General features: G+C 44.8%; 1 protein-coding gene across 1 annotated transcript; it reads right to left on the bottom strand.

Moving 5' to 3' along the window:
- Positions 1 to 15858: 15858 nt before the first annotated feature.
- nat8l (N-acetyltransferase 8-like (GCN5-related, putative)) lies at positions 15859 to 48569 on the bottom strand. Its single transcript, NM_001102880.1, is given in 4 exon segments — positions 15859 to 17375; positions 39384 to 39548; positions 48118 to 48338; positions 48341 to 48569. Coding segments are annotated over 4 exon segments (813 nt in total). The 5' UTR covers positions 48400 to 48569; the 3' UTR covers positions 15859 to 17007.
- Positions 48570 to 69122: the final 20553 nt, after the last annotated feature.

The following is a 69122-nucleotide window of genomic DNA, read 5'->3' as shown; positions in this document are numbered from 1 at the left end:
AAACCTAAAGAACTGTAGTGCTGGAATGAATACTGGCAGCATTAGGACAACAAGGTTTAGTTGAATAACCACCTAGGCACAACTGTGTGTCTGTGTTACAGTTTATTGTACATATTTTACAGTTTATAAAGATATAATTGGCACGTTTGTCTGCAATTGTTCCTTGTGCTTAATTGAAAGTCAACAAGAACAATGGAAATGACTGTAACTGAACAAGTCCTTTTACTGAACAAGTCCATGGAAGTTAATTGCATTCATTACTATTAATATTTCATGTTTGTACTGTGTTACTAAACTCTGCTTGCCTAGAATAAAATCTCTTTCATGACCAGTGAGATATATATATATATATATGCAGGTCTGTATGAGGAGGAGTTTGATGTCATTTACATGGTGTGTTTCTTTTTTAAATGTTGAAGCAAACACATGATGTCTGTCAGTAAATAATGTTTTCTTAATGAAGTGTAGCCTGCTCTTACCCTGAGCTATGTGTACATACCCTGACAGTGGTGTGACTATTTGTGCTGAGCCCCCCCTGTAAAAAATCTTCGCTGGGGCCCCATGCAGAGTTGCAAACCCTACCCGGTCCCCTTTCCCCAGCCCACATGTGTCCCACCTCTTTCTCCTACCTGAGAAGCAAGGATTAATATGCAACAATGGAGGAAGCAGACCCCCCTGTCCCCCTTCTGCTTCCTCTATTCTTACCCCACTGCCTGGCAATGATGTGCTCCAAGGGGGTCGTAATCATCCTCAGCAGGGAGAGTGGGATGCCTTTGCCCACTTGTAGGCCCTACAGCTTATATAAGGAGAAAATTCAGCATATATATATATATACATAGGTATGGGTTTGGTCCTGTGTAAGCCAGTGAGTCAAAAGTGGTGTAATGGTGATAGCTAACTAGGATGATAGTCACAGCAAGCTTTTGGAACATTACTTAGTTCCTTCTAAGAATGAATTGAAAGGTTCTGAAAGAGTGTTTTTATTTATCATGTTAATTTGCCCCCAGTGCTCAGCCATCTTAGTCCTGGTAGCTCAGCAGCGTAATGCAGCACTATTTCAGCATACAGTCCAATGTTCAAATACAGACATATCCTGATACTCCTCAGGCAAATATGTGTTATACATTCAGGCAGGTAGTGTTCTCCTGACATCTGTTAAACTGTGACTTTTCCATCAAACTGCCAGATGTAGTTAATTCCATTCAACTCCTGAGAATGCATTTCCTTTGCTCCAGTGCCAATGTTAGCGACCCTTACTCCACTGCGGGCAATACACCCATAAACATGTGCCATTAGGATGGGATAAGTCACTGTATTTGTAATGCCCAGCGCATCAGCACTGACGAATTCCTAAACCTGATATTGCTGTACAATGTTGTAACAATCAATGGCAGCCACTAGAGGTCAGACTAATATATCTACAGGGCTAGCTATGTGGAAAATCGTTGAATCCATGTAGGATTGTAGGATATGCCATCCTGAGAATCTGAATAAACTACTGATCTAAATGGGAGATGAGATTCACTCTGCATTTCTCCTAGAAAACAGAAGATAAATCCCCCTTCACCTTTTCTGACATTTTTTTGATAAATCTCAAAAATTTGAGTTCTGAAAATATTTACATTCAGGTATAGCAGATAGAAAGTAGAATCTGATTTTTAATACATTTGTACTTTGGAGTCAACAAAAAGTTGAAAACTTTGCCTTTCTTAATAGATTCTGACACCTATTTTTGTGCGACTTGCTTCTGGAGATTGGTAGCTTGCTCTGTGATAGGGAGCAATGTCACATTTGAAATATGTCACATAGACGTAGGCAGGATGGAACCAGCTCTGATATAGCAAAGCCATTATCATAGAAAGTGATTACGAGGGAATGCTTGAAGTCAGCATTTCTGAAATGTGATTTCCTATTGTGCTGCTTTAGTATTAGTTTCAGCCTGTCACATTATATCCCTGCGCTGGTACATAGCACATAGTCATACCTTGGGGTTGTACAACATTCACAAATCTAACAGTTCACATTAATAGAACAATCTTTGCCATATTCATAGTTAATAAAAAATGTGCAGCTGAAGAGATATTCACCAGAGAATCATCCCTCTGCTGATCCTACACTTCTGCACAGACCCTGTGCTGGGGGGTCAGTGACCCCTATAAACACTACAGTCGCTTTTTCACTTTCTTATATGATATCACACTAAAGGTGGCCATACACAGGCCGATTGTAACTGCCGATATTGGTCCCTTAGACTTATTCGGCAGCTTATCGGCCCGTGTAGGGGCACAAACGGCTGGCCTGCCTGACAGATATCTGGCCTGAAATTGGGCAGATATCGATCTGGCAGGTTAAAAAAATCAGTCAGATCGGGGACTGCATCGGCTCGTTGATGCAGTCCCCGAACCGACTGCACCCATTACCATCATTATAATTCAATTGTTTAGCCCCAGGGCCTAAATTCGCCCAATATCGCCCACTCATAGGTGGGGATATCGGGAGAAGATCCACTTGCTTTGGGACCTTGCCAGGCGAGCGGATCTTTACGTGTATGGCCCCCTTTAGTACTGGCAGCAGACTTAACTCCTACTGGCTGTGTTTCCTGTCAGTCTGACATTGCTTACTGTGCCTGCGACAGAGTGCATAACTGTATATAGATTTGTAATATGCTGAGTCTGTTTGCCTATGTCATTGCAAGGAAGGAAATTAACCAATGGACCTTTCAATTTATGCAACTATATAGAGTGCACAAGCTTCCAATGAACTGGCCCAATAGGAAACAAGTAAGGGCAAAGCCTGGGAAGTTCTCAGTGTGTCAGGTTCAAAATAGGCCACGCCCATCCCTTTAGAAAACTGATGAGACAAAAGAGGGACTGGTTGAACAGGTATAAAAAGTAGCCATGACATTGTCCTTTTTACTGTTTTTTATGGAAAACAGATTTTCTGACACGCTGAAAGCATTGTTGGGGACTTAATAAGATTTGGACGTTAAAGGTGAACAACCCCTTTAATTTACCACAAAACTGTGTGACCAGAGGGAGTTTAGAAGAAATCAACATTGGATACCTGCGGTCAGACATAACCATTGGCCGAACCACAGCAAAAGTATCAGATAGAAATACAGGAAACTGTTGTTCAGCGCCATTGTCCAGATTCCAGTTTGTTGAACTCCACTTGATTGGAGAATAATTATATAATAACACCCATTGGGACCAGGGCTTATTGTATGTATTGTATTCATTCAATAATTTTTTCACCCCACTTGCCCAGTCATTCCACTGCCACTACCATGCAGGGTAAATTTAATTAGTCACTGATCTTTATAATTATTTACAGCTTTTGTCTTACCTAACATTTGTAACCTTGTCTTCTCTGAAATGTTCCTTATTACACAACACTAAAGGGCTCATTTACATCTGCAAGTGCAGTGGGTAATTTATGCTTTTTTTAAGAGTTGCTCTTAAAACCACTTTCACTGGAAAGGTACTTCCATCAAAATGCATTATTTGCACTTCCATGTAGTTGTGCTTAATGCCACAAAGTGCTTCCTGCCTTCTGTTCTGAATTGGGTGCTGCTCGGCCTATTGACGCAGGGGAACCCTGGAGCTAACGCCCCCTCCTGACCAGGCTGTAACTCCAGGGTTCCCTTTGTGCCGGGGCACAGATGTCACTTTCATGCCTATCAATGGAAATTACACCATGTGGACTTACATGTAATGGCATCCGATTTATGATGAAATTGGGTTTTTTTAAAATGTTTGCAGAATTGGACACAATTGCACAGATTCTGTGCAACTTTGTCAGGCTCAATGCCCGCTTGCAGCCGTAATGACTCTTTGCTCATTGCATCTGCAGACGTAATTAAGCACTTGACTTCTTTGCCTGACACTTTTATTGCCACTTCTAGTTTTTTTTTTGCTTCCACATTTCCCTAGTGTCTCCGTCACTTAGGAGATCACTTAATAACAGACTCAGTGAGATTAGCATTACCCTTCCTGTCCCAATCTAGCATAGACTATTACAGTGACCTGCCTGCATAGATCCAAGTGATGTTGGCACTATGGTACTTTTATGTCAAAGCCACGGATTCTACTGCAGGCACCACTAGAAGGTGTCAAATAGTTTGGAAAGAATGCTTTGAACTCAAAGACAACTTGCTTCTTTGATTTAGGATTCATTTATTTACATCATCCAAATACACATCAGTGTTATTTTTTTACAATTGATATAGAAAATAAATCATGAAAAGTTATGCGGTAAAATGAAGTAGTTGCAGCGAGTCAGATATTCACAGTAACATCGGCTATCAGGAACAAACATAACGGTCTCCAGTGCCAGAGAGGCCTACCCTGCAGTGATTTGGCACTGCTCCCCCAGCGCTCTGCAAAGCACAAACATTCTTATTACATACTGAGAAACCTTGCTGTAACAGTGCTACAGTAATAGGCCCATATCACAACGGCATTACATGTTATAATGGCATCAAAGGGGCATATGTTTGGAGTGCCCCTAACTTGTTTCTTGTAGGAGTATCCTGCACTACACAGGGTGAGCATCAGTGGATAGACATAGAAGTAATTAGGAGAAATGGCACGTGTACCCCCTAATAGTCATATATTCTGCCAAATTGAAAAGAAATCTTCATATTTTCTCCCTTGTACCAGAAAACGTTTTCCTGACAATAGCTGTCAGAAGCAACAAGGTAGTTCATCATTACAGTAAATTAACTTTACTATGATGTAGACATTGATATTCTGATTAGCAATTGGTCTTCATTTTTTTATTCTTTTATGGGTTTTCAGTTGTTTAGCCTTTTGTTCAGCAGCTCCCCAGTTTGGAATTTCAGCAGCTATCTGGTTGCTAGGGTCTTATTTACCCTAACAGCCAGGGAGGTTTGAATAAGAGATTGAAATATAAATAGTATAGGGCCTACATAGAAAGATGAGGAAGAAAAAGTAACAATAGCAATAAAATTGTAGCCCCACTGAGCAAACATTTTTGAAAACCAATTGCAAAGTTGCTAGGAATAGGCAACCCTCTTTAAGTCTAGTAAACTGCCTGAAAATCTACTTGCCAGTCCAACTTTATGTTATAAGAAGGTTAGAGACCTGTAATACCACTGTCTTCTCAGTCACCTTGCTATAGTCCCAGGAATATTAAACACATAAAATGGGTATTCACATACAAATTGTCACATTGTGATTCCATGACCTTCTAAGGCTGGCCTTTGGGCCAAAAACTGAGCCCTATAAAAAAACTGCTACATTTATTTCCTTCTAATACATTTTTTCTGACTTCTATTTTAAACCCATCAGAACAAACATAACTGTATCGTTTGCAAACAAGTATTGCAAACACTTGAATTTGCATGAAAATAAACCATAAACATTTTCCTCATTATTGTGAACTCCAAGGCAAATGCTTCCTGTGTTTAGCTTAGTCTCTGTATGTGATGATACCTGCCAACTGGTATTCCTGGAACAAACTAGATTCTAGACAGAAAGTGGACCTAAGTTCTTGGAAAAGGCAAAGGAAATAGGTAAGGAAGAATGTGTACATAGTCTTGTAGGACTCTTTGTTCTTTAGAGAAATTCCATTCAGAACATTTTCAAGACAAAATCCTATTAATGGCTAATTCCTCAGTACAGCCTTTCCTCCCTCTGTAACATCTGAGGATTCCTTTGCTGGATGCATTACCGAATAATCCCACATCAGCATGCATCCCAATCCATTATGTTTGACTTGGTAACACTCACAGATGGGCAAAATCCACCATTTTAATAAATCAGCTGATCAGTTGGATTACAAGGCAGTTGGGTTGGGTTTTGGTCTGACCAATAAGCCCATATATGTGCCAAATTGGGTTAGCAGTTTGTTTTTTCTACCAAATCAACTTTGGTGTTAGGGTTGCCACCTTTCCTCAATCTTTTTACCGTCCAGAGCAGGGGTCCACCAGGGTTGGGTCCATGATGTCAGGGGTGGAGCTGTGGCATAAATGTGGGTAGGCAAAATAGTAAGCAGGGCAGGCTAGAAAGGGAGCTGGACGAAGGGAGAGAATGTGGGTCGGGGATGGATTGGAGGCAGGCCAGGAGCAGAGGACAAGTTATTACCAATTGTAATACCAGCCCCATCCCTGGCTGGTACTTTACTGGCTAAGCCACAGAAATATAGCCAGGTGGCAACCCTATGTGCTGCACCAGAGATCAATCATTGCTGTGCCAAATTCAGTTATTAATCACTTGTTTTTTCTACCGAATCAACTTTTGTGCACCAGAGATCAATCAGATGAATTTTTGTTGGGACCCACACACGCTCACACAGACTGTCCAACAATAAAAGTGTGTGTGTGTCCAACTTAAGGACAGACCTATACTGATTCACTATGCTTATGACATCATACCCCTCACTTATGTCATCATCAGTTTATTTATTACGTTATACCAGAAGCACATAGAAGTTCGAGGCTATCAAAGTGCAAGTTGTGGCCATGAATTGTTAGTTGAACAAATGACGCTACATTTTATTGACTGCTTTATGCAAATAAATGATCTGCAGAGAAAAATAGACACATTTTTTTATACTGTACACTCGCAGTAACAACATGCATTGCACTGAAGGTAAAATCTCACAATATATCTACTATACATTGCAGCATCATTATCTCTAACGCAAGGCTCGGCAGCAAAAAAAGGAAGCATTCATAACAAACGTTTTGTCCAGAAATAGTTTTTTTTTTTCCTGATAATTCTGCTTTGTAAAAATATATATATTTGTACATACTATGAGAACAGCTGCTTGCGTCTTGTAACACAGTTATACAAAGGTATTGTAAAAACAGGATGAAATACTAATTATCAACATGGCTGCAATCTCTCACTCTGGGGACCATGTTTAGTAAAGTCATCGGGGTGGTTACAGATATCGGGACATTAGTCCATGTCTGATCTGGCCTAGGCACGGCTGCTTAGCCATGTTTGCCATACATGCAACCATATTTTTGTCTTTAAGAGGAGAGTATACCTTACAGGTGATACTGTGCCACATCCCTTTTATTTAGAAACAAGGTAGAACCAATTTTAAAAGGTACTCCTTTTAGAGGGGACGTTGACCCATCACAAAATCCTACCAAAGTGATTGCACTAGAGGCAATTTCCCAAATACTCTTGTTTAGCAAAAATCAGTTGTTTTCATTTTATAAACAGTCAGTCAGCCCTTACCCTTGGATCTCACTGACCCATTCCTTTCAAACATTGGCAGCGAGTAGGACTCTTCAGTAAAGAACAACCAATTTCTGCTTCAGGTACCTAGGAATGTGCTTCTTTCCACAGTTCTACCACCTTGGTGTGAAAAGTGAACCTCCACTTTAATAGTGTACTCCATCACGCTTATGCTTTTCCAGCCATAATGCTGGTTTGTGGGCAAAAATGTAATAGGCTGGAAACTGTTTCCATGGTACCCCAGCCACTTTTTCCTTTCCACCCCAAAGCCCAGCATGGTGGCATCTAGGTGTACTTCTGCCTTGCTAATTTGGTTGAATAAGACATTTTGATAGTGATCTGTTGTGGTTGGAGCCAATTGTAAAGACTATACTGAGAGGCACATTCTGTTGTAGGTACCCAGTTAAGCAATACATTTACCAAAATACCAACATTAAACATTTCAATCTCAATACATCTCAAACTCAACACAGGATCACATTTTATTTAGTCACTTTCCCTCTGATCGTTTATATTTCACAGAAAAATAGCACCCAGGCACCCATACAGGAAACAGAATAAACAGCTCCAACTGTTTGCCACGTAGAACAGTGTGTGAAGGAGATGATTTGTTTATACAAAATGCCAATAAATATTATTAGGCATATGGCACTACTTTTATTGGAGAAATTGCACAGTCCATATGCATAGTATTATTACTTTGAAATTAGGTATAGCCATAACGATATTTATTTTACATTCAGCAGATGACAATTCTGTAATAAATAGGGATCAGTGTACGCCATGCAAACAGGCAACGCGCAACAATAGGAAAAATTGCTCAGTACAATGTATATGCATGGGAGAATTCCACCCTCTTTCCAGCAAAGCTTGGCCGTATTGCCTTGGTCCCTGGTGCAATGATACATTGTGGGCAACCAATTAACACATTGATTTTGGTTTAGTGAGTTAGAAGAAAAGGCACAAAGATGAAAAATGAATCTTATATTCAGTGTGCAACTTGCAGCAAACAGCTAAAGTCAACTTATGAACACATTTTATCAACATTTATATCATAGGTGGGAGGCTTATGTGGCAAATAGCACTATATTGTATATTTGTTACGTATAAATATAAAGAGAGATGTGAAGAATAAAAATATTTAACCGGAAACAAATTTAACTGCATGAGGCCCCCTGGTGGCCATAATGTGAGTGCCGGCTTAGGGGGCGTGTCCTGGCATATTCATAACATGTAATAGGTTCAGAGCGCTGGCAGGAGTGGTCATTTTTACCCACTATATGCTCCAGAGACATGGGGTAAGTAAACTAGTACTTATTGCATAAATTGCCTGCACTCGGTATTGCATCACGGTGACATCACTGCGCCAGGCATGGTCACCGAACAACAGTCTGTATAACAGAAAAACGTCCTGTGCTGAATAAAGAATTGTACTGCTGTAAACACAAAGGTATGTTATATACAAGGCTGAACTTACTGTATCCCTTGACTAAGCTCATAATGTGAATAATTGCTAGCTACAAGAGCAAGTGTTAGTTTCAGTCTCCTACTCAAGGAGATTGTTGACCAATGGGAAGGTGGGGCTAGGCTGTGGGACTGCAAACTGGTCTGAGCAAAGATGGCTGCTTGTAATGCAACATACAAGCAGCCAATCAAATAAAATAGATGCACTCATTTACCCCTGCCCTCATCCCAGAATACAGCAAGCCCCACATTGGTGAGCCATGGGAATCCACAGGATCCAGGATTTAAATATACATATTAAGGTTAGGATTTTGGTAATCAACCAAGGCTTTTGGCAAAAATGATGGACTGGGTGCATCCTTAACATGTCAGTAACCTTAATACAGCAGGGCATTGCATGAGCGTGCTAGATAATTGAATTATACCAGGGGAAATGGTTCTCAAGATATTCTGATCGCTACAGTCGTCTCTGGGAAGACTGTTGCAATCCAAAAACTGGAAGCCATTTCACATTATATTGTATGTGTATCACTCGGCCTATTTCAGTGGAGGGTATACAATGGCATACAATAGCCCCCACATACTACATGCATTGGGATCCCTTGATGGCGTGACGGTATAAGAGACTGGTTGCCAGTGGTTCAAGGCCTTTTGATCATTATGGTTTCCCTGAGCAGATTATGGTGATCAAAACACCTTGTGTGCCATCAAAAGAAGGATGCAGTACCACGGCCAAACACTACTCAAGAGGAGTCTCTTGTGGATCTCCTCTACACCACACCTAGATAGGACTATTTATCCACATTAGGCCCAGAACAAATTCAATCAAAATGACCAAAGACCATTGTTTGTCCTGTAGGTTAAATGTTATATCTGCTCTGGGTATAAGGGGGATCTGCCCCTCGTGCAGTTTATGAGTTGCGTTTGTGTACCATGGCCCCTACTTTCTTCTTTATTTTCCTTTACCCACAATAAGTCAACTTAATTGTTGCGTTATGGCTGATGGTTTATTGTCATAACGAGTTCTGCTACATACGGCATTAATGAGCAACATGATGACAGTTTAATAAACCCCACATATGCCGAACGAACGGAAGGACGTATTTAAGTGCCAATGTTATGACACACCATAGGTTACCCCCTACTTGGCAACCATCGAGTGCTTTTAGCAAGCGGCCAACACCATGGAACAAAAAAAAACTGGTGAGAAAGGCACAATCTGTTTTCTCCTTCTTACATTACCCAGCTATCGCTCTTAGTGTAGCAAGAAAATACTCTGCCAATTTCTGTACACTGTACATCTTCCTTATATTACAGGACCATATGTACATAGTTATTATCTGTATAGGTGGATATTTTCCTATGCAATATACAGCAACAGACAGATATGTTTACATACATACAGTATATGCATATATATATATATATAACAAGGTAATAAATGTTATTACAGCCTGCAGAATATCCTTACCTCTCCAATAATATTCAACCACCCAACACCCTTCTAATATACTACGCCTTGTACTGCGCCGCTCATACCAAGGTAGAATGAGGGGGTGCGCTACTGTTTGCTACATGCATGCATCTACAAAAATATACACAAACAGAGAGCCCTATTTATCAGAATTCGAATGTGTGAAATTTTTCAACATTTTTTTCCAGTCCAGACTTGCAAGTTTTACATTCAGAATTTTTTGAGCTTGATAAATATCAGACATTCGAGTTTTGGAAACCATAATTTGTATTTGGGAGTTTTTGCACAAAAAACATTCACGGAAAAAAATGTTGAAAAGTCAGCCATACCGTGTTTGCTATTTAGCTTTTCTGTGGTAAAATGGTATTAAAGGACATGTAAACCCACCAGAAAAAAATCAGCAAACAGCCTCTTTCAAATCTTTAAATACCTGCCATTCCGGTTGTTTAAAGCTTTATAGTAAGGCTGCAGCTTCCCCTTAATCACTTAGGATTCCTTCTCATCCCACTTGCTCCTTGGGAATTTACTTTGGCTGTTGGCTACTGGGCATGCTCAGTTCTTCTCAGCTCAACTGAACACGCCCTCATGTCTAACAGCCAATGAAGAGATGGCATTGCAGCTATCCATAGAAAATCTTCTCTAGTTCTGCTGGAAAACTGTATTTTTCTCTTGACCTCCCCTCCTGAGCTCAGCTTAACCATTACAGCACTCAGTCCATTAGGACTTTTTGTCAAAGTAAGTTCTGCCTGTGTAAGCCTGCATTCTTCATTGCATGAACTTTACAGCGCACATGTGCTGTTTTCAGTACAAATGATGCAGTTTGGGTGGGGAGACCCATGGTAGAAGAATGTAGGGTTTATAAGTCTTTTAAAGAAGAACTAAACTGGAATTCCATTTGTCGTATTATTATAAAAGGAAAGATATTGTATCATAAAAAGCTTGGGGAAGAGACCCAGTGCTCATGAATGTATATGCATTTAGTTCTTCTTTAAGCAATTGCTTTTCTGATTGTAACTCTGCTATAATACATTTATTCACTCGGTACATTTATTGTATATTGAGACGTCAATCAAAATGTCATTGTCAAAGCGAGACCCTAATTTCCTAAGCAACATTACACTGAAGCAATGAATTCATTTAGACCCAGCAGGAGGGTGGATGGTCGGTACCGTCATATCTGGCACCCTGTGTCGCTTCAGTTCAGTAGAAATGGGTTGTACAGAACCCCCCACTGTACTGATATTTCCCTTATTTATTGTATTGTTATCTGCTGTCAAGGATCTGCACTCTGTGGCACCATATACATCACTTTGCACATCCATGTCCCTGGGGCACTGGCACATACCCCGGCAGCCTGGGCTCCATTGCAAGTGCATGCTTTTTAAATTGATCTATTGGTTGAATTAGCTTGATATTAAGTACAATTATAGCTTCTGCCATCATGTATTTAATAATGCAAGGGTAGGGGGCTGTACCATGCCCAAGCCAAACTGATTATGGATTGTATTTCTGTACCATGCCCAGGCCAAACTGATTATGGATTGTATTTCTGTACCAAGCCCAGGCCAAACTGATTATGGATTGTATTTCTGTACCATGCCCAGGCCAAACTGATTATGGATTGTATTTCTGTACCATGCCCAGGCCAAACTGATTATGGATTGTATTTCTGTACCATGCCCAGGCCAAACTGATTATGGATTGTATTTCTGTACCAAGCCCAGGCCAAACTGATTATGGATTGTATTTCTGTACCATGCCCAGGCCAAACTGATTATGGATTGTATTTCTGTACCATGCCCAGGCCAAACTGATTATGGATTGTATTTCTGTACCATGCCCAGGCCAAACTGATTATGGATTGTATTTCTGTACCAAGCCCAGGCCAAACTGATTATGGATTGTATTTCTGTACCATGCCCAGGCCAAACTGATTATGGATTGTATTTCTGTACCATGCCCAGGCCAAACTGATTATGGATTGTATTTCTGTACCAAGCCCAGGCCAAACTGATTATGGGGATATATGGCGAGTGCTTGTATGGTCCAAGGTGCAGACAGAAACAGATAACAATGCCAATAAATGAAGGTTCTATAGATCTTCTCCAGTGTGAACTCCACTGTTTTCAATGTATTTGTTCTTATTATGCCTTAACCATACAGCTAAACATATTTCACTGTTCTTAACAGAGATAGTTTATCATTCACATAAGTCCCTGTCCAAGTGGAGCTTACAATCTAAGTTCACTAGAGATGGTTTCATTGAGAAACATATTCATATGTTTATACAGTGTAGGAGAAAACTCACACAGACATGGGTGTAGGGTTGCTACCCAGACCCAGACAGCCTGGTTTTCAGGAGAGCTGTCTGGGTCAAAACTACCTGCCTGGTTTTCCAAATTAAGAAATCTGGGCAGGACTCTGTTAGATTAATGCTGCAATTGGTTGATATCGCCACGTCATAAACACGGCCATGCTGCCACGACTTTACCTGCCCCACCCCTGTGACATCACTGCTCAGCCCCCTGTCCAGAGTTGCTGAATCTGGAACCCTATATGGGGAGAACATACAAACTCCATGCAAATGGTACCAGGTCTGTAAAGCTGGAACACTAATCACTAATCACACGCTTATCGGCACGGGAAAATATAAAAACAAAAATATTGCATAATCCATTTTTCACAGTTCATAGGAAAACAGTTGATAATAACTGTCCAAATGAACCTGCAAATGAATGGATTTTCTATGAACTGTTCCTGTATCCTATATACCTGCACAAATGTGTGAAGCCAGATTATAATATTCTGCATGAAAAAATAGAGAAAAAAATTCTATCTACTATATTGTATTTATGTAAATCTCTCATTCTACAAAAACAAAATAACATTTCTCTACTAGCCTCTTTTTAATTTAATTTTTCATTTTTCCCCCCTTCTAAGCTACGCAAATCTATTAGTCAGCTTTTACAATAGCAGGAGGCACAAAGCAGGGACCACAAAGGTAACTACCCCCCATGAGATATTCCTGTCCCCTGCCCAGTGAAGTCACGCTCTGCCACCTTTGCATCATTGCTGAAACCCTGGAAGACATCCCTGTACCTTTAACAAGCAGAATGATGATGTCACTGCATGGTCACTGTGCAATGATGTCATAACGCAAAGATTTCTACAAATCAAGATAGGGGAGCAGGTTTTGACTTTTTTTCACTTGAATTTTTGTGATCTTTATAAATCTTGAAAATTTGAGTTCAGGTGTTTTATCACTCGAATCATGGAAATAATGTGGTCTCAGATTTTAATAAATAGACCAGTCAACCAAGTGCAACCATGGCAGTTACACCAAATATTCTGTTACATACTCAAGGTCTCAAGGAAATGGATCGTGAAAAGGACTTGAACCCAAATGTCCACAATCAGTCAGATTGTTTATAGGAGTGGGTACAGGGAAGTCTTCTGGGGCTGGAGCAATAGCAATGAGTACAGGGAAGTCTTCAGGGGCTGGAGCAATAGCAATGGGTACAGGGACATTTTCTGGGGCTGGAGCAATAGCAATGGGTACAGGGACGTTTTCTGGGGCTGGAACAATAGCAATGGGTACAGGGAAGTCTTCTGGGGCTGGAGCAATAGCAATCGGTACAGGGACATTTTCTGGGGCTGGAGCAATAGCAATGGGTACAGGGAAGTCTTCAGGGGCTGGAGCAATAGCAATGGGTACAGGAGAGACTTCTGGGGCTGGAGCAATAGCAATGGGTACAGGGAAGTCTTCAGGGGCTGGAGCAATAGCAATGGGTACAGGGACATTTTCTGGGGCTGGAGCAATAGCAATGGGTACAGGGAAGTCTTCAGGGGCTGGAGCAATAGCAATGGGTACAGGGACATTTTCTGGGGCTGGAGCAATAGCAATGGGTACAGGGACGTTTTCTGGGGCTGGAGCAATAGCAATGGGTACAGGGACGTTTTCTGGGGCTGGAGCAATAGCAATGGGTACAGGGAAGTCTTCTGGGGCTGGAGCAATAGCAATGGGTACAGGAGAGACTTCTGGGGCTGGAGCAATAGCATGGGTACAGGAGAGACTTCAGGGGCTGGAGCAATAGCAATGGGTACAGGAGAGACTTCAGGGGCTGGAGCAATAGCAATGGGTACAGGAGAGACTTCAGGGGCTAGAGCAATAGCAATGGGTACAGGAGAGACTTCAGGGGCTAGAGCAATAGCAATGTGTACAGGGGAGACTTCTGGGGCTGGAGCAATAGCAATGGGTACAGGGGAGACTTCTGGGGCTGGAGCAATAGCAATGGGTACAGGGACATTTTCTGGGGCTGGAGCAATAGCAATGGGTACAGGGACGTTTTCTGGGGCTGGAGCAATAGCAATGGGTACAGGGAAGTCTTCTGGGGCTGGAGCAATAGCAATGGGTACAGGAGAGACTTCTGGGGCTGGAGCAATAGCAATGGGTACAGGGAAGTCTTCAGGGGCTGGAGCAATAGCAATGGGTACAGTGACATTTTCTGGGGCTGGAGCAATAGCAATGGGTACAGGGAAGTCTTCAGGGGCTGGAGCAATAGCAATGGGTACAGGGACATTTTCTGGGGCTGGAGCAATAGCAATGGGTACAGGGACATTTTCTGGGGCTGGAGCAATAGCAATGGGTACAGGGAAGTCTTCTGGGGCTGGAGCAATAGCAATGGGTACAGGAGAGACTTCTGGGGCTGGAGCAATAGCAATGGGTACAGGAGAGACTTCAGGGGCTGGAGCAATAGCAATGGGTACAGGAGAGACTTCAGGGGCTGGAGCAATAGCAATGGGTACAGGAGAGACTTCAGGGGCTGGAGCAATAGCAATGGGTACAGGAGAGACTTCAGGGGCTAGAGCAATAGCAATGTGTACAGGGGAGACTTCTGGGGCTGGAGCAATAGCAATGGGTACAGGGAAGTCTTCAGGGGCTGGAGCAATAGCAATGGGTACAGGGACATTTTCTGGGGCTGGAGCAATAGCAATGGGTACAGGGACGTTTTCTGGGGCTGGAGCAATAGCAATGGGTACAGGGAAGTCTTCTGGGGCTGGAGCAATAGCAATGGGTACAGGAGAGACTTCTGGGGCTGGAGCAATAGCAATGGGTACAGGAGAGACTTCAGGGGCTGGAGCAATAGCAATGGGTACAGGAGAGACTTCAGGGGCTGGAGCAATAGCAATGGGTACAGGAGAGACTTCAGGGGCTGGAGCAATAGCAATGGGTACAGGAGAGACTTCAGGGGCTAGAGCAATAGCAATGTGTACAGGGGAGACTTCTGGGGCTGGAGCAATAGCAATGGGTACAGGGGAGACTTCTGGGGCTGGAGCAATAGCAATGGGTACAGGGGAGACTTCTGGGGCTGGAGCAATAGCAATGGGTACAGGAGAGACTTCAGGGGCTGGAGCAATAGCAATGGGTACAGGGAAGTCTTCTGGGGCTGGAGCAATAGCAATTGGTACAGGGAAGTCTTCTGGGGCTGGAGCAATAGCAATGGGTACAGGGAAGTCTTCTGGGGCTGGAGCAATAGCAATGGGTACAGGGAAGTCTTCTGGGGCCTGGGCAAAAATAAGCTAAGCAAATTCTTTGCACCTTAAGGCTAAATCGTTCCCAACTTGGAGCAGGGCAGCAAGGCCTGGCCATGCAATTTCACTTTTGCCTCACCTAAGCAGAAATACTTTTACATGATAGAGATCCAGTATCTAAATATATATTTATATCATGCAAAATTCTAATTCTACATATCTTACAAAGTGTACATATCGAAGACAAAATAAATTCATTAGCTATAGTATTTCAGCATGCACTGTACATACAGACTAAGTACAGACACATTCCTAACCTGCATTGCATTGCTATTTGCCATATACACATCGCAGTATTATTAAAGCAGGTAGATCTGCAGCAGGAACGGTGCTTGGCCATTATATACAGTAGATCAGTAGGGACTGTACATTCTTCATTGAAAAATAAATGTAGATATCAAACATATTTCACCCCCACCCTGAATTATATTTTGTTAAGAATTCAATGCAAAATTTGCGCTGCTGAGAGAATCCTAACATCTATTGTGCTTCAATGACACCATTACGACATCATTAGCGTACGGAAACGGAACCAAAAAGACATAAGAAACCCTTCTGACGTATATTTGGAAACCTGGCCCAAGCTGCATGTCCAGACGAACTGGCGTTATTGTTATGTACACTATATATACACAGGCTCAGAGTTTATAACAGCTTGCTGGCTTAACAAGGGCATGGCGTCCAGTGGGAAATAACCGCCAGTTGACGCACCAAGGTCCAGTTTTAGTGGAGTTGTTGGGCACATGCCATCCAAGAAAGTGCAAGATCGGTGCCTCGTTGGCAGTGCAACGTGTACGTGCAAACACTTCCTCGTCATGCATTGTTCCAAACACTGGTTTTCACATTGGCCTCAAAAGAGGCCGAATGAATTGATAAAGTTATAGCACAATCTTCTTAAAAAAAAAAACATCAGCGCATTCAACCCGGAATTGATCCCATCCGGAAGATCACTGTCTTATTTTACATTGGAAAAATACTTTTTTTTTTTACAACAGAGCAGTATCTAGGTTCATTTTTAGGCGATGTATCAGGTTAGTGGGCCTCCTCTAACCCGTCAGTTAATACTATCCGTGTATGGAAAGGAACAGGTCTTCCTCCAGCAGTAGCATCAAATGCAAAGGACTTGTGTTGCAAAAGCTGTTATCTACTAAAGAAAACCCTGGTTAAGTGTGGTATTTACCCGCAAACGAGCTGCAAGCATTATATAACTAAGTTAGAAGAAAATAAAACATGGAGTTGCAAAGGATAAGGCTGACTTGCTTTTTACTCTTCTCGTAGCTGTAGACAATAGCGGTGGTAGCGGAGCTGGAAGAATAGCCTCTCCAGCAAGGAGTGGGTCATCCCAGGAACAATGTGGTGCTCTACTACTCCGACATGCTTGAAGCCCAAGGACTCGTATAGCTTGTGGGCCGCGATCTTGACGGCTGTTGTGCCGAGCACAATGGAGGAGTAGTGGTTTAGCATGGCAAACTCAAGAACCTTGCGACCTAAGGCCTTGGCAATACCTTTACCCCGATAGTTGGAGTCCACAGACATCCGCCGTAACTCGACCACGTTGTCTTCTTCATTGCCTCGGGCAGCCACTATTCCGACCACTTTTCCCTCTAGGACCGCGACCCAGAAGCAAGAACCTACAAAACCAAAAAATCAGTACAATGAATTGGTTTCAGCTTTGTTTCTTGGGTCGAACAGATATATTTCTGCACATATTCAGATGGCCAGAAAAATGATCCTATGGGCCACTGACTGTTCATAAACAGATACACAGAGGTTATAGTATTAATTACAAATGGCCTTGTAATTAAGCTCAAATGCTTGTCCATCCCATGCTTACAGGATCACTCTGTATTACAAAGCTACCAGACATATTGAGCAACAACTTTAAGCATTAAAGGAACAGTTCAGTGTAAACATGAAACTAACATGTTAGTTAGGCAAAAATGTAATCTATAAAGGCTGGAGTGAGCAGATGTCTAACATAACAGCCAGAACACTACTTCCTGCTTTCAGCTCTCTAACCTCTTAGTTATGCAGTGACTTTAGGGGGGGGGGGCACATGGGACATAACTGTTCAGTTAGTTTGTGAGCACTCAGGTCAGATTCAAATAAAAACGAACTGACAGTTATGTCCCATATGCCCCACACCAAGTTAGAGAGGAAGTAAAGTTCTGTCTCTATTATGTTAGACATCTCCTCACTCCAGCCTTTATAGATTACATTTGTGCCTAACTAACTATATTGAAAACATTTCTTATTTTGCGCAGTCAATAGTCAAACTATACCGCTGAACAATGAAGGTCTCTATAAAAAATACAGATATAAAAAAATAAATAAAGATAAAACAGCTCATATGTAAAACCCTGCTTCACCTAAATAAAACAGCTTCAGAAAAATATACTTTTTAGCAGTATGTGCCATTGGGTAATCCTAAATAGGAAACTGCCATTTTAAGTACTAAGGGCCGCCCCCTGGGATCATAGGATTCACAGTGCACACAAACAAGCCAAGGCACACATACATGCTAAGCCCCATCAGCCAATGAATGGACAGAGTTCTGCCTTTTACTCCCACACTACTTCCTGTTACAGTTAGAGCACGGAAACAAGTATTTTACAGCAGATGTGGGAAGAATCACTTCAATAAAAAACAAGATGTTAAATTCCACCTCTTGGCACTTACTAACCATAACTCATATTGTCCCTTCTCAAAAGTCTATTAAATGGCCACAGGTTGGCTATGCCTGTAGTAAGGGACACCGTGCTTTCAAGTGCACTATGCAGATCATTGAAAAAGGGTTTTTGGTTATTATTTATATATAAATAGTTATTCTCATTCAAACTGGGTAAAGCTTAAGATCAGTGTGCGCACACAACACTTGGGAAAGGTCTTTACCCTCTGTACATTGATTCTAGTAGCAGCACATAATTAGCCAGGGGTAAGTACCCCAAAACAGCATCAGTGGAGAAGTGTGAGGCATCACTTAGTACCCACTTATCAGTAGGGTTGCCACTTTTTGCAGTGGCTAACTCAGGGCAGGGGGGCGTGGTGTGACATCATTGGGCAGGAGAGTGACATCACGTGGGCAGGGCTATGATGTGGCAATCGGCTATGGCCTTCCGTTACGCACTCTCTCCATGTGTCTATGAAGATTCTCAGGTCATGATATACAGATAAGAATAGCGGAGCACCACGAGGATAAAAATAAAAAATCAGTCTTTATTCCATCATCAGTAAAAGGCTGATAATTGACACCAAGGGGGGTATGAACAGGGAATGGGAATTGTCCTGTTTCTATTGAAATTCCCCCTATTTTCTGCTTTACCTCCTTCTCAGCTATTTCTAGTTCTGGGGTGACCATTAATATTTGTAAAAATAATTTCTTGTATTTTATTTTGCAGTTTTAGTTATGCGATATGACTTTTGCTATTAAAATTGGGAGGGTAAGGGTTAAAATGTTTTTGTGGTAATTGGGGATGTGTGGTATGGGTATATAAACTCCTCCCTAGTATGAACTGTTGATGCTTCTGAGGAAGGGGTGGGATGCCACTAAACGCGTCAAGTGTAGGTCCTTTGGGATGTATATGTGCCTTTTACTGATAAGGGAATAAAGACTGATTTTTTATTTTTATCCTCGTGGTGCTCCGCTATTCTTTTCTGCAAATTCACATTTAGGGTCCATTGAGGGAGGATCCGCGTGTAGCACACTTGGTCTGAGCGGTAAGTGCTCCTGTGTTTCGGTTCATACTTTTGCTTATAAATGATATACAGATATACAGTATCTGGCAGAATTAAGTCTAAAGCAACTGGACTTTTCTCGAAAACATTTCAAGACTTCTTCAGTTCAACTGGACTTAATCTTTAGTGATTATGGAATGAAATTGTCTCTGCAGGCAAATAATGGGTACAATAGTGAATGACTAAACACAAAAACCACAAAAAGAACAAACTGAGCTCAGTCATTTTCACCTTCTGTACAGGGCAACGCCAGTGTGTACTGATCCAGTGGGTTATTATTCATTTATAGCGACTTGCTGCTGCTGCTGCTGCTTACAGTGATCTTGTCCTTTGCCCGGTGTTGTACACGAGAAACATTAGGGAGAGGGGGGCCTGTAGTCTGACGGATTGTGATATCTCCGCGGGAAGAGACAGGGAAACTCAGTGAGACGCCAAGGGCACTGGGATGGAACAGCGTGGAGAACCGAGGAGATTCTCCTAAGAACTATTCCTGCCTTAGTTATTCAGCTTACAGTATATATAGATGGAAATAATGCCCTTCAGTTTTCTGCTAAAAATAAATACAGGGCCAGAATGGGTTTTTGCCATATTATTTTTCTAAAATGCAGGTTTTTTAGAAATTTTCCCTGAAAAATGTATATTTTTCGAAAATAACAAATAATTCGAGATTTATTAATGTTTACATTACTTTTTTCTAGCAAAAAAAATTGATCTGTCAAATACCTATGGAAGGCTTCAAATACTAGAACTGATCAAGTTTAACTCGAAAATGGTAAAATGGAAATGGAAAAATGGAAATATTCATTGTCAGCCATTTGCTGCTACACACTTTCAAGGGAAAGTTATTCCCATCATTATTTTCAATTCCACCCCGTTTCAAATGGAATTTAAACACATTATTGTTTTCTATTTCACACACTTTCAAGGGAAAGTTAATCCCATCATTGTTTTCTATTTTACACATTTTCAAGGGGAAGTTAATCGTTTCATTTTCTTTTTAACCCAGTTTCAAGTGAAGTGTTGTGGTCACAGCCTCATTGCACCCCCACCTAATGGTTTAAAATGTAGTAGTGAGCACATCTTTCCCTTTTTGCTACAGACTTCCTTAGGCCTAGTCTGTTTTTCAACTTAGTAATTTATTTGAGTTTCTGTATTATGAAGGTTCCCAAACAAAGGCTTCCCAAGGCCTAGTTGTTTGCTGTGGCTTTTTTTTGCCAATGTTTCAGTCAATCACTGCCCTGACCTAGACTCTAATTGATGTGTTTTTAAGAAGAGAACCACCTAATTCCCATAAATTAGATTTTCAATAAGGTGAAATCCTGCTCAAACAGCTCCTAGTTCCTAGTACTGTACTATTGCTAAAAGTTCATGTGAGAGCATAATGTAGCCTAGAAGTCATGTCTCTGTATAATCTCTGTCCTGGGGATGCTGTAGGCACCAGTCGTCTATGATGCAGAAACCCATCAGGGTTCTTTTCACATTCTGGAGGAGCCACAATGTCCCCAGAAAAGTCATTACTTGGCTCCAGTGGAAGAATTAACCCCCCCAACAAGTATAATAGAACCAGAGCAAATGCAGGTAACATGAGGAGATTGCCTAATAGAGATATGACTTGATTAGAGTTGAACAGATAGATAAAAAAGGCTCAGTCATCACCTGCAGACTTGATCTACTGTAAGGTCCCCAAACACGGGCCGATTCTGGCTGCCAATAACGGTCCCTTAGACCGACTCGGCAGCTAATTGGCCCATGTATGGGCACTACTGACAGGCCTGCCTGACCGATATCTGGCCTGAAATCGGGCAGGTTAAAAAAACTAGTCGGATCGCGGACCGTAGCGGCTCGTTAAAGCGGTCCCCGGACCGACTTTTCCTATACCCGCCATTATAATTTGTTCGTTCGGCCCCAAATTAGCCTGGATTCTCCTGATATCGCCAACCCGTAGGTGGGGGATATCGGGAGAAGATCCGCTCGCTTGGCGACATCGCCAAGTGAGCAGATTGGCCCGTGTATGGGCACCTTTATGGCTGTACCTTTATTGGCCATTAGTACTTATGGGGGAATGAGATTATACATATATCTATAGTGATACTATGACCACCTAAGGCATAGGTAAAGTAAAGAGAGGAAAGAAAAAGGGAAATGAAGGGGACAAGAGGGAGGAATAAAACATAAAAGCCAACTCTAGGGGGGGGGGGGGATCTGCTCAGCATTACAGTCAGCAATGCAGGAAGGAGAGTTTATCATAAAAGGAAAGAGAGAAAAGAAAAACAAATGCTCTTCTATTTGGATTGTAGTTTTTTTCTTAATATGAGGATACATTCTCTGTATGTACAGTATATAGTGCCGCTAGCAGGAAAAGGTTGCTGATGTTTATGTACATGTAGACAGCTAATATGCAGATCACCAGCCCTCCCTTGTTCATTACAGGTATGGGATCCCTTATCTGGAAACCCATTATCCAGAAAGCTCCGAATTACGGAAAGCCTGTCTCCCATGGACTCAATTTTAATCAAATAATTCTGAATTTTAAAATTGATTTCCTTTTTCTCTGTAATAATAAAACAGTACCATGTAATTGATCCCAACTAAGATATAATTACCCCTTATTGGGGGCAGAACAGCCCTATTGGGTTTATTTCATGGTTAAATGATTCCCTTTTCTCTGTAATAATAAAACAGTACCTGTACTTGATCCCAACTAAGATATAATTACCCCTTATTGGGGGCAGAACAGCCCTATTGGGTTTATTTAATGGTTAAATGATTCCCTTTTCTCTGTAATAATAAAACAGTACCTGTACTTGATCCCAACTAAGATATAATTACCCCTTATTGGGGGCAGAACAGCCCTATTGGGTTTATTTAATGGTTAAATGATTCCCTTTTCTCTGTAATAATAAAACAGTACCTGTACTTGATCCCAACTAAGATATAATTACCCCTTATTGGGGGCAGAACAGCCCTATTGGGTTTATTTAATGGTTAAATGATTCCCTTTTCTCTGTAATAATAAAACAGTACCTGTACTTGATCCCAACTAAGATATAATTACCCCTTATTGGGGGCAGAACAGCCCTATTGGGTTTAATGAATGTTTTATTGTTTTTTTAGTAGACTTAAGGTATGGAGATCCAAATTACGGAAAGACCCCTTATCCGGAATACCCTTGCTCCCTAACATTCCAGATAACGGGTCCTATACCTGTACTATGGTTTTCTGGATACAGATTTGTGTTATATCTAAATGCCTGCCATGTTGGTAGATGTTTGTATGTAAGTATAAGGGGATATTTGCTGATTATAGTTAGAATTAGCATTCTCTGGGAAACTGTGTCTATTAAGAAATATAAATCCCCACATGTGCCATTTTCCCTGCGTTCTATCCCTACCCCACATATAATATAATAATTCCCTGTGATTCCGCAGCTGAATGCTAATCCTGCTTGTAGAGCACAAAATGAATAAATAAGATAATGTGCCCCTCGCTGCACTGGAGGCTTCTGAGAATTCCTATTTGCAGCTTTAGCCTAATCCTAGTTTATCTTCACCTTTCAGCTAGATACTCAGAGTTAAGCGCTTAATGAGGACACATTTGGAGTGTTTGTGTTGGTCTCCTAACCATTAGAGTGCGTAATCTGCTTTCCTTTGTGATTACAGTTTGTTGCCTTTGACCCCCAGGGACCAATTTTTCATGCAGCTCCTTTCCCTGAGGAAATTAAGGCCGGCAACACGGGGGAATGAAAATGCCCTAAAAGCATTAGCAAATGATGAAAATGTATTATCTAAGGATCCATTAGAGTGGGCGGGGCTCTATTTAGACAAGAGGTCAAAGATCGCTAAAGCCAATAGCAAACACGCAGCAATAAGAACCAAAGTACTAAAGCCAGTTGGTGCTGGCCTGCTTGATATCTATCCTGATGTAACCCTATATCATTAGGGAGGAATGATGGCAAACTGCCAGTGGGAACCCACTGGTTCCAAAGAGCTCTGATTCCCTGTTTAGAAGTAAGAGGAATCTACCATTAAACTTTAGACACCAAAGTATGCGTCCATATTGAGGGCTGCCATTTTCTCCATAGATGTCATCTAGTCACATAAAATCTACCAATCATGTGCTGGGAGGGCGGCTAAAGAGGAGTGAGAGATCATAATTTGGGCGTGTCCCTATCACCTGTGATACAGCAATGACCAATAGAATATGGGTGTAACTGTCACACTATAAGGCTGAAAGCCCCCCTTAATCCAGTATGGAAAGAAGTGGCTGATGTGCCTTAATGTATGACCTGGTTTCAATTTGCTTTCTTTAAATGCATGATGGACTTGATGGTCTTTTTTCAACCCAATGTAACTATATATGATAAATATTTAACGGGACATTCCCAACAATTTTTTTTTATGAAGCACGAAAACCACTTTGTTGAGAGCACAAACTCTCTCAGTTCTTACGGGTGATAAATCAGAGAAATGACTCTATTTAGTACATAAGTGACTCTGTGCTAATTGCTACAGCCACTTATCTGGATGCCTCACAGTCTCCATGTCACTGTGTATAAATCATTCCGTGACTCTTACACTCATTTAGTATCACTGTAAAGTAGATCCATCTGCCACGTGATATTGCCAGCGGGGTATTTGGCTAGCAAGCGTTTTGTTGGTCAAAGAAAAAAGAAAACAAACAAAAAAAGGCAAAAAATAATAAATTAAATAAAAGATATGAGGCCAAGGGATAATTTATCAACATGGGGCAAGATGAGCATTCACTCACACCTGCAATATTCCAAAAAAATTCCCAGCACTTGTGGCCACAATGCCATGGTAGGTACTAATATGAATGTAGGCGGCTGTGAGGTTCTGCTGGGAATCGAGCCAGGAATATGCAGGTGGGTCTGCAGAAAGGGGAGCAGTAAAGGGGGGCTGCAATAAAGGAGACCTGCAGTAAAGAGGGTGTTGACCGTAAATCTACCTGCATATTATGCACAGCTACTAATGCCACTGTTGCAAGATTATATTAGACTAGGGTTGCCACCTGTCTGGTTTTGAGCCTGACAGCCCGGTTTCAGAAGGGCTACCCGGGTCAAAACCTCCTGCCTGGTTTTTCAAATTAGGAAAACCGGGCAGGACTCACTGAGATTGAGGAGGCGATTGGTCAATTGCGATTGCTGCACCATAGCCCACCCCGTGATGCCATGGCCCGCCTCTTTCCCCATGACATCACCGCCTGCCCCCTGTCTGCCGAAAAGAGCCAGCAGAGGTGGCAACCCTATATTAAATGTCTTATTATATTAAAGGGATACTGTCATGATTTTTATGGGGTACTTTTTATTTCTAAATGACATTGTTACATAGCAAATAATTCCCTCTGCCATTTAAACTTTTATTCTTGAACCAACAAATGTATTTGTAGCTGTAATATTGGTGTGTAGGCGCCATCTCAGTGCATTGTGCCTGAGTCTGAGCTTTCAGCCAGCACTACACATTAGAACTGCTTTCAGCTAACCTATTGTTTCTCCTACTCCCATGTAACTGGAGGAGTCCCAAGCCAGACTTGGATTTCTTACTATTGAGTGCTATTCTGATACCTACTGGGAGCTGCTATCTTGCTCCCTTCCCATTGTTCTGCTGATCGGCTGCTGGGAGGGGGGGGGATATCACTCCAACTTGCAGCGCAGCAGTAAAGTGTGACTGAAGTTTATCAGAGCACAGGTCACATGGCTGTGGCATCCTGGATGAAGAATATGGCTAGCCCCATGGGAAATTTCAAAATTAAATATAAAACAGATTTCAATGCAGGATTCTGCTGGAGAAGCTCTATTAACTGATGGGTTTTGAAAAAAAAGCATGTTTTCCCATTACAGTATTCCTTTAACTTGAATAAACTACTATCATTTTGACTCTCAGAAATGTATAGACAAATTAAACACCTTCCAGGTTCCTGTTTAAAACTAAAATGAAAGATAACAGTGAAGCAAAAAGCAAAGTAACGAAATGCAACCGCCTGCGGCTAAACCCCGAGGGTCGGGCAGTTGCCTCCAGCGCAGAGCGCTTGTCCCAGCAACAGTCTGATCGGGGGCTCCCCCACATGTCAGTGCTGTGAAGCCGAGAGCCTTATTCACAGTAAATATCATTAAAGCTTCACAGAGAGTAATGGGGAAATATGATAACTGACAGCTGCTTTGTTGCTACCCCATGCTTTTATTCACTTGTTTGTAGCTTGTGTAGTTATGAAATGCATTATCTGATACATGGGGATCATCAGGCTGCACGGAGATTGTACGTCCTGTATAAATACTGTCAGTGTCAGACTGGGACCCCAGGGGCCCACCAGAAAACCTTAGACCCTAGGCCCACTCTTCAAACTATTTTTCTTCCTTTCCTCACCCAACCTCTTTATTCCCCTAGTCTCTTTTATTTACATGCTTTTCAACTATTCTTCCATCTATTTCTCCTCTTTGTTCCCATTCAGAAATAGGGAATGACCATGAAACAGGCCAAATGGTCAGAAGCAGGAGGGCCCACTGACGCCTGGGCCCACCGGGAGTTTCCCTGGTATCCTGGGGGCCAGTCCGACACTGAATACTGTATACCCGAAGCTATAATATTTAGGGATGCATCGAATCCCTTCGGTTTCGGTTCGGGATTCGGCCAAATCCAGGCTTTTTCTTAAGGATTCAGTTTCGGACGAATCTGCGGTCCCGGCCGAACCGAATCCTAATTAGTATATACTAATTAGCATTTGGAAAGGGTTAAAATGTCAGGTGAAAAAAAATTTTGCTGCACACTTTTTAACCCCTTCCAATCCTAATTACCACATGTTAATTAGGATTCGGATTCGGTTCAGGATTCGGCCGAACCCAAAAAAGTGGGTTTGGTGCATCCCTAGTAATATTACCATTAGTCTTGTCAATAAGTGTTGGAACTGGGGGCACGGGGGGCCATGGTAACAGAATGGAAAGGAAACTGGACGACCACTAGGTAATCTGCAATTGTGAACTTATCGGGGGAAATACAGTCGCAAATGTAGTAAGCGAAGTGCAATTTCTAGTGTAACCGCCATGTTTTTTACCCAGGATTCCAGCACCGTTGAAGTTACCACTGATGAAATGACGACAAGTGCATTAAAACTGGTGCAGTGGTTCGCTTACACGCAAATCAGATGCAATTGCATGGGGAATCTAATGCCATTTTGTGTCATTTCTGGCACTCGAATGAAGTGTGTGCCCTATTCTTTCAGTGCAACTATGCTGCAGGCCATTGTGGGAACCCTGGAGCTTCCCCTTGGTTTGGAGGTCCCATTGCAACTGTGCTCAATTTAGAACAAGAGGGAGAAAGGACTGAGCGGTGCCAAGTGCAACTACAGGGAGTGCAAGGAGCATCGTTGGATTTGAAGTAAATTTAATGAGTGGGAGTTTTCATGCAACTGAGTCGTAAATGTTTAAATGACCCCTTAAATGTTTATCTCAGTTCTAGAAGCCCAAGCCAACATACCCTAAGGCGGCGCTCAGAGGAAAACTGTTTGCAGGAAAAATTCTGATTGCCTGTTATCGATCACTAGACCTGGAGGAAACTCCCAATACACCCAGACTCAGTTTCCTAAGAATCCAATGAAATGAGATCAGATCTAGGATCAGCTGGGGGGAGCGTGTTTGTGGTTCCTATTGATTTATTCTGATAAACATGGCTACTGATTGAACAGGAAAACATTAAATCTCACATCAGAGACATTGCATTTCTAAATGTGACTGCCAATGATTAATAACAATTTTGATAAACTCTATTAAAATGGCCTGTTGATTTGGCTCTGAGGGATAAAATAAATGATGATTTTGATTGATTGCATCTTCCCCACTGGATGTTTAAAAAAAATCTGCCCCTTATTCGAGCAGCAAGCAACTCAATCTGTGGCAACCACCACATAAACGGCTTCAATCAATCTCGCTAAGTGGTCTAAGAGTCGGCGGCTAATGATGCGTCTCTCCTCCAAAGCTCTGTGATTGGCTGAGAGCGAGGGCAATGTAATGACTCGAGGAAGAGCATTAGGGAAGTGATGAGACTGTAACCAAGTCCTTCTCCAGTTTGATTTTCAGCTAAACAAGATTTAGTGGCGGCAGCCTTGTCGGCACGGGCTGAAGATAGAACCAAAGGCATGGGTGGAAAAAGCAGGACAATGGCAGTAAAAGAATTAGGATAAATTTTAATGGGTGAGCAGGAAGTCCAAAGAAAAAGTGGCGCCTGAGGCAGCAGCCCCAATCACTGCCACCCCCTCTTATATACCCCCAGCCCACACAAACCTCTTTTGCGTATGAGTAGGGGAAGCAGTGCTACATCAAAAAAAGACAAATTTCCAGTTGTGAAAACAGAAATTCAGCTTTAAAGTTACATGGGGAAGCTTTTCATTGTAAAGTGGTGATGGAGGCATGATTCCCACCCAAAAATACAGAAAGGATGGTCTATTTTTTTCAGAAAAGCCAGCAACCCTAAGCATGTAATGGTGCCCTAAGGCAGGCAGTAAGAGCCACCAAGCCCAGATTTCTGGTGCCCTAGGCCTAGGCCAGACACCGAGCGCCCACTCTGTGTGTTTGTTCATTTGTGCAAGTGCACTTCTTCGTTTGCGAGTAAATGGGCGCAGTTACAAGGGCCGCAACTTGAGGTAGGTGACAGAAGAGGTACGTGCCTAGTGCCCCCCCACTCGTGCCTACCCCTAAGTCTGGCCCTGGCGCTTAGTGCAGAAAGCAGCATTCCTTGGGGTGCAAGTGCTTCTTAAGTGAGCTCTGAGGGTGTCCCGGGAAATAAAAAATGACCCCTAAAGTGTTCTATGTATGTACCTATTGGGTGCATCCCTAGTATGTATGTATATTTTTATTACTATAGCGCTACTTATGTACACAGCAATGTGCTGCAGCATCTAAATACTTTATTTTTTAAAGAAAAATAGAAATAACAACAATGAAAAAAAAATCTCCCTCCTCCTGGGCATTTTTATCTGGAATGCAAAAAACTTGAAATTCTAAATGCAAAATTAGCTCAAGCAGAACCTCTGGGGAAATGTACATAATTAATGAATTTAAGCCCAGGAATGTTTAATAGAATAATCCCAGATACCGCAGGGAAGGGAGGCATGCTATTTTGGCAGAAGATCATGAGATAGAGAAGGTAATGAAAGTGATTAGAATGGCTTTGGCCTGTTGAACCCGCACACTGGGCGCTGGGCGCATCCGAATTGGCATTTTTATAAATACAATCATTTGCAGAACGCGGAGAGAGCGAGCGACCAGCGAGCGAAGGTTACGGCTACACAAACGCAATCATAATGAGTGATTATTTTATTTTTAGTCAACTAATGGCCAATGTGAGGCAGGTAATTGGTCACCGGAGTCAAATTACAGCTGAGAAGCAAATGACTCCATTCGCAGGGCTTTCATGTAAATGTTAATAAATACCCTATATTACCGCAGCTATTATTAAATATTGATTGCAAGCGCGGCGCGGCTAGATTTAACAGACTAAATCAAAGGCAATAACATAACCCAATGCTAAGAGGAGCATTTGTGGCGCTGCAGTGGGCGCGTGGCGGGCATCTATATTGTTATACGGCTAGTGATAGCAGGAAATGTAAGAATTTGAATATTTATGTAATTACTGTCAGTAACATTGGGGGGTAAGCACTGAGGGATGGACCAATACAATATTCTGATGCTATATGCGCTATGGTATCTTACTCCACCCCAGAAGATAACTATTGCAATGTAATAATATGAGCAATGCCTGAGAATACTGATGCCGGCTGGGGGCTCTCAAGACCAAACAAAATGTCTGTTTCTGAGAGATTTCTATGGTGCCCACCCTGACCCAATACATGAAAAGAGTTGAATGAGACAATAATATGTTGGGGAGGCAGAATTTTTTAGTGATGTATAGTACATAGTAATATAATGATTGAATCAGACTCACATCCATCAAGTTCCGATTGATACTGAGAACTAAGAAAAAGAGCAGAAAACTGTTCGGAAAAAATAGTTAAGGACACAAATCAGAACAATGTTGTGCATTACTGCCCCCAACAAACACCCTTACTCCCCAAGGGCGGTAACCAGGCCCAGATAAGGTTTAAGGCGGTAACCAGGCCCAGATAAGGTTTAAGGCGGTAACCAGGCCCAGATAAGGTTTAAGGCAGTAACCAGGCCCAGATAAGGTTTAAGGCAGTAACCAGGCCCAGATAAGGTTTAAGGCAGTAACCAGGCCCAGATAAGGTTGCCATCTATTTTGGCATTCAGGTTAGGAGCAGGCAATCCCGTCACTTGGGGGTGGGGCGATGATGTAACAGGGTGGAGAAATGGGTGGGCTGGGCAGGAAAATGGCGGACAGAGACTGGTCTGTGCTTATAAGGGCTGAGCAGAAGCAGAGAGGGTCAGGGATGGGAGGGATTTATAGGCAGGGTTGCCACCTTACTTGCCAGCAAATTTGTAATGTCAGATATTGGCAGGGTGGCAACATATGGCCAACTGGCAATCTGTGGGTTCAGGCAAATGCCAGAGGGGCTGCTGTAAGGTGCCATAGACACTCACTATTTATTGGGCTGCTGGGGGGCTGTTTGGGCCTCTGTGTGCTGGAAATGCCAGGGCCTATTATGAATCCCAGTCCAGGCCTAGTAGTAAAATATAATCCACATCCAATTTATTAGAGCATCAAATTCACAAGCAAAGGGGATGATGCGATGAACTGTGCTATTATTATTATTCACAAATGGATTATTCCAGGCAGGAAACCAGAATTCACATCCCGAGAGGCTCCCTCTGCCCAAACCAATCCATGGAACAAGCTAAAATTGAACTATTCTAATTTTAGAGACACCTAATTCTGGATCCATTTCACTGGACATACGGTTCTCTTTCACTTTTAACTGGGCGCGTATTTATCCCATTCTGCGCAGATAGTCTGAATCACCAGGAAGGGTCTGGGCCCCACTCATTAGCCAACAGAAATAGGATACACAAAGTCCAAACCAGTTGGGAAATAATTCTGACATAATCTCTAACCAACGTATTTATAGAATGAATAAAGGGGATTGGGAACCTTAAATAAAAACATTCCCCTTGGGACACAGCTTCCCCCATACAGATGTTACTGCCTTGTTATTATTAGTAGTGTCAGTAGGGTGACTGTCTGTGCCGCATTCAGTCACATGGTTTGTACAAGGTATGTTGCGCCCCAAGGCAGTGTCTGTGCGTCAGGTCTAACCTAGTGAAAAAGAGAGTGGGGCTCATTTATAAAATTCACACAGCGCAGAATTATTTGCACAGGGAACATATTTGCCCCGCCGTGTTTATAAAGCTGGACAAGGCTGGAGCATTTAATGTGCAAACACTCTGAATCCGAGTCACGCCACAACTGTAATGCTGGAAAAAATATTCGCTAAACTGATTTAGCAAATTCCAAATTTATATTCGCAAAGAGAAAATCGGTGCTATAGTCGTGTATAATAAACGCGCACAGTGGGGACGATCACGAAAACCGCAATCCCATTTGCAAGTTTTTGTGCACAATTCGCAAAAAAAAAGGAAAAATGGACATGCGCAAACAACCATTTGTGAAAAAAATATTCAGGAGGCGTGAGAGTGAGGCTGTGACATCACCAGTGCAGAGTCATGGTGCTGAAGGGGTTAAAATAGCCTACTTGCAGCTGCCTCATGATACAGTGTAGATGAGAGTTTCCAGCCCCACTCTCTTTTTTGGGTACTATAAGTCCTGTTAGTGCAGATTCCTGTACATCATGGCAACTATATATATATATATATATAGTGAATAAAGTCACCGAGGAGATCCATGACCATAAAACAGTTATAGGTAGTAGTCATATTTTGCAATAGGGGGTACACTGAGTCATGCACCAGAAATGACATCACTAAGCAATGATTATAACTGATGACTTCACTAAGCACCGTTTATAAGGATATAATTTACTGGATATTCATGGCTCTCATGTATTACATATACACACACACACACCCTTGTCATTGTGCGGCGGGGGCACTGACCCCCCTGAGACACGCCCACAGGACCGAGGTGGCCGACTGGGTTGCCTAGGGTGCCCAGCCAGCTTGGCCCACTCCTGATATCTGGCGCCCACAAATGAACATGTACCGGAACTGCAGAACTGTTTTTTTTCCCCAGACAGATGGGCTTTAGCCTGCGGTTCATTAGGTGCAAGGCAACTGCATGTGTTTGGCACAACCCCTAAAGGGAGGCCTGGAAGTGACACCCCCTCGGGGCAATGGTTTAGGGCCATGGCACAGCCAGTGTTTAGTATTTGCCTGTTATACCCCATGTGTGACCCACAACTTTATGCTTTCCTACTATAATGGGACTGCAAATCTTATATTATTATAAATAACATTTATTTATAAAGCGCCAACATATTCCACAGCGCTGTACAATAAGTGGGTTACATACATTGGACATTATATATACAGTATATATATATAGGGCATACGTTCCCCATTACAGATCACTGCTTCTGTTCTTCTAGTTAGTAATTAACTGCCCCCATGTTTAAGGCAGAGGCACTGAACTGTCTAATGCGGAAAATTCCTGAACAGCAAGAAGATTAATGGCTTTGCTGGAATGAGCTGTGCCAATGGGCGCTTTACTTACACTTTCACTCTATCAAGAAACACATCTGTTTTTGTTCCGGTAACATAAAGCTGAGGAGGAGCTATAGAACACTAAACTATCAATTTAAGACATTCCATATAGTAAGATTTAAAGGGCAACTATACACTCACATTTCCTGCAGGATTTTGATATAGGAATTACCTTTTTATCATTTGAAAAAATAACTACAGGTATGGGATCCCTTATCCGGAAACCCGATATCCAGAAAGCTCCGAATTACTGTACTAATAAATGCAAGTTGCTGATCTACCCAAAATATATATTATAAAGTTGTATATGTAATGCAATCCCGTCCCGTCTGTCTGTCCCAAATATTTCACACATTCTGGCAGCCTATATTTTTGTTATGGATCATGAGAAATATACTATGAAGCTGTCCCTGCTACTAAGAATGCCATTTGTGTTCCTAAAAGGCTGAGCATGACCCCTAACGATATAGTGTCCCATCCCCTAGACTGCTATACTGTGCTGCCTAATGGCTTCTTGCAGTAAGACTATAACACAACAGGAGGGCTAGAGGAGTTCATATGGAAGCTAGTGGCCTACCTATGGAGAGAGAAGGTGGCTAAACTGAAAGCTGAGTCACTGGCACCTTCATAGGGATGCACTAAATCCACTATTTTAGGATTTGGCCGAGCGTGTTTAAAACATTTTAACCTCCATGGTTATGTGATGAAAAGGATGGAAAAAGAATTTTGGGGTGATTTTATTAAAATATTTGGGGGAAAGTTTGTTTTCCCTACATTATCTAAAGCAGTGTTTTTCAACCTTTTTTGGGCAAAGGCACACTTGTTTCATGAAAAAAATCACAAGGCACACCACCATTAGAAAATGTTAAAAAATGTAACTCTGTGCCCAGCAGCAGTGCCCCCCTAGTACATTGGTGCCCAGCAGCAGTGCCCCCTAGTACATTGGTGCCCAGCAGCAGTGCCCCCTAGTACATTGGTGCCAAGAGCAGTGCCCCCCTAGTACATTGGTGCCAAGAGCAGTGCCCCCTAGTACATTGGTGCCAAGAGCAGTGCCCCCCTAGTACATTGGTGCCAAGAGCAGTGCCCCCCTAGTACATTGGTGCCCAGCAGCAGTGCCCCCTAGTACATTGGTGCCAAGAGCAGTGCCCCCCTAGTACATTGGTGCCAAGAGCAGTGCCCCCCTAGTACATTGGTGCCAAGAGCAGTGCCCCCCTAGTACATTGGTGCCAAGAGCAGTGCCCCTAGTACATTGGTGCCAAGAGCAGTGCCCCCCTAGTACATTGGTGCCAAGAGCAGTGCCCCCCTAGTACATTGGTGCCAAGAGCAGTGCCCCCCTAGTACATTGGTGCCAAGAGCAGTGCCCCCCTAGTACATTGGTGCCAAGAGCAGTGCCCCCCTAGTACATTGGTGCCAAGAGCAGTGCCCCCCTAGTACATTGGTGCCCTGCCTACGGCACACCAGGCAACATCACTAGTGTGCCGCGGAACAGTGGTTGAAAAACGCTGATCTAAAGTATATCACTCTACTGTTCCCCTACGAGTCCTGCAACAAGTTGGCCACCTTCATCGTACATCATACATTCCCTTGGGTGGAACCAAAGCAGTGTATGGGTGGGGAGTAGAATGGGTGCCCCAATCCTCTTGCTGATAGGCCAGTAGTACTCCTGCTCCGCTAAGCAGAGAGGCAGCCAGTAGGAAATGAGTGGGCAAAAGCATCAGAGTGCCATCCTTGTGCAGGAGACAACAATATACTCTGTTTTTAAAACAATAGCGATACAATAACAAAAATATATTATGTTGTGACTTGTTCTACCTCAGAGCAGCTCTATGGTGAACATAAAGTGGCTCCAAATCATCGATAAAGTTAAACCATTTAACTTACTCACATCCATTGACTTGCCTTGTGATCAGGCTCCATGGCCCAACCTTGTGCTACACAGGAGACTGGAAGCCTATTAATGAAATTGCCAAGGTGTGCAAGGCTAATACTTGGAATAATGGAATTGTATTCCATTGGTTCCAACCCCACATTATTCTAGCTACGTTTATGTTGCTACAGCGTATATAGACTTGAATATTCATACAGTCAAATCCAGGCCCAGACTGGCAATCTGTGGATTTGGCAAATGCCAGAGGGGCTGCTGTAAGATGCCACAGACAGTCACTATTTATTGGGCTGCTGGGGGGCTGTTTGTGCCTCTGTGTACTTGAAATGCCAGGGCCTATTTTGAATCCCAGTCCAGGGATGGTCAGATCCCAACTACTCTCTTGTTGAACTACAAGACATAGAATTTACGCAATGTGCTATTTAATGCAAGGACGGACAAAGTGCCCTTTTCATGAACTACAGACCTGGCTGTTACCAGTTGTTGTTACTGTTGTTTATCACAATCTCGCTGCCATGTTGCTTTGTAATGTTGTTTGCTTGGAATTGGCACAGTACCAGCGGGGCCCATACTATTATCAGAACCTTATCTGTAGCATTCTCCACATTCTGGCCAATCCTAGCCAAACACAAACAGCCCTCTCCTCCATGTGCCGGAGTATATTTAAAGCCCATGTAGTAAAATGACACCCAAAATGTTTACAGGGTGCCCTTCATCTATATTTTATATATATTTATTTATATATAGTCCCTTCTTTCATCTGCAGTAGCTTTAACTCACAGTGACCCAAATGTCAGAATGGATATTTTAATAAGGTTCCCAAACACCATTTTAAAGGTTCGATTTGAGCAGCTATTGGCTTATCTTTTTTTATTTGGCCACCCTTTAAAACTAACTTGCCAGCCAGCAGTGGGGGCAGTGACAAAGGGGGCGGTCCGTGATGTTAAAGGGGCGGGGTGATGATGAAAGGGGGCAGAGCCAGGAAGTCATTGATGTCCCACTGAGGATCGGGGAAAGGGGAAAGCCAGAGAAACGGTAAGTTTGCAAGACTTTCTGGGCAGATCAGGGGGCTGTATTTAAGGTTATTACAAATTTACCATCAAATACATTGCTGGTAAATGTGCAATATTGGCTTTGGCAGGTGTAAATCACTGGCCAGGTTGCAACCCTAATCGGTGCTTGGCCTCTTCTGGTGCCCTACAAGTAATGTTTGGTTTTGAACCAAATGCACTGCTAGTACTGAAGGATTTGGATGAATCCCCAACTCTGAATCCTGGATTTGGTGCATTGCTAGTATGGACATACTATTCCCTGCAGGACTGTGTTTCCTATCTCACTGTACTGGCTATGAGTATACTTAGGTTGCTGTACTTGCTATTGAAAGAGCCACTTATTGAACTTTTCAGCTGCCTGTTCTCCTTGGATTTCTGGGCCAAACCATTTCCAACTTCTTGAAATGTACAACACAATAGTATGCGTTACTATAGGAAATAATAAGGAGCCATCCAGGCTAAAACAATGGCAGATAACTCAAGACTAAAGCCATAGATGGGCCAGTATAAACTGTAGACCAAATCAGCAGCATATTGACCCATGCATGGAACCTTCCAAATGTAGGGTTGCCACATTTTTCTTTGACAATACTGGCCTTTGGATTGGGGGGGTGGGACGTGACGTCATTTTGGGGCAGGACAATTATGTAAGAGGCAGGGAATGAGTTGGGGAAAGGTGTATAGGGCTGGTGAATGGGCGTGGAAATGGGCAGACTGGGTTGAGTTATAGGTGGAGCAGAGGTGGGCCCATATTTATAAAGGGTGACCGGCAGCAGAGAGGCTCAGGGTAGGGATGGATTTATAGGCCATTACAAATGTGCGGCTAAATTTGTAATACCGGTGCTGGCCCTAGCTGATGATTTACCGATTAGGCCAGTCTAATAGCGGCCAGGTTGCAACCCTATCCAGATGGCCTGTCCAACAGAATTCTACTGGGCTGGTTAGGTTATTGGGGGAGGACTGTGTCAGCCTGCTGAAGCTCTCTTCTCTTGATGGCTCAGTGCCTGGGCGGCCAGACTGGGAACAGATCTTTATGAGACTGGCTAACTTAAACCTATAAGATGAGCAAGTAACACCTTCATAGAAGCAAAAGGAAGATAAGTATGCATTCAGCTTACTGTTTCCATTAAACAAATCCATGGGGACAATACAAAATGGGTATATCCGAGAATAAAGCATAAACTTTACTAAGTCAATACTTGTACCAGAACCGACCAGTCACTGTACGATTATAAATCTAATTTAATTGGGCTCAAGCACACTGAGCTGCCGTCTAATGAGATTTGCAGCAAAGGGCCCCATTTAAACGAGTCTCTCGCTAAGACATAGCAAACTGAATTAGCTCCTATAATGAATAATCCCAGTTGCATTAAATGCAGATGGAAATGGGCACATCGCAGGGAACACAATTCAATTGGCACCAATTTCCCTCAATCCAATAAAGGAAAGCTACAGATCACTTAAAGGAAACCCAGCGCTAACGCAATTATGATGGAGGCTGTACTGATTTATATGCAAACAACCTATAATATTCCATGGGAAAGTAGGATCACACGGCTCCTGGGTTCCTGCAGTCACGGCACAGACTTCACTTTGCGGTTTTGGGCCCTGAGCTGAAATTCACTCATGGAATTTAGGTCCCATTCCGAAAAAGGGTTAATAATCCCTGCTGTAAAGAAATGGAGCCTGACTAATTTCCCCAGCTATTTCTGCGTGTTTATTCCTATTTCTGCCTATGTCGCAGCTACTAATTCAATCTGTGTTTCCAGTGAGATAATGATCCGGTACTAAACCATTTTATACTAAGGAGTAACAGGCTCTGCAAGCCCACAGCGAAGTAGTTGGTACCTTAGAAGTAAATGTAAGATCTAACTATTTACAGCAATATCCCTGAATTTTAGTCATTCAAGTCATTTTCGGCCACACCCCAGTCCAACCCACCGTTCTACTGCCATTCTGCTCCCTAGCACTATAGCTCTTATTAAAGGGGAAGTTCATTCCGCAGTAAAGTGTCAATCATGTTTGTTAGCAATTACCGGTTGTGTAAATAAATGCACCTTAATCAACATTATGAATGTTATATAGTGAATAATATACCCCCTATTGTAACAAATAAGAATATTTCATGACAATATAACAGCACAAGTGCTTTTATACATGAATTGATGTCATGATCATACCTGTGTCGCGTCCACCCAAAGTTGCCTTCCAAGGTGGCTGGGGAGGTATTTAAATGTCGAGATTATATAGGCACCTCGGGATCACCCTTTGTATGGGCGCACCTTGGCTCCGCCTATAACCCTGCCCAGCCTGCCCATTAACCGGCCCCATCCGCCTATCCCCTGCCAGCTTGCAACCCCCCCAAATGATATCACTTCCCACCCCCCAACCCAAAGACAAGTATTAGTCACAGAATAAAGGTGGCAACCCTAGTGCCAGAATATTCCATTTGTAAAAAATTTCAGTTATTCATGAGAAGGGGCATGATACAGGCAGAACAGAGCATGATGTGCCCAAATATCACCATATACAGTATAATGATTAATTTACTAACAAAGCTGTTGGTTATGCAACCAGTAAATCATGAACTGGCTCACTCACCCATTGCAACTAATGAGTTATTTGCTTTTATTTTCTTGTACAGGTATAGGACCCATTATCCAGAATGCTCGGGACCAAGGGTATTCCAGATAAGGGGTCTTTCCGTAATTTGGATCTCAACACCTTAAGTCTACTAAAAAATCAATAAAACATTAATTAAACCCAATAGGATTGTTTTGTATCCAATAAGGGGTAATTATATCTTAGTTGGGATCAAGTACAGGTACTGTTTTATTATTACAGAAAAAAGGGAATCATTTAACCATTAAATAAACCCAATAGGGCTGTTCTGCCCCCAATAAGGGGTAATTATATCTTAGTTGGGATCAAGTACAGGTACTGTTTTATTATTACAGAGAAAAGGGAATCATTTAACCATTAAATAAACCCAATAGGGCTGTTCTGCCCCCAATAAGGGGTAATTATATCTTAGTTGGGATCAAGTACAGGTACTGTTTTATTATTACAGAGAAAAGGGAATCATTTAACCATTAAATAAACCCAATAGGGCTGTTCTGCCCCCAATAAGGGGTAATTATATCTTAGTTGGGATCAAGTACAGGTACTGTTTTATTATTACAGAGAAAAGGGAATCATTTAACCATTAAATAAACCCAATAGGGCTGTTCTGCCCCCAATAAGGGGTAATTATATCTTAGTTGGGATCAAGTACAGGTACTGTTTTATTATTACAGAGAAAAGGGAATCATTTAACCATTAAATAAACCCAATAGGGCTGTTCTGCCCCCAATAAGGGGTAATTATATCTTAGTTGGGATCAAGTACAGGTACTGTTTTATTATTACAGAGAAAAGGGAATCATTTAACCATTAAATAAACCCAATAGGGCTGTTCTGCCCCCAATAAAAAAATCAGTTTTACAATTCTGAATTATTTGATTATAATGGAGTCTATGGGAGACGGGCTTTCCGTAATTCGGAGCTTTCTGGATAATGGGTTTCCGGATAAGGGGTCCGATACTTGTAGTAGCCTGATCAAAACAAGTTGCTTGGGGTAACTAAATTAATGCAAATAAGCACTAGTAGGGTCACTTTTTTCTGAAAAAAATATCGGCCTATATATTATGTTTCTCCCCTATTATTAACATTGGCACCAAAAAAAACCGGGTAGCAACTCTAGTGATAGTGATACTGTCTCCTAAGAGAAAGAATAATTATATTCAGTAGTGTAACTATGGGGTGGAACGGGAAGGACCTGCTGGTAACAATGGCCCAAAGATGTCAGTGTGCGTCCCTAAATGGGGGGGGGGGGGGTAGTTACACCACTGATTATATTTGTTCTAACATCTAAGAACAATTGACAGAAATATATATATATATACATACCTCTTCTGTGCGTCAGTCTTCTGAACCTATAGAATCAAGCAGGGGCTACAATTTAAAGTTAGAGATAAAGGAAGGACAATTCCAGGAGTGGCCCCCTACCCTACAGTCAGAACATGCATGGAGCCTCCTGGGCTGGTTATTAGTAGAACAAGAAACCCGGCACTCTCCAACTCTTCACCTGTAGGGGGCGTACTGCTGGCATATTACATTCTCATGGACTGTACTGTGTCAAATTGATGATCTCATACTCAGCGGCAATGGAACCCAACGGCAGGCAGCGGGCCATAAAAATACCTTTGAAGGCCCCCGGTTGGACATCCTTGAACTAAATGCTAAACATTCCCTGTCTATACGGCGGCCCTTGGTGGGGTTATACTCACCCGGCTGTTTCATGTAATATTGCTCAATATCAGACATGTCCGTGCGTAGAGCGCACTCGAGATGATTGAGGATAATTTTCCTACTGTAGTAATACCTCATGCCCAATAGAAAGAGGGGCATACAGCACGTCACCAGCAAGGACTTGGTCACAACAAAGCACATTACTATGGAGATAAGGAAGAGAAATAAACGATACCTGTCAGAAAAGAGAATGTAGTGTTGATTTCGGAATAGAAAAACCCAAACATCAAGCAGCAGAAAAGAATCACAGAAGAAACTTCATTGTTCGTTAAGACATTTTTTAAATTCATTTGCATTTTACTTTATTGTACTATCACAAGAAACAATACCAATACCAGGCAGCTCTGAGCCCCACCCAGATAAAAGGCACCCAGAGGCCTAAACTCTATGGCACTGGCACGCGGTAACTTGGCTTTTCCTTAGAGATGCACCGAACCCCGAATCGTTTGTGAAAGATTTTGCCAAATACCGAACCGAAGGGTTAAATATAAGCGTCAAGTAACCAAAAGTCACGTGATTTTAAAGATTTGGTTTGGCCAGACACTTGGATTCGCCGAACCGAATCCTGGATTCAGTGCATCCCTAATTTTCCCACCCTATTTTCCAAATTCATATTCCCTCCCACTTTATTTCAACACAAGGCTCTACTGTAACATCACTTTCTCTATTACAAATGTAATTTACCCTATGCATAAAACATAAAAGCAACAGTTGACTATCTAGTTTTCTCCAAACCATGCCGCCTTTCCAAAATGATCTTTATCTTACTCAAGGGACAGCTATAGGACCAAAAAGACAGGTGAGGGTCCCAAGAGACAAGTAAGGGACCCAAGGTACCTATGTGAGAGCTAAGGGACAGCTAAGGGACCCAAGGGACAGCTAGGGCAGCTAAGAGACAGTTATGACACCAACAAGACTCTATGGGACCTAAGGGGCAGATAAGGGACAGCGACAGCTAGGGCTCCCAACGGAAAGCTATTGGACCCAAGGAACAGCTCAAACTCTCCTTATTATTATCCACCTTTTGTACTGCAACCCTCAACCACAATCATTTATCAAATAAATTTTACTGCCAGGATAATACAACTCTTAGCTACCTGCTGGCCATTCCTCTACCTCCCCTAACCTACAGACTTTCTATTTAAGCTACTATCCCTTACTTCCAAGCTTAGCCCTTTATATAACATAGCTCCACCCTGGACAATAGATTGTTCTGTTTATGACATTTTTTCACATCCTGGAGCCAGCTTTTCAGGCGCTCAGACTAACGGGCACATCATTGTTTATTTGGATTAAAGCATTTCTAGCAATCCACTTACTCCAGAATTCTCAAGAGTTGCTGAGAATTCACAAGTAGCTTTACCTTCCAATTCAAATCAAGACAACCCCAACCCTAACCCCAACCTTTACCCTAACCCCAACCCCAACCCTGACCCTAACCCCAACCTTTACCCTAACCCCAACCTTTACCCTAACCCCAACCCTAACCCTGACCCTAACCCCAACCCTGACCCTAACCCCAACCTTTACCCTAACCTCAACCCTAACCCCAACCCTGACCCTAACCCCAACCTTTACCCTAACCCCAACCCCAACCCTAACCCTGACCCTAACCCCAACCTTTACCCTAACCCCAGCCCTGACCCTAACCCCAACCTTTACCCTAACCCCAACCCTGACCCTAACCCTAACCTTTACCCTAACCCCAACCCCAACCCTAACCCCAACCCTAACCCCAACCCTGACCCTAACCCCAACCTTTACCCTAACCCCAACCCTGACCCTAACCCCAACCCTGACCCTAACCCCGACCCTAACCCCAACCCTGACCCTAACCCCAACCCTGACCCTAACCCTGACCCCAACCCCAACCTTTACCCTAACCCCAACCCTAACCCCAACCCTGACCCTAACCCCAACCCTGACCCTAACCCCAACCCTGACCCTAACCCCAACCCTGACCCTAACCCAACCTTTACCCTAACCCCAACCCTAACCCCAACCCTGACCCTAACCCCAACACTAACCCCAACCCTGACCATAACCCCAACCCTGACCCTAACCCCAACCCTGACCCTAACCCTAACCTTTACCCTAACCCCAACCCTGACCCTAACCCCAACCCTAACCCCAACCCTAACCCCAACCCTGACCCTAACCCCAACCCTGACCCTAACCCTAACCCTTACCCTAACCCCAACCCTAACCCCAACCCTGACCCTAACCCCAACCCTAACCCCAACCCTGACCCTAACCCCAACCCTAACCCCAACCCTGACCCTAACCCCAACCCTGACCCTAACCCCAACCTTTACCCTAACCCCAACCCTAACCCCAACCCTGACGCTAACCCTAACCCCAACCCTGACCCTAACCCCAACCCTGACCCTAATCCCAACCCTGACCCTAACCCCGACCCTAACCCTGACCCTAACCCCGACCCCAACCCGACCCTGACCCTAACCCCAACCCTGACCCTAACCCAACCTTTACCCTAACCCAACCCTAACCCCAACCCTGACCCTAACCCCAACCCTAACCCCAACCCTGACCCTAACCCCAACCCTGACCCTAACCCCAACCTTTACCCTAACCCCAACCCTAACCCCAACCCTAACCCCAACCCTGACCCTAACCCTAGCCCCAACCCTGGCCCTAGCCCCAACCCTGACCCTAACCCCAACCCTGACCCTAACCCCAACCCTGACCCTAATCCCAACCCTGACCCTAACCCCGACCCTAACCCCGACCCTGACCCTAACCCCGACCCTAACCCCAACCCGACCCTGACCCTAACCCCAACCCTGACCCCAACCCTGACCCTAACCCCAACCCTAACCCCGACCCTAACCCCAACCCTGACCCTAACCCCGACCCTGACCCTAACCCCAACCCTGACCCTAACCCCAACCTTTACCCTAACCCCAACCCTGACCCTAACCCCAACCCTGACCCTAACCCCGACCCTAACCCCAACCCTGACCCTAACCCCAACCCTGACCCTAACCCTGACCCCAACCCCAACCTTTACCCTAACCCCAACCCCAACCCTAACCCCAACCCTGACCCTAACCCCAACCCTGACCCTAACCCCAACCCTGACCCTAACCCCAACCCTGACCCTAACCCAACCTTTACCCTAACCCCAACCCTGACCCTAACCCCAACACTAACCCCAACCCTGACCATAACCCCAACCCTGACCCCAACCCTGACCCCAACCCTGACCCTAACCCTAACCTTTACCCTAACCCCAACCCTGACCCTAACCCCAACCCTAACCCCAACCCTGACCCTAACCCCAACCCTGACCCTAACCCTAATCTTTACCCTAACCCCAACCCTAACCCCAACCCTGACCCTAACCCCAACCCCAACCCTGACCCTAACCCCAACCCTAACCCCAACCCTGACCCTAACCCCAACCCTGACCCTAACCCCAACCTTTACCCTAACCCCAACCCTAACCCCAACCCTGACGCTAACCCCAACCCTAACCCCAACCCTGACCCTAACCCCAACCCTGACCCTAATCCCAACCCTGACCCTGACCCTGACCCTAACCCCGACCCTAACCCTGACCCTAAGCCCGACCCCAACCCGACCCTGACCCTAACCCCAACCCTGACCCCAACCCTGACCCTAACCCCAACCCTGACCCTAACCCAACCTTTACTCTAACCCCAACCCTAACCCCAACCCTGACCCTAACCCCAACCCTAACCCCAACCCTGACCCTAACCCCAACCCTGACCCTAACCCCGACCCTGACCCTAACCCCAACCCTGACCCTAACCCCACCCTGACTCTGACCCTAACCCCAACCCTAACCCTGACCCCAACCCTAACCGTGTCCCCAACCCCAAACCTAGCAATGGAGGAAACATATTCAGGTGCTTTCTTGTTCACAAGAGATAAATGATAAACGCCAGGGAACCAAAGCATTTCCCCAAATTGAAAACAATTGTCACATTACATACCAACTCATTCTTCATCTGGCAGATGTGCCGAACCAAATGATACCCACAGTAGGCGGATACACATTGAATCAACGCGTGTATGGACAGCTTTTGTCGGCTAAAAGTCCCCATACACGGGCCGACTATAGCTGCCGATATCGGTCAGCAGCTAATCGGCCCGTGTATGGGCAGAACAGAGCGGCCTGGCCGACCGATATCTAGCCTGAAATTGGCCAGATCTCGATCGGCCAGGTTAGAAAATCCAGTCGATCGGGGACCGCATCGGCTCGTTGATGCGGTCCCCGAACCGACTGCCCCATAACCACCCAGGGCCAAACGATCGGATTATTTTTTTTTTAAGTTACTTGCTACCCAAAATCGCCCACCCGTAGGTGGGGATATCGGGTGAAGATCCGCTCGCTTGGCGACATCGCCAAGCGAGCGGATCTTATAGTGTATGGGCACCTTTATGCTTGTTCTATGTTTTGTTTATGGGTTTGTTTTGTTGTACTGTTTACATTCTCTCCCTACTATACCTGCTATCCCACAGCCCCAGTCCCTTCCCAGAGGCTATTATCCCCCCACTGCTACTATAGGCACCATCTCTCCCTACTATACCTGCTATCCCACAGCCCCAGTCCCTTCCCAGAGGCTATTATCCCCCCACTGCTACTATAGGCACCATCTCTCCCTACTATACCTGCTATCCCACAGCCACAGTCCCTTCCCAGAGGCTATTATCCCACTGCTACTATAGGCACCATCTCTCCCTACTATACCTGCTATCCCACAGCCCCAGTCCCTTCCCAGAGGCTATTATCCCCCCACTGCTACTATAGGCACCATCTCTCCCTACTATACCTGCTATCCCACAGCCCCAGTCCCTTCCCAGAGGCTATTATCCCCCCACTGCTACTATAGGCACCATCTCTCCCTACTATACCTGCTATCCCACAGCCCCAGTCCCTTCCCAGGGGCTATTATCCCCCACTGCTACTATAGGTACCATCTCTCCCTACTATACCTGCTATCCCACAGCCCCAGTCCCTTCCCAGAGGCTATTATCCCACTGCTACTATAGGCACCATCTCTCCCTACTATACCTGCTATCCCACAGCCCCAGTCCCTTCCCAGAGGCTATTATCCCCCCACTGCTACTATAGGCACCATCTCTCCCTACTATACCTGCTATCCCACAGCCCCAGTCCCTTCCCAGAGGCTATTATCCCACTGCTACTATAGGCACCATCTCTCCCTACTATACCTGCTATCCCACAGCCCCAGTCCCTTCCCAGAGGCTATTATCCCCCCACTGCTACTATAGGCACCATCTCTCCCTACTATACCTGCTATCCCACAGCCCCAGTCCCTTCCCAGAGGCTATTATCCCCCCACTGCTACTATAGGCACCATCTCTCCCTACTATACCTGCTATCCCACAGCCCCAGTCCCTTCCCAGAGGCTATTATCCCCCCACTGCTACTATAGGCACCATCTCTCCCTACTATACAGCCTATACTGTGGTGAATTTATGGTGCTTATTGAAATTTAAACACTGCAGAGGAGTAGGATCTTGTTGCTAAGACGGCTCTGGTTCTTTGCTGAACCTCAGTACTAGTTTATGCTTCAGTGAGGAGCTGGTCAGTTCATGTCTCAGCTAAGGGTGAGCATCTAAAATGAAAGTGTCAGCACCTTACAGAACTGTGGTGTCAGGCAGAATGAAATGCTGTTGGAGAGAGCACATCTGCAGGCCCTCCATTAACCCCTCAGAGAAGCCTCTAAACATCTATTGATTAAGTGACAGCGGTAAGTACATTAATATTGCAGGCAGTGGCCAATAAAGCAAAGCTGAGACCAGCAATGGGCAATGAGCAACCTACCAGTCTTGTTGCCCCACAGCTCCCAGCTTAGTTCCCAGTTCAGCAACATCAATGCAGCCCCCACCAATATGAAAAACTGTAATACACAATCCTAACAGTTGGGCTCTATCTCAAAAACTCCCAGCACTCAGCCCCTGGGACCCCCCACCTATGCCAGCTTCTGGGAACTCAAAAAAAAGACCAAGAAATGAAAAGTTATTCAAGTTTTGAATGGAATTCCTTGGCTAGCGGGGGCCTGAACCCCAGCAACACAAATCAGTCCTACTCTGCTTCTCTGCCCCACCCCAGAGGGGTCCAACACAACGCAGGCTGCCTCAGGTGGGCTGGGGGTCAATCTCAGAAATGCCCCTTTACATCAGATATCCCTGGGATGGGACGGCACGTATCTGCAGAGGGGCGCAGGATCCAGCACTTATTGTACATCTGCATTGTATTAGAGCACTGGGGTGGGGGGATTGGGGGGTGGAGGCCAATCTTGCTCACTGTCTCATTGGCCTAGATTCCATACTGTTTCTAGGTAACTGCTGAGAATTGTGGCTGAAAGCATCATGGTCCCCCCTCTTAAATGTGACTCCTTAAGCGTCAGCCGAGCGAATGCATCTGCTGCGCTGTGAGATGAATATATCCGTAGTGGCTGCTGCATTGTCCGACTGCAAGATCACATCCAAAGGATGGTAATACTTTCCCTTGCCACCCCCTCCCACCCACCGCCAGTATCAAAAATGTCAGCCAGAAAGGAACCTGAATAAGCCTCCAAGATATTAACCCCCCCCCCCATAAAGTATTTAGCAGCACTGTCCCCTGTAATGATGAGCCAATGGCTAAAATGCTATAATGCAACGTAACAGCAAGCCGCCGGCGTGCCAATCCCTTTCCGTATCTATGTTACAGCCAGAAACTTCCATGGCACACCTCCTGCACCAATTCCCAGCCTGCAATCCCACCTCCAGGGGACACCGTGTAATGGGGCAAGTTATAACATCCAATCACATGCGCCGAATAGAGAACCCAGGATGAGCCGGTGCTGTGACTCCATAATCCCACTCAGTACTAAGGAAGTTGGTTCTTTTATATACACTATTATATTAATATATATATATATACACTCACATCTACATATGTCTAAATCTATATATATATGTATATATATATATATTCTTCCCCCATTTTCTTTTTAGTCCACATACTGACATGCAGGGTGCTGACTGAGGTTAGCAATGCTAATAAATATGATGTATAGCCCTGCACTGAGAGGAGGGAGGGAGATAACCATTGTAATCTATTGTATCAATGAGTTATTGTTAGGAGGGTAAGAGCTAAAAGGTTGCCATATCCAGGTATAATAATGAGTTAGATCCCGGGGGCCACCAAATATATCATGCCTTGGCCACTGAAGGTTTAACCAGGACAGGCCCTTGGCCAGTGCTGGGTCCATAAAGAAGCAAAATGCATTACTGCTCAGCATGTCAGAAGGGGCCCGAGGAGAAATGGAGGTGTTTCTAACGGTGGTGGGTTTAATGAGACAAAACTAAAGTAGGTTAACTTTGCCGCCAAGTATTTTTGGGTGTTTGAAAGAGGAGGTAGCGGGATTTGTGCACATAAGTCATCTAGTAATGCCTAGAGGCACAGTAACCATTTACTAACCACTTGCCCCCTGCGATGCCCTCCTGGAGCAGGTGCAACAGAACTAAGGGCTGATCATTTTATTATCGGAACCAAAATGAAAAGCATCTTGGCTCTAGGGCTGGAACTTCTGCAGAACTACAGGAAAGTGCTCAGAGGAGTGAGCGAGGGATCTGTGACTAGCGAGAAGCTGCAGGAGCCTCAGCTTTCCCTGAGTTGCCACGGCCAAGTTTTCCAGCCGTGCCTACATACCTACCTACCTACCCACCTGCCTACAGGACAAATACACTGATACAGCTAATAATTTGAGATCATGGATTGTACATTCAAGAATTCCTGTGCAATCCATCCAGCAGTACCTTATGCCAAATCACATACCCATCATTTTCTAGGTTTTAACCTTAAGACTACCAACCTCCTCCTTCTCTTCTACCTCTGCCTATCCATGAAGCACTTGGGACATTCCATCCCTCTCCTTCTCCATCTCTTCCTACGGTGCCCTGTGCCCATCACATGTAACATCAATGCTCCAGCCACATATCGCTGCTCCGACCCTTCTACTTCTCCAGCCCACCTTGCCAGTGCCAAGAGCCCATCATCAATCCGGAAATCACATGGGACATCTGACCAATGCCCCCTACCTTATTCTTCTCCAACTTTTCATGCCCGTGCCTACAGTCCATCACCTACCCATAAATCACATGGCACGTTACATAACTAACAACTTTATTTCCAGCCATTCTTGGAACATGCCGCCTATGTAGATCTCACATGGGACATGGCACAAATCCTGCCAGCCTTCTCCCCAAGCCTTTCTGCCTGTGCCCAGTGCCCAGTCTCCCAATTCTACCCTCCTACCTGTAACATGAAATTGATGCTGCCAGTGGGCAACTCTTCAGCTCACTGCACACACCCCATTCCCTACTCATAGGTTACACAGGGGTAGTTTAAACCCAGCAGTCTGTTAGGATTTCCAGCTCTCCCATGCATGCACATCCTTACATATATTATATACAATGCCCATGAACCTATAATGTACACAGGAGAATAGCATCAAACCACTATGCCTGGCAGTGCCAACTACCCCAGATGCAGTTCATACTGTGCGGGGGCATTACAGCAAAGGTGCCAGTGTAACTGGAAGTCACTCTATGATGTACATCAGGGAATAAAGTCAAGGCTGGCAGTATGCCTGGCAGTGCCAACTACCCCATCCCTACTGGATGAGAAGGGGGCACAGGGGTACTTACTTATGATCACCGCATATACACTCTGTAGGAGGGGCTGGTATTTTAACCCTCTGAATGCCGAGCTAAGGATCCTTTCCTTAATTCCTTCATAGAATATCCTCCTGGCAAACTCCTGGTCTGCGGGCTGGAATTCCCGGAGATAAACTTGCTCCTTAGTCATCTCCTCCTCGGCCCCGGAGCTGGGGGGCCCCAGTGCAGAACCGGCGGGGCCACTGGGCAAAGGGGGCCACATCTGGGAGGAGGGGAGCAGCAAGGGCTCTTTCTGGTGCCCCGGTAGGTCATCCGCAAGGATTTTCGTTTCGCAGACCATTTTGGGGGGCAGATAACTCATGCACCTGGAGAGCGGAGCAGGGGGGCAGAAGGGGTGCAAAGAGCAGCCGGGGGTTGTGCTGGGGGGCAGCGGGGGGTTCTGCCGGGGCTGCGGGATGTGCTGCAGGGGCGCTGCTACTGTGCTGCTCACTGATGCTGTACAACGGGACTGATAGAGAATGTGCTCTGCATGTTACACCAGCATTTATATTGCAGCAAAGCCGCTGCAACTGGCAGCCTGGATGCCTTCTGGGTCCTAGCGCTATCGCTATAGAGCCTGACGGGCCAGGGTGTGCCTGCGCTTGCACTTAGCGCTCTCCGTGACATTACGAAGCTCCCTGCCCGGGGGGGGGGGGGGGGGGGTAGAGGGGCAACAGGGGAGGCAGTGGCCTGTAACGGGGAGACGAGCAGTCAGTTTGGGGGTTCCTTGTGCAGAAAGGGCACAAGCCCCTGGGGAGGAGATAGGCGCAAAATAGGCCAATTATATGTATCTGTCAGTGGGTTACTGATTGGGCCCAGAAGGTGCAGACGGGACAGGGGCCACTTGTGGGGCCCCATAGATAGGCAGTTGTCTATGGGGGGGGGGGAGTAAAGTGCAATCCCTGCAGATTTTTGACCTAATGGTGCAAAGTGTTGGTGCAAAAAAGTGATAAAATCAGCCACAATAAATAGTGAGTGACTATGGCATCTTACAGCCCCTCTGGCATTTGCCTGAACCCACAGATTGCCAGTCCGGGCCTGCACCTGTCACTTATATGTGACTTCACACACAGGTACATATGGCGCAGAATTTAAAGAACTCACATAGCCCTGTACTGAATATCTGGACACAGGGGTGCTGTTAAATATAAATCAGAGGTTCCCAAAAGCTTGCAATCTACCAGAAGATCTGAGCTCATAGCAGCCCCCCAAGACATTTAAAGAGTTTCATTAGATTACCCTTCTAGGTATTTATTATTATTTATTAGTATTATTATGGCCAGGGTCAATACCAAAGGGCACAAAATGACCACAAACAGCCTAGCTGCCCCACAATCACCCCTGGGAGGTAGGTATCTGTGCCCTGCATGCCTGGGTATCACACATACATCATATTAATGGCAGAACTGGCACTATTGCTGGTGCACTGGGTTTTTTGCCTTTATCTCCAGCCTCGTCGTTATTATCTGCCCGGGACTTCATATTATCCAATAGGATCAAAGCCCCTCCCAGCCCAGTCTTGGGTTCAAATTTGGAAGAAATTGGGAATATGGAAGTCATTGGTTTGTTTGAACAGGTGTCGCATTGAGGAAAGGAGCTTCTGCATACCTCCCAACATTTGAAAAATGAAAAGAGGGACAAAAAGATTTGGCGCGCGCAGCGCGGCAAATTTTTTTCACCATGTCCCCTTTTGTGGCCACGCCCCAATTACCACACCCCATTTTAAAAAAAAATACTCCTTTTATATAGATGAAATGGTGGGAGCAGACGAAAATGTGCTATACCCTCATACTGAACGACCTAAGGAAAACAATATAGCAACTCCTACATATAAAATACAAATATAGAGAGAAGGCAGTCAGTTATAAGTGAGTTATAACTATGTACCAGTTTTGCCCCCCCATACACAGTAGCCCCCAATACACAGTAGTCTCCCATACACAGTAGCCCCCAATACACAGTGCCCCCAATACACAGTAGCCCCCTATACACAGTAGTCTCCCATACACAGTAGCCCCCAATACACAGTGCCCCCAATACACAGTAGCCCCCTATACACAGTAGTCTCCCATACACAGTAGCCCCCAATACACAGTAGCCCCCCATACACAGTAGTCTCCCATACACAGTAGCCCCCAATACACAGTAGCCCCCTATACACAGTAGCCCCCTATACACAGTAGTCTCCCATACACAGTAGCCCCCAATACACAGTGCCCCCAATACACAGTAGCCCCCTATACACAGTAGTCTCCCATACACAGTAGCCCCCAATACACAGTAGCCCCCCATACACAGTAGTCTCCCATACACAGTAGCCCCCAATACACAGTAGCCCCCTATACACAGTAGTCTCCCATACACAGTAGCCCCCTATACACAGTAGCCCCCAATACACAGTACCCCCAATACACAGTATCCCCCAATACACAGTACCCCCAATACACAGTAGCCCCCATACACAGTAGCCCCCCATACACAGTAGTCTCCCATACACAGTAGCCCCCAATACACAGTAGTCTCCCATACACAGTAGCCCCCAATACACAGTACCCCCAATACACAGTAGCCCCCTATACACAGTAGCCCAAAATACACAGTAGCCCCCAATACACAGTAGCCCCCAATACACAGTAGCCTCCCATACACAGTAGCCCCCAATACACAGTAGTCTCCCATACACAGTATCCCCCAATACACAGTAGTCTCCCATACACAGTAGCCCCCAATACACAGTACCCCCCAATACACAGTAGCCCCCAATACACAGTACCCCCAATACACAGTAGCCCCCAATACACAGTACCCCCAATACACAGTAGCCCCCAATACACAGTAGCCCCCAATACACAGTACCCCCAATACACAGTAGCCCCCAATACACAGTAGCCCCCAATACACAGTAGCCCCCAATACACAGTAGTCTCCCATACACAGTAGCCCACAATACACAGTGCCCCCAATACACAGTGCCCCCTATACACAGTAGCCCACAATACACAGTGCCCCCTATACACAGTAGCCCACAATACACAGTGCCCCCTATACACAGTGCCCCCTATACACAGTAGCCCCCAATACACAGTACCCCCAATACACAGTAGCCCCCAATACACAGTGCCCCCTATACACAGTAGCCCACAATACACAGTGCCCCCTATACACAGTGCCCCCTATACACAGTTTCCACCCCACTGCACCCCGTACCTCCCACCTCCCATAGGCGCTTCGTCTGCTGCTTCGTTATGCCAGGCCCTTTTATAAGGTTACGCCCCGTGCGTAATGACGTCACACCCACAGGCGCAACCTTATAAAAGGACCTGTCGCGCAGCGCAAGGAGAGGCATAACGAAGCAGCAGACGAAGCATGAACATCTCCAGCCTGCGGATCCCGCTGTGCGGGACATTCATGGAACTATCCGGGACAGCGGGACGCGCCATAAAAAGCGGGACTGTCCCGCGAAAAGCGGGACAGTTGGGGGGTATGGCTTCTGTACTAACGTTGGGCTATCGCACAGCTAAAAATGCCTTATCCATATCCATATCGCACAGCTAAAAATGCATTTCCATTTCCCCTTCCCATTGACTCCAATGCATTTCAGCAAAATCACTGTTTCACTCATCGCCAGGGTCGGACTGGGCCGCCGGGACACCAGGAAAAACCCCGGTGGGCCCCGGCTCTAGTGGGACCCGGCGGTCCAGACCCGACCCTTCTGGCGCTCCCCTTGCCCGACCGCTCCTGCCCTGACGCGTTAAATTTACGCGCTCGAGGAAAGGACGTTGGGTGGGGGGCCCTGCAAGGGGGGTTAGGGGGCCCCTCTGGTGGGGGGGGAGGCTATGGGCACGGGCCCCGGTGGGCCCTTCGCTGCCCAGTCCAACCCTGCTCCTCGCTGGTGATTACCTTGAAGGTGTATTCTCCACTTATTCTTGGGCCCCGGGGTTATTAATATATCTATACCAGGCTTGGATCTCACCAGAGCAAAGTTCCTTAAAGGGGTAGTTCACCTTTAAATTAACTTTTAATATAAAGTAGATGCAGCTGATCATAATTTTTTTATTTTTTATGGTTTTTCAACTATTTAGCTTTTTCGTTCAGCAGCCCTCCATTTGGTGTTTTAGAAGCTATCTGGTTGCTAGGGTCTTATTTACCATAGCAACCAGGCAGTGGTTTAAACGAGAGATGGGAATATGAATAGTAGGGGCCTGCATAGAAAGATAAGCAATAAAAAGTAACATTAATAAAACTGTAGCCTCGCAGAGCAATGGTATTTGGTTGCCGGGGTCAGTGACCCCTATTGAAAGCTAGAAAAAGACAGAAGAGAAAGGCAAGTGATTCAAGTTGCTAGGAATGGGACATTCTATAATATACTAAAAGTTAACTTAAAGGTGAACCACCCCTTTGTCATGGTGCAGCAGCATAAAAAAAAAAGCAGTGAGTCCATATGTATTTCTGTCCTCTGAAAACCCTATAGCTAGTTACCCAAGGGCAGGGATCCCCAACCAGTGGCTCCGGGGCAACATGCTGCTCCCCAAACCCTTGGATGTTGCTCTCAGTGCCCCCAAACCAGGGAGTTATTTTTGAATTCCTGACTTGGGGGCAAGTTTTGGTTGAATAAAAACAAGATTTCCTACCAAATAAAGCCCCCTGTAAGCTGATAGGGTGCATAGAGGCCCCTAATAGCCAATCACAGCCCTTATTTGGCTCCTCCATGAACTTTTATGGTCGGGTTTCGGGTCAGAAAGGATATTTTGTCAGTGCTACTGAACTCCAGAAAATCCCCTGCCATAGACAATACTGAGAACTGCCTCTGCTAAAACACACAGAGACAATTATCAGTAAATGATCAGCATTGTCTATTTTAGTAACCGTGACAAGTAGCTGCTACTAGTAGCTCCATGTGTCTTCACCTTTAGGGCTCTGGCACATGGGGAGATTAGTCGCCCGTGACAAAACTCCCCGTTCGCGGGCGACTAATCTCCCCGAGTTGCCATCACCTGCCATCCCACCGGCGACTTACATTTTCGCCGGTGTGATGACAACTCGGGGAGATTAGACGCCCGCGAACAGGGAGTTTTGTCGCGGGCGACTAATCTCCCCGTGTGCCAGAGCCCTTAGACTTATCACCCTGCCTGGTTCCCCTGCCTGGGTCCATAAGTGCACATTTATTTCTTTGCACTAACTAAGAATTTGCAGCCTTGCCAGATCCCATTCGGCCCAGATCCAATCTATTTGAATTCTTTATACCGGGGAGAGACTGCAATTTATCCACGTTAGCTGTAGCCGGGGCAGCTTGGCGCTGGTGTTGGTGCTGGAAGCGTCTCCGGCTGAGCGGCACAGCTGGATAATGTGTCACTCTAACACCGTGACAGGAACACAGGGATAGGAGCCGGCGCTGCTGCAAGGCTAACTGGGAAGGGGCCGCGTAGCGCAGATTTGCAGAGCCATAGAGATGCAGAGCCATAGAGCCAAGCTGAATCATCCCTACAGCTCTCCCATTCATACTGTCGCTCATTATATCAGTGCTCCTCTCCAGCCTCCCCGCATCGTGGCGCGCACAAAGAAGCAGCTTGTGGCAGTTTCACCCAGGAGAGCAGCAGTGACTGCAGTTGAATTACAATCATCCCTTCTCTCTTCCATTCATATTAGAATCAGCGGGGACAGAGGCCAACCAACTAAACACATCTAATAGATTTTGCCAGTTCTGTGCTTTCTAGAGCAGTTATCTACGAGTAAGTGAGGTGTGAAACGCGTCTGTCCGGATCCGTAACTTTCTTTATGTAATGTTTTTAATGCAGATACAATAAAGAAGAAGCCAGTGTCGGACTGGCCCATTGGGTTACCAGGAAAAGTGCCGGTGGGCCCAGGTGTCACTAGGCCCTCCTGCTCACCCAACCATTTGCCTTGTATGCTTATGGCCTTTCTCCATTTCTATATGGGAATAAAGAGGAAATGATGGGAAGGATAGAAGATAATATAGTTACATAGTTACACACACACAAACCTATACTTACTAATTTATACACTCACATACATAAACCATATATACCAACATTAATACTAACTGTAGATATTAGTATCACAATAGCCTTGGATATTCTGCTTGTTCAAGAACTCATCCAGGCCCCTCTTATAGGCACTAACAGAATCTGCCATTACCACATCTCTAGGAAGGGCATTCCCCAACCTCACTGCCCTCACCGTGAGGAACCCCCGACGCTGCTTCAAATGGAAGCTCCGTTCCTCTAATCTAAAGGGGGGGCCTCTGGTGCATTGATTGTTTTTATGGGAAAGAAAACCTCCCCCCCTATCTGCCTATAATCCCCTCCAATGTATTTATACAGAGTAATCATGTCCCCTCGCAAGCGCCTTTTTTCCCAAATAAAACAACCCCAACCCTGACAGTCTAACCTCATAGTTTAACCCTTCCATCCCCTTAACCAGTTTAGTTGCAGTCTCTGCACTCTCTCCAGCTCATTAATATCCTTCTTAAGGACTGGAGCCCAAAACTGCCCCCCATACTCACGGTGAGGCCTTACCAGGGACCTATAAAGGGGCAAAATATGTAAGAAGTGATATAGAAGAATAAAAAAAATGAAAAAAAAGAAGGAAAAGAGGGCCATATGTACTGTGCCTATGTATGAGCTATGTATGTACTGTGCCTATGTATGTGCTCAACAGCCCAGCAGTGCCCCCTAACGGTGGGGAGTTAGCATGGGGTATGGTACAGAATGGCAGGTAGTTTTGGGGGGGTTATTGGAGGGCAGCCCATGCATGTGTAGTTCTTACAGTACCAATTCCTGTTTGGTTCCTGAGCTCCCAATAATAAGATTAAAGGGTTGTTCACCTTTGAGTTAACTTTTGGTATAATGTAGAAAGTAATATTCTGAGACAATTAGACATTTTTTATTATTTATAGTTTTTAATTATTTCAGGTTTTTGTTCAGCAGTTCTCCAGCCTGGAGTTTCAGCAGCTATTTGGTTGCTAGGATACACATTACCTTAGCAACCAGGGTGTGGTTAGAATGAGAGACTGATATTTGAATAGAAGAGGACCTGAATTGAAACATAAGTAATATAAAGTAACAATAACAACAAAACAGTAGCCTCACCATTTAAAAAAACTGTTCACCATTTGAAAGCTGCAAAGAGTTAAAAGAAGAAGGAAAATCATTCAAAATCTGTGAAAAAACAAAAATGAAGACCAATAGAGAAGTTGCTCAGAATTGGCCATTCTATAACATTCTAAAAGTTACCGTCACTCGGGAGGAAATTCAAAAGAGACTTGAACATGTAAAGGTAAACAAAGGTCCAGGGCCGGATGGGATTCATCCCAGGGTATTAAATGAGCTGAGCGCTGTGATTGCCAAACCTCTTCACTTAATTTTTCAGGATTCATTGAGGTCTGGCATGGTGCCAAGAGACTGGCGGATTGCTAATGTGGTGCCGTTATTTAAACAGGGATCTCGTTCTCAGCCTGAAAACTATAGGCCTGTTAGTCTGACATCAGTAGTAGGAAAACTTTTGGAAGGGGTAATAAGGGATAGGATAGTTGAATACATTGCAGTTCACAATACTATTAGTTTGTGCCACATGGTTTTATGCGTAACAGATCTTACCAGACTAATTTAGTCGCCTTTTATGAGGAGGTGAGTGGGAACCTTGATGCTGGAATGGCAGTTGATGTCATCTACTTAGATTTTGCTAAAGCGTTTGATACAGTACCTCACAGAAGGTTAATGATCAAATTAAGGAATATTGGCCTAGAACATAATATTTGTAATTGGATAGAGAACTGGCTGAAGGATAGAGTACAAAGAGTGGTTGTAAATGGAACATTTTCTAATTGGGCCAGTGTGGTTAGTGGAGTACCGCAGGGGTCAGTCCTTGGTCCTTTGCTTTTTAACTTGTTTATTAATGACCTGGAGGTGGGCATAGACAGTATTGTTTCTATTTTTGCTGATGACACTAAATTGTGCAAAACTATAAGTTCCATGCAGGATGCTGCCGCTTTGCAGAGCGATTTGACAAAATTAGATAACTGGGCAGCAAACTGGAAAATGAGGTTCAATGTTGATAAGTGCAAAGTTATGCATTTTGGTAGAAATAATATAAACGCAAACTATCTACTGAATGGTAGTGTGTTGGGGGCATCCTTAATGGAGAAGGATCTAGGGGTTTTTGTTGATAACAAGTTGTCTAATTCCAGGCAGTGTCATTCTGTGGCAACTAAAGCAAATAAAGTGCTGTCTTGTATAAAAAGGGCATTGACTCAAGGGATGAGAACATAATTTTGCCCCTTTATAGGTCCCTGGTAAGGCCTCACCTTGAGTATGCAGTGCAGTTTTGGGCTCCAGTCCTTAAGAAGGATATTAATGAGCTGGAGAGAGTGCAGAGACTGCAACTAAACTGGTTAAGGGGATGGAAGGGTTAAACTATGAGGTGAGACTGTCAGGGTTGGGGTTGTTTTCTCTGGAAAAGAGGCGCTTGCGAGGGGACATGATTACTCTGTACAAGTACATTAGAGGGGATTATAGGCAGATGGGGGGATTCTTTTTTCCCATAAAAGCAATCAACGGAGCTTCCATTTGAAGCAGCGTCGGGGGTTCCTCACGGGGAGGGCAGTGAGGCTGTGGAATGCCCTTCCTAGTGATGGGGTAATGGCAGATTCTGTTAATGCCTATAAGAGGGGCCTGGATGAGTTCTTGAACAAGCAGAATATCCAAGGCTATTGTGATACTAATATCTACAGTTAGTATTAATGTTTGTATTTATAGTTTATGTATGTGAGTGTATAGATTGGTAGGTGTGGGTTGTGTGTGCTGGGTTTTCTTGGATGGGTTGAACATGATGGACTCTGGTCTTTTTTCAACCCTATGTAACTATGTAAAGGTGAACCACCCCTTTTAAAGTAAGGAGATCTAAATTATGAACAGAACCCTTTATCCGGTAATCCCCAGGTCCCTAGCCATGACAAGTAGTTGCTACTAGCAGCTCCGTGTGTCTGCACCCTCAGGGGCAGATTTATTATGCGGTGTAAAAAAAACTTTGCCACCCATCGCCAGGCTTCGCTGTGTAAAAAAGTGGATAAAAATCATCTTTCTACATGTTTTTCTTCCACTGGAACTTACACAATACTGCCCATACTGTGTAAAGACTTCTTGGGTTCAACATCACTTTGCGGTCTATTACAAACCGGACTCCAAAAAAGTTGGGACACTAAACAAATTGTGAATAAAAACTGAACGCAATGATGTGGAGGTGCCAACTTCTAATATTTTATTCAGAATAGAACATAAATCACGGAACAAAAGTTTAAACTGAGAAAATGTACCATTTTAAGGGAAAAATATGTTGATTCAGAATTTCATGGTGTCAGCAAATCCCAAAAAAGTTGGGATAAGGCCATTTTCACCACTGTGTGGCATCTCCCCTTTTTCTTACAACACTCAACAGACGTCTGGGGACCGAGGAGACCAGTTTCTCAAGTTTAGGAATAGGAATGCTCTCCCATTCTTGTCTAATACAGGCCTCTAACTGTTCAATTGTCTTGGGCCTTCTTTGTTGCACCTTCCTCTTTATGATGCACCAAATGTTCTCTATAGGGGAAAGATCTGGGCTGCAGACTGGCCATTTCAGTACCCGGATCCTTCTCCTATGCAGCCATGATGTTGTGATTGATGCAGAATGTGGTCTGGCATTATCTTGTTGAAAAATGCAGGGTCTTCCCTGAAAGAGATGACGTCTGGATGGGAGCATATGTTGTTCTAGAACCTGAATATATTTTTCGGCATTACTGCCTTTCCAGACATGCAAGCTGCCCATGCCACACGCACTCATGCAACCCCATACCATCAGAGATGCAGGCTTCTGAACTGAGCGTTGATAACAACTTGGGTTGTCCTTGTCCTCTTTGGTCTGGATGACATGGTGTCCCAGATTTCCAAAAGAACTTCCATTTTGCCACACTCCATTTTAAATGATCCCTGGCCCAGTGAAAACCCTGAGCTTGTGGATCTTGCTTAGAAATGGCTTCTTCTTTGCACTGTAGAGTTTCAGCTGGCAACGGCGGATGGCACGGTGGGTTCACTGACAATGGTTTCTGGAATTCCTGAGCCCATTCTGTGATTTCCTTTACAGTAGCATTCCTGTTTGTGGTGCAGTGTCATTTAAGGGCCCGGAGATCACGGGCATCCAGTATGGTTTTACGGCCTTGACCCTTACGCACAGAGATTGTTCCAGATTCTCTGAATCTTCGGATGATGTTATGCACAGTTGATGATGATAGATGCAAAATCTTTGCAATTTTTCGCTGGGTAACACCTTTCTGATATTGCTCCACTATCTTTCTGCGCAACATTGTGGGAATTGGTGATCCTCTACCCATCTTGGCTTCTGAGAGACACTGCCACTCTGAGAAGCTCTTTTTATACCCAATCATGTTGCCAATTGACCTAATTAGTGTTATTTGGTCTTCCAGCTCTTCGTTATGCTCAAATTTACTTTTTCCAGCCTCTTATTGCTACTTGTCCCAACTTTTTTGGGATTTGTTGACACCATGAAATTCTGAATCAACATATTTTTCCCTTAAAATGGTACATTTTCTCAGTTTAAACTTTTGTTCCGTGATTTATGTTCTATTCTGAATAAAATATTAGAAGTTGGCACCTCCACATCATTGCGTTCAGTTTTTATTCACAATTTGTTTAGTGTCCCAACTTTTTTGGAATCCGGTTTGTACATAGTGTATTATATTTGGGCTCCCCTAACCCTCAGATACCAATCCAGGAACAACCACTTTGAACCCCATACAATTCTTTTAGTTCACCTTCATTTCCTCTCAGCCCCTGAGAATCAGAGCCAGGAGCTGCCATTTTGCCGGTTCCTGCCCCACAAGCAGATTTATATTCTGCTGACTCCTCAGCCATCAGTAAGGTTACAGAATAGATGAGAAGTGTGATCCTTCGCTGTATTTATGCTTTGCGCTCGGATCTTACATCCTCTCTGATCCCACACTCAGTTTACCAAACACCTATTGATTTTTGCTCCTTTTTTCCTCTCAGTCATCACATTTCCCGAGCGCTTCTTCTACGAAAATGCAGCAATTTGCTTTCTAATGTGGAAGCCCTGGACCCACACTAATCCCTGCCTGAGGATTCCCCAGAGCTCCCCCTTCTCAGCCTTATTCTTGACTGCAGATGAATGGGTAACATTGTCCTCCTTCCAGGCAGCCTGACACAAAGCATTGCTCATGGAGCAGGTGAATGGCTGGATATGCTCTCATCTCCCATAGTCCAGCATGGAGCCAGCACTGAGAACAGTGAAAACAGTAACACCACACACAGTACAGCCCCCAGAGCAACAATTGCAAGAGGAGGTTATAACAAACTTGGTAAGTTATTCCAGTTTCACCTCCACAGTGTTCCAGACACACAGTAGCAATTAATAAAATGGATAATAGGAAAGGGACTGGGTCTGTGGGATAGCAGGTATAGTAGGGAGAGATGGTGCCTATAGTAACAGTGGGGGGATAATAGCCTCTGGGAAGGGACTGGGGCTGTGGGATAGCAGGTATAGTAGGGAGAGATGGTGCCTATAGTAGCAGTGGGGGGATAATAGCCTCTGGGAAGGGACTGTGGCTGTGGGATAGCAGGTATAGTAGGGAGAGATGGTGCCTATAGTAGCAGTGGGGGGGATAATAGCCTCTGGGAAGGGACTGTGGCTGTGGGATAGTAGGGAGAGATGGTGCCTATAGTAGCAGTGGGGGGATAATAGCCTCTGGGAAGGGACTGGGGCTGTGGGATAGCAGGTATAGTAGGGAGAGATGGTGCCTATAGTAGCAGTGGGGGGATAATAGCCTCTGGGAAGGGACTGTGGCTGTGGGATAGCAGGTATAGTAGGGAGAGATGGTGCCTATAGTAGCAGTGGGGGATAATAGCCTCTGGGAAGGGACTGTGGCTGTGGGATAGCGGGTATAGTAGGGAGAGATGGTGCCTATAGTAGCAGTGGGGGATAATAGCCTCTGGGAAGGGACTGTGGCTGTGGGATAGCAGGTATAGTAGGGAGAGATGGTGCCTATAGTAGCAGTGGGGGGATAATAGCCTCTGGGAAGGGACTGTGGCTGTGGGATAGCAGGTATAGTAGGGAGAGATGGTGCCTATAGTAGCAGTGGGGGGATAATAGTCTCTGGGAAGGGACTGGGGCTGTGGGATAGCAGGTATAGTAGGGAAGAGATGGTGCCTATAGTAGCAGTGGGATAATAGCCTCTGGGAAGGGACTGTGGCTGTGGGATAGCAGGTATAGTAGGGAGAGATGGTGCCTATAGTAGCAGTGGGATAATAGCCTCTGGGAAGGGACTGGGGCTGTGGGATAGCAGCTATAGTAGGGAGAGATGGTGCCTATAGTAGCAGTGGGGGGATAATAGCCTCTGGGAAGGGACTGGGGCTGTGGGATAGCAGGTATAGTAGGGAGAGATGGTGCTTATAGTAGCAGTGGGGGGATAATAGCCTCTGGGAAGGGACTGTGGCTGTGGGATAGCAGGTATAGTAGGGAGAGATGGTGCCTATAGTAGCAGTGGGGGGATAATAGCCTCTGGGAAGGGACTGGGGCTGTGGGATAGCAGGTATAGTAGGGAGAGATGGTGCTTATAGTACCAGTGGGATAATAGCCTCTGGGAAGGGACTGGGGCTGTGGGATAGCAGGTATAGTAGGGAGAGATGGTGCCTATAGTAGCAGTGGGGGGATAATAGTCTCTGGGAAGGGACTGGGGCTGTGGGATAGCAGGTATAGTAGGGAGAGATGGTGCCTATAGTAGCAGTGGGATAATAGCCTCTGGGAAGGGACTGGGGCTGTGGGATAGCAGCTATAGTAGGGAGAGATGGTGCCTATAGTAGCAGTGGGGGGATAATAGCCTCTGGGAAGGGACTGGGGCTGTGGGATAGCAGGTATAGTAGGGAGAGATGGTGCCTATAGTAGCAGTGGGGGGATAATAGCCTCTGGGAATGGACTGGGGCTGTGGGATAGCAGGTATAGTAGGGAGAGATGGTGCCTATAGTAGCAGTGGGGGGATAATAGCCTCTGGGAATGGACTGGGGCTGTGGGATAGCAGGTATAGTAGGGAGAGATGGTGCTTATAGTAGCAGTGGGATAATAGCCTCTGGGAAGGGACTGGGGCTGTGGGATAGCAGATATAGTAGGGAGAGATGGTGCCTATAGTAGCAGTGGGGGGGATAATAGCCTCTAGGAAGGGACTGGGGCTGTGGGATAGCAGGTATAGTAGGGAGAGATGGTGCCTATAGTAGCAGTGGGATAATAGCCTCTGGGAAGGGACTGGGGCTGTGGGATAGCAGGTATAGTAGGGAGAGATGGTGCCTATAGTAGCAGTGGGGGGATAATAGTCTCTGGGAAGGGACTGGGGCTGTGGGATAGCAGGTATAGTAGGGAGAGATGGTGCCTATAGTAGCAGTGGGGGGATAATAGCCTCTGGGAAGGGACTGTGGCTGTGGGATAGCAGGTATAGTAGGGAGAGATGGTGCCTATAGTAGCAGTGGGATAATAGCCTCTGGGAAGGGACTGGGGCTGTGGGATAGCAGCTATAGTAGGGAGAGATGGTGCCTATAGTAGCAGTGGGGGGATAATAGCCTCTGGGAAGGGACTGGGGCTGTGGGATAGCAGGTATAGTAGGGAGAGATGGTGCCTATAGTAGCAGTGGGGGGATAATAGCCTCTGGGAAGGGACTGTGGCTGTGGGATAGCAGGTATAGTAGGGAGAGATGGTGCCTATAGTAGCAGTGGGATAATAGCCTCTGGGAAGGGACTGGGGCTGTGGGATAGCAGCTATAGTAGGGAGAGATGGTGCCTATAGTAGCAGTGGGGGGATAATAGCCTCTGGGAAGGGACTGGGGCTGTGGGATAGCAGGTATAGTAGGGAGAGATGGTGCCTATAGTAGCAGTGGGGGGATAATAGCCTCTGGGAAGGGACTGGGGCTGTGGGATAGCAGGTATAGTAGGGAGAGATGGTGCTTATAGTAGCAGTGGGATAATAGCCTCTGGGAAGGGACTGGGGCTGTGGGATAGCAGGTATAGTAGGGAGAGATGGTGCCTATAGTAGCAGTGGGGGGGATAATAGCCTCTAGGAAGGGACTGGGGCTGTGGGATAGCAGGTATAGTAGGGAGAGATGGTGCCTATAGTAGCAGTGGGATAATAGCCTCTGGGAAGGGACTGGGGCTGTGGGATAGCAGGTATAGTAGGGAGAGATGGTGCCTATAGTAGCAGTGGGATAATAGCCTCTGGGAAGGGACTGGGGCTGTGGGATAGCAGGTATAATAGGGAGAGATGGTGCCTATAGTAGCAGTGGGGGGATAATAGCCTCTGGGAAGGGACTGGGGCTGTGGGATAGCAGGTATAGTAGGGAGAGATGGTGCCTATAGTAGCAGTGGGGGGATAATAGCCTCTGGGAAGGGACTGGGGCTGTGGGATAGCAGGTATAGTAGGGAGAGATGGTGCCTATAGTAGCAGTGGGGGGATAATAGCCTCTGGGAAGGGACTGGGGCTGTGGGATAGCAGGTATAGTAGGGAGAGATGATGCCTATAGTAGCAGTGGGGGGATAATAGCCTCTGGGAAGGGACTGTGGCTGTGGGATAGTAGGTATAGTAGGGAGAGATGGTGCCTATAGTAGCAGTGGGATAATAGCCTCTGGGAAGGGACTGTCGCTGTGGGATAGTAGGTATAGTAGGGAGAGATGGTGCCTATAGTAGCAGTGGGGGGATAATAGCCTCTGGGAAGGGACTGTGGCTGTGGGATAGCAGGTATAGTAGGGAGAGATGGTGCCTATAGTAGCAGTGGAGGGATAATAGCCTCTGGGAAGGGACTGGGGCTGTGGGATAGCAGGTATAGTAGGGAGAGATGGTGCCTATAGTAGCAGTGGGGGGATAATAGCCTCTGGGAAGGGACTGTGGCTGTGGGATAGCAGGTATAGTAGGGAGAGATGGTGCCTATAGTAGCAGTGGAGGGATAATAGCCTCTGGGAAGGGACTGGGGCTGTGGGATAGCAGGTATAGTAGGGAGAGATGGTGCCTATAGTAGCAGTGGGGGGATAATAGCCTCTGGGAAGGGACTGGGGATGTGGGATAGCAGGTATAGTAGGGAGAGATGGTGCCTATAGTAGCAGTGGGATAATAGCCTCTGGGAAGGGACTGTCGCTGTGGGATAGCAGGTATAGTAGGGAGACATGGTTGGATATGGATAACATCTTCTGGCATAAAGCTGGCCATACATGCACCGATTGTCAGCTCCGCTGGGGCAGGGACTGATGTCTCTTCCAAGCACTGCGTAAATATGTTGACTCTATATAAATAATAGATGATAGAAAGGGTGAGGGCACAGCGCAATAACAAGCTCCCAAATGATAGGGGCATAAGTACCCCCTGGGTGCTCAGATGGCCAAGTTATCACTTTCCTTCCCTATATCTAAATGTACAGGGCAATGTCCCAAGATGGCTTTGTCTCCTAGTTTGATTTTAGTGTTATCTAGAACTATTGTCTGGGGGGGTCTGAGTCTGGGGAGATACATATTTACTATGGACAATAAAAAGATGGAAATTGATGGAGCTGCCTAAGGGGCAAGGCAAGTGTCCTGAATCCTTTGAAGCCTATGCACCAGACATACATCTTTGCCTTATGGTGGGAAGAGAGGCACTGCCATTATAAGAATCAATGATCAAGAATTGGAAAGGAACCTCCTACCCTACTTCTCCCTAAGATGGCAACACCACACCCAGGTTTAAAGAGAAGCTCAAAGAATAAACTCACTGGAGAACCCCTGTTCTAGGGGCAATGGCCAATAAAAAGTACATAGGTTAATATTTAGAGAAGGTGACAGTTGCACATCATTAACCGCCAACATTAGACCAACCCTTAAGAACACAGATAACTGCAGGACAATATCCAATCTTGCTCACGGTGCTATCCCCTTTAGTAAATGTTGCCATATCTGTCTTCTCAAAGAGCCATTCATTCTACTTGTGCCGTTGCACCACGCCTGTAGCAATATAGACAGACATCTCACATGTAGGGCCCCAAGATTGGTGATGGCAGCCCTGATACCAACACACATTATTCCAGGAATGGTGGGGAACCTCCCAGCAATTCACAGGCCATGGTGGGCCAAGCTACATTTACAGACTGGGAGCACCAAATGCCCCGCAGAGTACATCCCATCTTCATTATCCATAAGTCTCACTTTCTTGTTGCCGCAGGTCGGACCCTCAGTTCCTTGAAACAATGTCTCGTTGTGGGCGCTGATCCCTGGGAAAGGCCATGGCCAATGAGATGTACTGGCTGATTTCACTCTTATCCACTGAGATTGATGTGCTTCCGGGGCCATTTTCCCCTTGTGTAGGGTCGCATTCCTCAGCACAATGACAGTGCCCCCTGTTCACAAGGCCTATTCACACTGCTGTCTGCAAGGATTCTAAAGCTTTTCACTTAGTCTCCCTGGCAGGGGTTAATAGTGTCATTGTTATGGTTATATCTGAAAGGATCAAACCTGGGGTTTATACTCCTCTCGCCTCTATACATCAATCCCGCTGCCACTGGGGAATTCGTTATGCCCTGTCTGGACATTCTTTGGATGGTGACCCTCTTATGTAGTCAGGCTGACCTGGCGCCCAGGCTTTATACATAGTGTCTGGGGTGCTTTCTGCCAACAGAGACGTCTTTACAGGGGTTTTAAATAGGGGCGATTGCCCTGTACCCCCTCAAAGCTGCAGTTCTTAGAAGAAAGAGAAGGGTAAATATTATTTAGAGTGATTACACCATAGGGCAACATACTGACAGTAAGACCACACGGTGGCAGTAGAATAAGATGGCAGCAGGTATGTTTGTTGTCTTTATTGGAATATCTCCCATAGGGTGCAGTCACAGAGCACAGCAGGCCTGTATTTAAAGGGAAACTGTTTCCCCAGAATTAATCCTTAACCATCAGTTTATATTATGTTAAGTGGCCTATTAAAGAATCTCCCAAACTGGAATATATATATCAGTAAATATTGCCCTTTTACATCCTTTCCCTTGAGCCGCCATTTAGTGATGGACTGTGTGCTCCCTCAGAGATCAGCTGACAGGAAGTGATGCAGCTCTAACTGTAACAGGAAGTAGTGTGGGAGCAAAAGGCAGAACTCTGTCCATTCATTGGCTGATGGGGCCTAGCATGTATGTGTGCCCTTGGTTTGTGTGCAGTGTGAATCCTATGATCCCAGGGGGCGGCCCTTAGTACTTAAAATGGCAGTTTTCTATTTAGGATTACCCAATGGCACATACTACTAAAAAAGTATACTTTTATAAAAATGGTTTATTTAGATAAAATATATGAGCTGATTTATGCAATGTATTTTATAGAGACCTACATGGGGTGCATAGTTTCCCTTTAAGGGCTGCCATGATAAGCTGTTAGTATAGGATTTCCAAATGTACTTTGTGCCTCCAGATGTTCATTCACGGCCATGAAAGTAGATGCCATTGGTTGCCCAAGCACTGCCCCTTTCATGGTGGGTACAAATTGCATCCGTCAGTTCCAGAGGCATTAAGATTTGCTTCCGACAGTGGCTGAAAAAGAATTCAAAGGATGCTGGAAACTTTACTATATAGTTTAATGGTGCAACTGTAAGCAATCTAAGCAACCTTGCAATGCGTCTGTTCTGCCTTTCTTTGTCCTTAGACTCCATCCTTCATTCTTGTACTCAGACTCCCTTGTTGCTAGTGTCAGGCAGGGCAGCAACCACACAGAAGTTTCCGTTCCAAAGACAAAAAAACTCTAAAAATGTCTTCAAAAGCTATTATAAAAAAGGACCAACTGCAAATTATCTAAGGGCTACCCTAGTACGTGCAGCATTTTGATCTCCAAAATAAATTGTAAAAAAAAATAAAGTAAATTGTAACTTTGAGAAACAAAGAGATGTCGAAATCACAACACACAGTGGAACGTGGAAAGAGAAACATGGACGATCATGCGCTGGACCCGTGCCCTTCAAATGGACCCTGCGCTATTCAGTGATTCGTCACTTCCCATTCATGCACAAGGCTGGCCCTGGGGCTAATGGCGGTTAATAAACAGTTAGATAGTGATACAGAGCAGCCTGACAGGATGGAGAATGCAAAAATTTCCACTACTGTTGGAAATGCAGCCAGAGGTGACAGCCAAGTACGCACAGTTGTTCCAGCGAGGGCCAAGAGGGCCGGGGGGGGGGGCTGAAGGGACACAAACTCAGCTTAGATTCTTGCCTCTTTGTATGACCTTGGGGGCATTGCTTCCAGTCTCTGTATGTAGGAATATAGATATGCCTGACAGAAGGTGCCCCTAATTTAGTTCTCTCCTCATAAATCTGGGGGGGACCTCCCTGTGAGGGTGGGAGGCAGAGGGAGACCTAGTGCCTGAGTGTCTGTAATTGATCCCGGCACGAAGTACATTAAGTAATGTCAGTAATATAGTTCCAGGCTGAAATGGCTGGGAGAATGGGGGAGTTGAAGGGATAGAGGTTGAGGCCCTATTTAAGGGGGCTATAGTTACACATGTGTAGGATTTCCCATTGGGGTGTGGCAGCTAGAGGGCTGCAGGGCGGGTTTATTTGGTGAGTATGTGGTGCAGCTCGGGGGCCTGGGTTCCATTATATGTAATGTATGTTCTTCCCGTGTCTGTGTGAGTCTCTCAGGGTTCCCCAGTATAAGGGGGTGGGACAGTGACATAGGGGGTGGGGCAGTGACATAGGGGGTGGGGCAGTGACATAGGGGGTGGGGCTAGCATGACAATGAGCAGGTAAAGTGACACAAATGGGAGGATATGCTGGTAAATTTGAAATACCGGCCCAACCTTGGCTGGAGTTTTACCAACTTAGCCAGTGACATTCCGGCAGGGAAGAAACCATAGATAAGAACTGGGCCAGGGGCTGATGTATAATCTCTGTAACGTACTGCTGAATATGTCAGTCATATATCATTAAGGGATATAAACATATAACAGTTAATACACAATATAATATGTCCTTTGTATTTTTATCTACCCCCTCAAGAGGCTTCTTTGATTCTGGAGGCCAACAGCCCTACACTTAGGGGTATATTTATCATGCTGTGTAAAAAGTAAAACGTCACTGGTGATGTTGCTCACAGCAGCCAATCAGATGCGTTGCTTTGATTTTCTAACTGTTGAAATCTAATTGCTGATTGGTTGCCTTGGGCAACATCACCGGTAATGCTTCACTCCATTTTTTACACAGCATGATAACTATAGCCCTTAGAGCCTAAGCTGTTGCTGACTAACCTGTAGGCAGTTAGCATTAGAAGCTGTAACTGTCAGGCTGAGAAGGGGCAGTCAGGTTGGCAAAACAGTCAGGTTTAGGAACAAGTAGCAACTACTGCAAAAGCAGCCCTATCAGTAAAAAATGAGAAACATGACCTTTAGGGAACTTTGTATGTACATTAATATTTTGAAGATTAGTTTTTTAGTGTCAGTATCACTTTAAGCTGCATTTGAATGACAATTGCCAGAAGGCTGTTAGGAAGTTATAGTTTAACCATATCTGGGGGGAAGGGGGCGCAGGTTGGACAGATTCTCATTTACTCTGCCAATATATTTCAAACAATAAAAGCCAGAGATAAACGTTGATTAACATCACGGTAACGAATGTGACAGCTCTGTGACAGATCCAATCCTTCATTCCTGGTAATGAAAAGAATACGACAGATATGATAAAAGATATGATTAACGCTGCTATAATTAGCGGTTATTTAAAAAAAAAAAAATACATGTTACAAATTTACTTGAATGTGACATCTTCCCCCATGATCTTTATTTATATAATATGACAAAATGTTAAGTGGGGCTTCGTTTTTTTAATTGCTCGGTGTGTTACATTTAGTAGGAGGTGCTAATTGGAATAAATGTCTCCTATTAAATCCCCCAGCATTCTATGAGCTGAGAAAGATGGCCGCCTCCATTGCTGTACAATGATACCATTTCCCTATATAGAAAACCGCTGTACAATTAAATTTCATTTTAATGTGATAAAAAGCAGAAATACCAGAGACTCCAAAACATATGGAACATTGGGGGTTGAGGCTAAAGGGCACTATAGGCAATAAGTTTGTAAGTTCTCTCTCTATTTGTTTCCTCTGGGTACCCTGGTTTCCTCCAACTTTACAGAACCTACAGGCAGGTTAACTGGCTCCTGGGCAAACTGCCCATAGTGCGTGAATGTGATAGGGACCTTAGACTGTAAGCTCCACTGGGGCAGGGACTGATGGGAATGTGATAGGGACCTTAGACTGTAAGCTCCACTGGGGCAGGGGCTGATGGGAATGTGATAGGGACCTTAGACTGTAAGCTCCACTGGGGCAGGGACTGATGGGAATGTGATAGGGACCTTAGATTGTAAGCTCCACTGGGGCAGGGACTGATGGGAATGTGATAGGGACCTTAGATTGTAAGCTCCACTGGGGCAGGGACTGATGGGAATGTGATAGGGACCTTAGATTGTAAGCTCCACTGGGGCAGGGACTGATGGGAATGTGATAGGGACCTTAGATTGTAAGCTCCACTTACATAGTTACATAGTTACATAGTTACATAGGGTTGAAAAAAGACCTGTGTCCATCAAGTTCAACCCATCCAAGTAAACCCAGCACACCTAACCCACACCTACCAATCTATACACTCACATACATAAACTATAAATACAACCACTAGTACTAACTGTAGATATTAGTATCACAATAGCCTTGGATATTCTGCTTGATCAAGAACTCATCCAGGCCCCTCTTAAAGGCATTAACAGAATCTGCCATTACCACATCACTAGGAAGGGCATTCCATAACCTCACTGCCCTCACCACTGGGGCAGGGACTGATGGGAATGTGATAGGGACCTTAGATTGTAAGCTCACTGGGGCAGGGGCTGATGGGAATGTGATAGGGACCTTAGATTGTAAGCTCACTGGGGCAGGGACT

This window comes from Xenopus tropicalis, chromosome 1 (genome assembly GCF_000004195.4).
Source record: "Xenopus tropicalis strain Nigerian chromosome 1, UCB_Xtro_10.0, whole genome shotgun sequence".
Classification (NCBI taxonomy): Eukaryota; Metazoa; Chordata; class Amphibia; order Anura; family Pipidae; genus Xenopus; species Xenopus tropicalis.
This window is presented reverse-complemented; position numbering and strand designations above follow the sequence as displayed.